The following is a 72,089-nucleotide window of genomic DNA, read 5'->3' as shown; positions in this document are numbered from 1 at the left end:
ATGCAACCTACCTCAGATGATAAAAATATAACTTAGCAAGTTGAAAAGGTGAAAATTTCTTAACTTTTCATGGGATTCCTATAGCTTTAGTCAAAAAAAGAGAGAGTGTGCTAAGAAATACCACAAAAACAACTGTTCCTACCCACAAATTTATGCACCGAGACAGATGTGGATTCTAAATAGCTTTCAGTGACAGTCCATTTCTACACCCCATCTAACAACTCTGATAGCATTGTTAAGTGGTGGTTTGCATTTTCTTTATTGTCTATTTTCCTTTATTTGGTGGAAGACCGTGTTGCAAGATAGCACAGCTTGCTTTCTTGGGTTTATCATGTCTGCTGACAACAGCCTACATCATACTGTACTAGAAAGTTTTAATTTCAGTAACCAGAGCCCTCACATATCAAATAAATACATAGTCAGTGTTTATTTGCTTGTTTAAAGTTTCAGAAAATAATCTGAACCTCCCAGAGCTACATTCTCATGTCTTACCACAAGGATTAATATCAAGGTCAAGTGAACCCGAAGAAATCCTCAAAACACCAAACAAATCAAAAAGGTTCAAGGATATTCACTTTATTCTATTAAAGACATGTTTTCATGGACAAGAACAGAGAAAGAGAAAAAAAGGACTTACTCTTCTTCTTTTTTAATAAAAGGGCTTACTCTTTTAAAAAAGCATGTACTTTTAATAAGCAAGAAAATTCAGTTAAGCCAGACCCTTATTTCCATTCATTTGAGGTTTTGCTGCGAGCAGCTATATACAACTTGCTGCATTCCCCAAAGTCCTGAATTCTACTAAGAAACTAGCCCCGGTGCATTCAGGAGAAAAACAGAGCCTGCGAACCCCTCCCGGCAAGGGGATCACTGTGCCGCTGTCCTCTGTCTCCACCACCGGGATCAATGCGGCACTGTCCTCTTCCTCCTCTCATTTAACTAGCAGTTCCTGGTTTCTCCAGGCTGAGCAAGTTCACCTGAACAACCTTCACCCACGTTGAGACAAGTGTCTTTGAAGTGGGTTCTGCCAACCAATTCACCAGCCCAGACGACCTACGCAAAAGCCAGCGACTTCAATCATACAGCCTGCAGGTACAGAAACAATTTTTTTTTTTGAGTCAGAGTCTCACTCTGTCGCCCAGACCGGAGTGCAGTGGCCGCTCCCGGCCACCGCAGCCTCGACCTGCCGGGCTCCGGCGATCCTCCCGCCTCAGCTTTCCCAGTAGCTGGAACTACAGGCGCGCGCTACCACGCCCGGCTGATTTTTTGATTTATTGTAGCGATGAGGTCTCGCTGCCCAGGCGGGTCTCGAACCCACGGGCTCAGGCAATCCACTCACCTCAGCCTCCCAAAGGCGCAGGATGACAGGCTGAGCCAGCGAGCCCGGCTCAGAAACAATTTTTTAAAAATAGTTTCTGTGATTCGTTGGCCTGCTGTCTACATGTTTTCCTAGTATTTCACCTCAGATGCCACTGAGAGGCCTCGGTGATGGTGAAAATGCAAAAGAAGGCATTCAGGGTGATTACAGACTTACCGAGCAAGTGGCCAAATCTCACTTGCCAGGATGTACTCCAGGGCTTGAAAGGTATCAGTTGCCACCACATGTTAGTTTGCTTCCCTAGCATGCAAATTTCACACTACACGGAAAAAATGCATTGCTCATTTCTTATACTATACTTTTTTTTTTTTTGAGTTGGAGTCTCACTCGGTCGCCCACGCAAGCGCTATCACGCCCAGCTAATTTTTTTTTGATTTATTGTAGAGATGAGGTCTCGCCAAGTTCCCCAGGCGGGTCTCAAACCCGCAGGCTCAGGCAATCCACTCATCTCAGCCTCCCAAGTGTGGGATTACAGGCTGAGCCACCGAGCCCGGCTTCTTATACTATATTTTAGATCTATATTCCCTACTCCACCTCTTCCATGATCTAATATCTTACAGCCCATATGTGAGTGCAGAGTTTGAATCCATCAAATCAGCAATGGAAAAGAAATTCAAGTGACAACAAAATCAGCAGTCTACATATACTAGATATAAGAAAACAAATGGTATAGATTCTACTACTGACGACTAGAAGGCCAGGTAATTAAATGTTTTACATATGCCTAAATTTTACTCTATTCCTCAATGTTTACAAGAATATTAGAGAAAAGTTCATGTTAGCAAGAACAGTAAGAAGGGGTCTCAAAGAAGGGCAAAATGTCATGCAATGAAATACGCTTTTTCCATGAAAATGATGTCTTAGATTCTCATATCCTTCTTGACAGTAGCACGTTTTAGTCAACAATAACAGACCTAGAAGAAACTTGCATACCAAATTTTAAGTGTAGAACAGGATTAACAATCTGATTTTAAAAGTGACAGCGTCTCTAATATTATTGCCTGGAAGCACCGTGGTCACCAGTTAAACCTCAGCTGTTTCAAGGTGTTGAGCTTAAGTTAAATCAGATTCACAAATAAAACTTACCATAGAAGAAAATGCCAACCAACTCCTTTAACCTTTGTTCCTTCTGTTAGTGATGACTCTGCTTGTGCTAACAGGAAACAGTGACAAAACGGTGAATGGTAGTCATTTATATTCTGGCAAAAGAAACATAATTCTATGAGAGTGACAAGCCAGAAAGCAAGCCAGTAAAACGAATACAACGGCACAAGTCGAATCTTATCTGAAGGATATGTTTCTTTGGGAGACCCTCTGTCCTGGCCTCCCGCCTCTGCACCTTCCAGCCGAGATCTGCAAGGTCTGGTCATCTCAAAAGGATTCCCTGCTGCCGTGTCTCTCCCCGGAGCAGACAAAATTCTTTCTCTATACTGTTTGCCGGGATGGCTTCATGGAACTAGAAAGCTAAAATTATTTTACACACGAGGAACAGACGCAGAACACTCAAGTAACAGGCCACACAGCTCGTCCAAATCAATGTTGACATTGAAACTCACTTCTTTTGACTACCTACACAACCACCTCCTAAAAACCAAGTCCACCTGGGAACTTTTTAATGTCATTTGTATTTTCCATAAGAATATCTGAAAAGGAAAGGGATGAACTCAGTAAGAAATATGTGATTATCTAGAACATGAAAGTATAAATTTTGTTTTCTTTCAGAAAAATGGCTCTAGCTCATCTTTCTACTCTGAAGCAAATGTAAAAGTTATCTGAGGAATGGTGAGCTTATGTGCACGGACAGCAGACCTAGGCCACCTAGGTTCAAATCTTGGGTATACCATTCCTAGGACTATTTCCTTTCTCTATTTCAGTTCCCTAACCCATACTATGGTGATAATAATAACAAGACTAATTTCAGTGGGTTATTAAGAGAATTAGATAAACTTTTATAAATCTGGCACGTAGATACAAAGCTGTTAGTTATTTTTTATCATCAGGGAGTGGTATATGCACAAAATGAGGAAACCATGGAAAGAAGACCCAGTAATTTATATGCTAAAAAACAAAAGTCTGTGAATTCCAAAAACACAAATTGTTAAAATTTTAGAAGCACTAACAAGGGACTTTGGAACTTGAAGCTAAAGAGCAATGAAAGGGAAAACCATGACATCAAATGATACAAACACATCACTGCCTGGGCCTCTGGCACTTGCACAATAATTCTGATCTAATTAGGAGAACATCGTATATACCTGCCCCCGCCCCCTCCATCGTCTTCTCCTTCATAAATCAGGCAAAATGCCTGATTGAAACAGATGGCTCTTAAATCAGATGCCCTGGAGCTCTGAAGACTGAAGCGTCCTACGCAGAACACCAGAGGAAACAGGATCCTAAGAATGCCAGAACAGGTTCTCCATGGAGAACATTCTTTCCTTGCTCATTACCATATGATATCTTCAGGCTGCCATGAGAGAAACCTGGAGAAAAAGGCCACTAGGAGAATCAGCAGTCAGGTTGTGGGACAAGGAAAGAACAGACTGGGAGTCGGCTTATCTTCTTGAAATCAGCTGAGCACTTGACATCAGAGAAGAGACAACGGCATGGCCAGCTGGACACTGAGAGCTGAAGACCCCTATATTATCTATTTCACCACAAAGAATTCAATTCCACCTTGAACCAAAGTGACTCCCAACACGTGTCGCCTTCTCTCCCCAGCGGGGCTGTACGTTTTCTTTATTCCTTACTGCCAGGTCTGCTGGGAACCACCAAGATTGTTGGACCCGCAACAATCTCAGTTGAACTTTCTTGGTGCTCACCTGTAGTCAACTTGCTCTTCCATTTTTCTTAAACCACATCACTCATCAGCTTGAACTTTGTTTGAATGGCCTCTCAATGTCTGTGTGGTAAAAGCCCTCTGCCACGTGGCCCCCGAATACAATTCTACCTTTTGGGTCTGCCACGTTTTCCCGTGCAGCCTGCACATCCAGGTTTCCCACCTTCTGGCCTTCATTCTCACTGTGTCTTCCCTCTGCTTGCAACCTCCTTCACCTCCTCTTGCGATTTTAAACCCCTAATTCCATCGTATTCTTTTAGCCTCACTCCCTCTCTTCTCCAGGGCGAATCTTCTTGACGCTCAAATTCCTTCTATCTGCCTTCCTGCAGCCTCCTCACTTTAACGGAACACTTCATCCGTGTGTTCCTAGGATGATTTCTGGTACCATTAATATGGCCTTTTATTACCTTGTATTAGAAATCTTATCTCCCCAAACAGACTATAAGCTCATTTAGGGAAAATAAGAGGACTTTTATTCACAGACCCTGGCTCCCTCTATGTGCGTTTAATGTTTGTGACAATTTCTACAGCAATTTTTCATTCCCTTTCTCTAGTCTCTGCCCGCCACATGGGCCAAAACAAAGGGGAAGTAAACCAGCAATCCCATCCACCCTGGTCATTGTGAAACCGAGCATCCAGGAACAGAGAAAATAAATCATCAGTCTTCAAAACAAAATATCAACTGTCCTTTTCATTCAGCAGAGTTTCCGCTGTGACAAAGCTAGGGGTTAAATACACACACACACACACACACACACACACACACACGCATGCACACGCACACACAAGGGTTAGCCTCAAGGGGCGAGACAGCATGTGTGTGACAAACCACAAGGCAGCAAATGTCCAGGACACAGGCTCAAGGTGTGCTGCTGACGATGACATTCTTTGTGGACTGCGAGGGTCAAGGAAGTCTTCCCAGAGGAAGTAGGATTGGAAGAACTGGGATCTTTCCTACAGGTGCAGAAGAAAGAGAAGCATTTCAGATTGGCTAGGAAAGGATGGGAGACGAGAGAGAGACTACCGTGAGAAGAGGCCAAAAGTCAGAAATGCAATGTGTTTAAGGAGATTATAAAGCAGTGCTGCTGGAACAGAAAATGCAAAAGATAACAAGACATGATGCCGGAGGAGTTGGTTACGGAAAACCCGAGTGGAGAGGTTTAGGTTTGATCTTGCGGCAGCATTCTCCAAGGATTTGCAGCACTGCATTTCTACAAGCTGTAATTCGAGGGACTGAGGTGGGCATTCAGTAGTGAAACAAGTGCGGAAAATACCAGCTATTCTATCTCCCTCCTGGAGTGTAATACTGCATATTAGGATACTAAAGGCACTGAAAAGTCCTGCAGTAAAGAGCCCCATTTACCTCTATAGTTCCTCCTATTTCAAAACCTTTTTTGACATGTAACTTGACAAATGCAGAGCTCCAGCCAATACAGAGTACTGAAATAAAGTAACAGTCACTTTTTTAAAAGTGTGAACCTCAGAGATAACAGAATGAAGAAGACAACGTGGCTGGAGCTGGAAAATGAAGAGAACGGAGAGTGCTAAGAGATGTGAAAATTCTGGAAGAATTCTAAAGTTGAGGTTAGAAGTGACTCGGGCACTCTTCCGCAAACTGCTACAACCTTTTGTTTTTGAACACCTATCAAAAACATTTTCTGCAAGTTCGGATATGGTTGTGTAAATCCCTAGATACGAGCAAGAAAAAAATTAAAGGAAGCCAAACCTTATGGAAACAGGTACAGATGGCTGCAAGTGATCCATACACAGACGCTTTTCTATGTAAATATATATCCTTGTAGATAATAATCCAAAATCAAAGCCATGTGTGGCTTAGAACATTTATCTTTTAGACCAGACAAGACTGGTTCTTGCTTTGAGATCCTGGAATCCCGATGTATCAGCCAATCACTGCACAACACGAACGGAAAAGCTACAAGTTCAAAGGGCAGAGTAATTAACATTAGTGTTCAAAACAGGAGTGGATTTATGACTTTCAACACTCCGAATCTCCATTCATCCATATTCTACATTCTTCGCACATGGAAGTGCTTTAAAATGTTGTTTCTAATCCCTTCACACAGAAGAATTTCAGGCTCAGAAAATGCTTGAACTCTTTCAGGAGACCGTTTAGTCAGCACTAAGTAGCAGTTCTCTGGGCTGGTGCTTTCCAAATGGCACTTCCAGAACTTGCATTGCTTGAGACAGCCACGGATGCTGCCAAGGCAAGAGCTTCTCTGGCCTAGACCATGGCAAGGTTAATAGATTTCTTTGCTGCAGAGTTCTTGAAGCCCTCACAAAGTTTCACATTCGGAATCTCCAGAAGGAGAGTTAGGCAAGGGAGAGGACACTGTGTTCCATCCCCATTACTCAACCTGGGGCCCCTTCTTTCATGAGTACGGCATGGGACTGGTGTCCCACAAGCAATCTCTCGGAAGACATAAGACTACCTGTGCCCTGCAGGAGTCCATTTGTTGCTTAGGTAGGAAGATTCTGAGCTATTGGGACATTAAAAACATACACGTTCCCTGTGGGGACTGGCGGACTTCTTGGTGTGAGACGGTTCTGCCGCAAGCTTTAAGCCCACCCAGTTCCAGCCGCCTCACCTCTGATGGAAATAACAAGACCATTCTTGGAGACCCTTCCAGGTAGCTGTGAGGATCAACTGAGACCCTGTATTAGAAAGGAAAACGCAATGTCCTGCGAGACGCTGTCAGAAAGCACTGGGGCGGAGGCGATCTCTGCCTCTTCCGAATGTCCTCAGGACTTTGTTTTTCTCATGATGCTGATCACAGTACACCTTAAAGCCCAGTTTCTCCCCAAAGCCTATCAAGTCCTCGTGGTGTTGACCACCTACCCAAAGCACCGCTTGCTGTGCTCTGGCCTTCCTGTTCTTCAAACACCCCCAGGCCACTCCAACCTGGGACATCCCGGGGCTTCCTCTGTACAGGATGCTTCTTCTGTTTCCTCCCAAGTGTCACCTCTTCCGGAGGGCATTCCCTGGCCACCCTGCCAGCAGTACCTGCAGTCTGCCGTTTCTAGGCCGTCAAAACCTGCTTTATTTTCTTCATAACGCTTTAGCCTTATCTGAAATGGTCTCATTCCTACATTTTTGTGGTCCAGCTCCTGCCTCTAGAACATAAGCTCCGTGGTGATAAGAGCCCAGGCTGCATCATCCACTGAGACCCAGTGCCTGGAACCCTGGAGGCCCTTACTGAGGATCTGCTGAGAGCCAGAAGCTTGGGAAAATGGCTAACTTTGGCCAGAAGGGAAGCGGGGGAGGGCTCTTGTGGACGGGGAGCTGGAAGGGGGCTTCCGTGGTCCTGGTCAGGTTCTCGTTTTTTCCTGGGTGGTGGGTACGTGTGTGCACATCTTGTGATCATTAATCAAGCTGTAGATGAATACGTGGGTTCTCTTTGGGGTTCTGATTTAGATAAAAATGCTTGCTGGTATATGCGTGTGCATATAATCACGAATATAGGAATAGTGGGAACTGTTACTATTTTTGAGGACCCACAATGAGCCCTACACTCGGCGAGGCACTTCATGTATGTTGTTGCACTGCATCCTCAAAGCATTCCTGTAAGTAGTCACCACAATCCATTTTACAATGAAGAAACTGAGGTGCAGAGAGAACAAGTAACTTGTACATGGTCACACGCCAAGAAGCAGAACTGGAATCGAAAGACCATGTTCTACTAAACCTGATGAAGAAAGTTATCTCTTGGCCAGACTCAGTGGCTCAGCCTATAATCCCAGCTCTTTGGGAGGCCAAGGCGAGTGAACTGCCTAAGCCTGCGGGTTCGAGACCAGCCCGGACAACTTGGTGAGACCTCGTCTCTACAATAAATAAAAAATTAGCCGGGCATGGTAACACGCACCTGTAGTTCCAGCTACTTGGAAGGCTAAGGAGAAAGGATCATCAGAGGCCAGCAGGTCAACGCTGGAGTGGCCATAAGAGTGCACCACTGTACATACTCCAGCCTGGGTGACACAGTGAGACTCCAACTCAAAAAAAAAAGTTAGCTCTAAAATCAGAAATGGTATTCTGAGGTGTCCTTATCTTTCCCCATACCTTTCTCCCCGAGAGGCTGTCACAGGCTAAGCATGACTGAATGCTCCCCAGACTCTGGATCGTCTTGGGGACCCATGAACACTACAGTGGGATTAACTTTACCACTGCATCAAACACACCAGAAATGGTCTAGCCTGACACAAAGAAAGACAGGGTCAGAAAGGGTCCTGTTTGCTCCAAGGTAGCAAGGTGCCAGCCCCATCAAGGTAATGAAACAATCCACTCTCACTTGGGAGTTCTCTGGAACCTCAGGGGCGGGAGCAGCTGCTTCTGTGATCTGGGACGGGGGGGAGTCCTGTCTGCTCCTGAATTTGAAATCACACCAGGTTCTGGTGTTTCTCTCCATGTCATTTAGAACTTCTTTGGACAAAACAACACTTCTAGTGAGAAGAGATCTGGAGAGATGGTAGTCGTGGGGAGAAAATCCATGTTGATTTTTCCCCCCCAAATAACTACTTGCATCGTTGGATTAGTGTTCTGTAACAACACCTGAAAAGGATTTGTTTCTCCAAATAGAGGGTCACCTTGGAATGACTAGCATGGCTGCCGAAATATAATCCCTTTGTAAACAACGAATGTGGTACTGACAAGTTTCTACAGGAAGAAGTTTGGCAGGCAAGTACTATGGGGAGGGCCCCGTCTTACACCTACGGAAACTCACATGGAAATGAAATTGTTTGCTTTTCCTTCCATGTGTCTGAGAGATTCCCCCAGTGTCGACGGGGCTTTTTATAAAGGTGTCAGGCCCTATCAGAAATTTGATGGCAGCCAGACATTATCAAATAAATAAAAAAGAACACTCTTTTGTCCTACCTTTGAAGTTTTCTTAAGTGACTCTGAACAGTATCTCCCTCTGCCAAGTTTCCCGTTTCTTGCATAATGAGATACTTTCTAATTAGCATATCACAAATATTCCTGATTTTCTTTACAAGACCTGATACATTTTTAAATGTTTCTTTTAAAGTACATCAGGATTTTTCACACTCTATAAAGAGGTAGGAGAATTAAAGCAATGCGTCGGCTTAATTCTCCAGTTTCTTCCTTTCTTTCTTTGTTAAGCCAGCTGGCGGCATGGAAAATAACGGGAAGGTCTCGGGACTGAAAGCCAGAAGTCCTGGATTTGGGTTTTGGCTGAGCCGCTCATTAGCTGTGTCATTTTAGGCAAATTGCTTCACCTTTGTGGGCCTCTGTTTCCTTTTCAGTCTAATGATGAGGTCGGACCAAATGAGAAGCCCCTCACAGTTTAGAGCACTCTGATTCCATTTGTGAAGCTTGAATCATTCCTTGTCTCCTTACTCAAAAACTAGAACAAGCTCTTTTCTTTGATTCTAAAATGCACAGTGAACTACATTCAAAAGAGGTATAGACATCAGTAAAAAGTAATGTGTCTTTAAAGGGACACAGACAGTTCACTGCAGAATTATATATTATCTTTAAATAGCAAAAAGTCTTTTTGACCTAGTGTTAATACATTGACAAATATGTAAACACACACACACGCACACACACACACACACGCGCGCACACACACACACACACACACACACAAACACACATTCTAATCTGTCTTCAGGTCAGTGAATATAACTGACACGAACTAATTCTAATATAAAGAATATTGGACTGGGCACAGTGGTTCACACTTGTAGTCCCAAAGGGAGGCCGAGGTGGGAGGATCACTTGAGACCACGAGTTTGAGATCAGTCTGGGCAACATAGCAAGAGGCCATCTCTACAAAAAATATTTTTAATTAGCTGGGCATGGTAGTACACACCTGTAGTCCCAGATACTCAGGAGGCTGTTAGAGGTATTGCACTCCAGCCTTGGTAACAGAGCAAGACTCTGCCTCAAAAAAAAAAAAAAAAAAAAATTTAAAATTAAAGTAAAAAGCCGGGCTCGGTGGCTCAGCCTGTAATCCCGCGCTTTTGGGAGGCTGAGGTGAGTGGATTGCCTGAGCCCGCGGGTTTGAGACCTGCCTGGCCAGCGAGACCTCATCTCGACAATAAATAAAAAAATCAGCCGGGTGTGGTAGCGCGCGCCTGTAGTTCCAGCTACTTGGAAGGCGGAGGCGGAAGGATCGCCGGAGCCCAGCAGGTTGAGGCTGCAGTGGCCTGGAGCGGCCACTGCACTCCAGTCTGGGCGACAGAGTGAGATTCCAACTCAAAAAAATTAAAATAAAAAAAAATTAAAGTAAAGAACATCATGACAAGGAAAATAAAGTCCTAAATATCAAAAAGCACAGATCATGCAGGCCTCACCTGCTTCACAATTTAATTCATCTAAGCAAAACTGTGGATGGGTGGGTGGAGATGGCTTGTAAGGGCTTTTCTCCCCACTGCTCCACACCCCACCCCCCGCCCTGCCATCTCTTTCTCCCAGGCCACACCAACACCACCACCCATCCCCTGCCCCTTCAGGCAAGCCCACCGCACCCGGTGCTACAGACAGCCAGGTCTGGCTTTCCTGGCACCCCCACGCGGCTTGGCCACCTTGGCCTGAAATGCCTGCTCTTGCCTCTTTAATCACCTCTGAATGGACCGCATAAATGCTTGTTGCACGGACCGGGTCCAGTGGCACCGGAACTGACATCCCCTCTCTGCTACCCAGCCCCGTGATCTTGCCATTGTGTATCTATCTGTTTACACGGCTGTCCCCGCTAACACTGCAGCAGGAGCCCGAGTTACAAGGCGTGTTGGTCATACCTGCTGTACCTGGACTTAGCAAGCGTGTGCCATGCAATGGCATTGGAGACAAAGAGATTGAGATGGGAAGTGGAATTCTAAGACTGCCCCTCCATACTCCAAGGTGTTAATGTATGATAACCATCAAGTTGTAACCCAAACAACAGATCTTATCCCAGAGGGGAGAAGGAATACCAAAGACTGAGAATGTTAGAAAACCATTCCTATGTAAAGGTGGGGTGACAGGAAGCTGTCCATGCTTTTGCAGCAGAAAAGTAGCAAGAACCACCAAGTTTTAAGATGACCTGGGGTGGTGTATGCAATACGTCAAAATGGCACAGAGATTAAGGAGGAAATTATCTCAAATTATTATTTAGCCATGAAAAATCACTACAAATATATTTATAGATGTGGAAAAGCAGTCATATAGGTGAGGTACAGAAAAGTAGGCTGCAAAACAATATAGGGAAGAATCACAATTTGTAAGATATTTTTCACATTTGTATATAAGAGAATATTTAGATAGACATGGTGGAGAAAAGTTTAGAAGGATGAACATCACAGCATGAATAGGGAGGCTCTCTGGTTGGTGAAAGATGTGGGGTTTTTTTCTTTCCCTCCCTTATTTCTTTTCTTTCCTCTCTCTGTTTATCTGTACTTTCTAATTTTTTTCCACCATGAACATGAGCCACTCGGGTAATTTCTTAAAATCTCCTCTGAATAAGTAAATAGCCCATTTATAAATATTAAACAGCACAGGGATGAGGTGGTGAGGATTTGGCCGCAGGCGGTGGCAATAGGAATAGAAAGTAGGAAGCAGAGTTGGGAGCAATTGCAGAGGAAGAGCTGACAGAGTGGGTGGCTGACTGGGTGAGGAATTTCAGGGAACCAGAAGTCTATTGGGACTCCCAGGTTTTCAGCCTAAATAAGTGGGGAACATGCTGGTTACAGGGCCAGAGATGGGCAATATCGACAGCAGCTCACTTGGAGGAAAAGATCATGCATAGGTTTACTCTTTGACGTGGTTTGTCTGAAGTGGTGACAGGCCATCCAAGAGACTGAGGTGTGAGTGAGGTTAGGGTTCAGGGGGCTGTGGGCTTAGGCGGCAGGTTAGGGCTCCTCCAGGGTCCCCAGAGAAGCCTGCACTTCCCCTAGAGAGTGCTGGGGGCACTGTGCTGAGCTGGCCTGTTCACCGGGCTTTCCTTCTGGCTAGGAGGCAGAGACCTGGTTGTCTGGCTCATCATTCCAACCCAAAGCCTGGACAAGTGCCTGGGAGTCCAGTCAGCACCCAGTCGATGCTTGAGAATTGAACTCCTGACTCCTTTAGGGTGACAACTGCATTCGTAAGAGTGGGTGATTTATCATGATCCCAGGGAGAGAATAAGGAGATGGGCGGAACTGAAACGGGGAAGTACTCCAGGAGCTTGGGAGGGAGTAGAACCACCAACAGCATGGATGCTGCACGGACAGTGCCACTTCCCAGAAGCCAAGAAAGCGGAGATGCAAAACAGAAAAGGACACCAAAAGCCAGAGGAGACAGGACCGGGGAAACGCCCCTCCCCTGCCAGGTTGCCCAGGGTTCGGGAGGCAGGAGGTCCTCAGCTGGATTGCTAGAGGTGGGACCATCACATGAACAAAAGCAGAACTGTCTTGCAAGTTGTGCAGCGAAGAAGTAAAACAAAGTAGCTCAAGAAGCTGAATCTGGCAGAACTTGAAATCCAGAGAGGGCCTGCACGTGTTCTTACGCAGGAGGCGGAGTCTAGGAGGTGCTGCAGTTGGCCTGCTTGGGATAACCAGTCCCACTAGGCCAGGGACTGCCCTGAGGAGGAAGAGGGAGGCTTGTTTGATCTCCCTGTCCTCTAACCCCCGAGGCGCTCCCAGCCTCTACTGCACAGTTGAGCTCTAATTATACACTCATCTCACTCACTGCTGTTTCACAAGTCCTCTCTCCTCAGTTAGATGGCACTGACCAAATCTCCAGGACTTTCCAGAGTAAATCCTTGATGAAATTTGGGAGTTGACTGTTTAAATCCTAGAGGATAAGCGCCAAGAGAATAAAACTACATCAACACGTACGCACTATTAAACAGACACTACTGGGGGAAAAAAGAATTTTTAAAGAAGCACCCTGACATATTCCTTCTCTTATTCCCTAACAACAAAGCACTCCATTGTTCTTGGGCAAGAGAGTTCTCATCCCCCAGGATCCGTGGCAGCTAACTGCAAAGCAACGTTCATACGGACCACCCTACTATTAGCTGCGAGTCAGCTAGGGGCAGGTGGCTGGGAGTAGGGGCTGATTTTGGACAAGGCTTTTGCTGGCAGGTCGCTAGGCTGCCCTTTAGTTTGGACAGAGGCTGATGGCCTGGGATTGGCCTGTTCAGGATCCCATGGTGCACACACAGGATGTTTCTGGGAGGTGTATCTCTGCAGCAAGACTCGACCAAAACCTGTTAGGGAACCTCGAGCAAGCCCAGGAATGAGCCCCTAGACTGGAAGCTGACTCAGAAGAGACCGGCCAAGGCCACTACCAACTGCAGCTAGGCTTGCCTGCTTCTGCCCCAAACGAAAGCAGCTGAGACCAGAGGATTCGCCAAATCTGTGATAGGTTAAAGACTCCTACCAATGACGTACCACTAGGCAGCTAAAAATGCCAAATGTCACTGCAGAAAGAAGCCAGGATGGAAGCGAAGGGCCCACGATCGCTCCCCATTTGGACACTTCCAGACAAACCATTAACATTCCTCAACGCATGATCCCTGCCCTGTCTCCTGCTGAATAATACCTCCTTGCTGTTCACGTGTGTTTTGCAACAGATCTCAACCATGCCTGGTTAGCCCTCTCCCCCTTAAGCTTTAAGATGCTTACATATACATTTTGTAAAAGTATATTATAAACATATTCATGATAAGTTTCACAAAAGATTTTCCCACACTGAGTTATTTTCAAAATGAATGCTAGACATACCATACAACCGTTAGTTTTTCTTCAATAATGAGCATGGATTTCCAAGCCGCTCTTGTCATAAGTTACACTTTCCAGGAAGAAAAAGTGAACATGTGGAAATGATATGAATGTTTCTAGGACACTGGGGTCCATTTAAGGTAGTGAAACAATAATTTATCAAATCGGACCCAAGTGTCCAGAAAGCCTCACAGCCCCATTCACATATGCCTAAATGACTCCCCCAAGACCAGCCTATGAACTAAAAGAATCTGTATCATTAATTTAAGAAATGGAATGGGTTGCACTAACATTAGAGCTCTCTTCATTGGGAAAAACTTGAATACACGACTGAATTGTAAAGTGAACAGGTAGGATGGGTAATTTTCAGAATTAACCACTTAAAGAATATGATTCAACTTACAGGCTAACCTAGCATTCGACAGGCACAGGAATTGATTCTGTTATTTCCACCTTTCCTCATTTTAACTTGGTCAAATACTTCATATTAGATCATTCTGTGAATTTTAGGTTACCAAGGAAAAATACTGAGAAATCTTAAACATTCAGATTTCAGGGTATACAGAAAAATGAACAAATCTATCCATGGAACATTTTATTTCCAGGAGACTCATCTAAGTATAAAAGATTTAAGATTTTCATGTTGCCGGGCTCGGTGGCTCAGCCTGTAATCCTGCGCCTTTGGGAGGTTGAGGTGAGTGGATTTCCTGAGCCCGCAGGTTCGAGACCCGCCTGGGCAGTGAGACCTCATTCTACAATAAATCAAAAATCAGCCGGGCGTGGTAGTGCGCGCCTGTAATTCTGGCTACTCGGAAGGCTGAGGCGGAAGGATCGCCGGAGCCCAGCAGGTCGAGGCTGCGGTGGCCGGGAGCGGCCTGCACTCCAGTCTGGGCGACAGAGTGAGACTCCAACTCAAAAAACAAAAAAAAAGATTTTAATGTTGCCAAACTAACCAAGAATTGCCAAGCATTATGCTAAATTCATATGCACATTAAAAAAAATACTCCGTTTATAAACAGTCTTCCATATGTGTTGGATACAAAAGCCCTAAAGTGACAATTAATTGGCTGACTTTTGCAATCTGCCATTAATTGCTATTTTCAAGTTAAAAATCATTCCATTAAATTTTATTTTCAATGTTCTAACCAAACTCATTTATGAGAAAGTTTCTATTTCTCAATGAGATGTCAAATAATTTAACTAATGGTCCCATTGACATAGGATGTCTCTATATTTTTATGTAAACATTTTAGATAAAGGGATCTCTCATTCACAACTTCTTATTTTAAAATCTTCATTTACTTTTTATAAAAAAATAATAAACTCGACATCCTCCCTTCCCCCTGGGGCTGTGAGTCTAGTTTTATAAGGGCTAGAGTTTATAAGTTCAGGTCTAATATCTCTGGACAAAATATAAGCCCTGATTAAAATATACAGACACACACAGAGACATATGATCTGAAACTTGTGTGTTTTATGTTTAGTCTCTATCTTCAAGTCTCAACTATAGAGAATCTACTGGCCCAAGTTATAATGTCAAATAATCAAACACAGGGCAAAAAAATTCCTCTAATGATATTTAATGTGGGTCCATCAGAAAGTACCTTCTTTAAAATAATAAATAGAAAAGCCCAAGCTATGACAATGATGAACCAATTCATTATTCAAGACATTTAAATGTATCTTATGATGACCTTTCCAAGTTTTTCTGGAAAGAACACAAGACCACATCATATAAGAACAATCTGAAATTGGAGAACAATTTACAAATAATTCTACATTTATAGAGAAATTGTGAAAGTATGAAGGCCTAGTATAGTAAAGGCTTGTAATGATGGTTATCCCATATGAGACATGCAAATAACTCCCCTGATGTTCTAGGTTTTAGACAAATGCCACCATCACCAGAACAAAATAAATTGTCAGGTTTTATGAAGTACTGTACTTAAAAATTCAGACCAATTTCTGAGTTTCTTCCATCTAACAACACACCCCAGAGTTCAATATACTTACACTCCAGTCTGGGTCTTGGTTTCTGGTTTTTGCAAGGGGTCTGTAAAAATGTACAGATGGTAATAATCTGTGGCTTACTTCAAATCCTGACGACTGCTGCTTTTATTCTCTTGATTTCCTTTGGTGCCAAAGATGTCGTTTTATTCCAGAGTTACCGCATGTTAACTGAAACTGCTGTCAACATTTTATTACATTCAGCATTTCGGGTTTCCTGATAGTTAACTCAAACATTAAAGATAGCTGTGCTCTGTATATTTTTCAATCCTCTTTTTCTTTTTCCTTCCAAGGAAAGGTGTGGGCTCTCCTTAAGCAGCCCAGAGATTTAAAGTTGTAGTTTTCCAGACTGCATTAAAATAAATCCTAATGCAATTCATTTCTACCTTCAGACGTTTTTCTCCTTTCCTGGTTGCTCTAGCAGTGTTAATTTTCCCACACTCTCCTGTCGTAGTGAATGACTTGTCTGGGCAAGTAAGATAACACTTGGGCAGGAGATTAAAAACCCACACTGAAGTCATTAAGGCCCGACAGTGCTGGGCTCTGAATCCACTCAGCATGGTCTCCAAACACGGTCACCTTGACTTGAAAAGCAACCTGAAAAGCCTAACAACGGAGACAATCTCCTTTCAGCATTTCCAGGACCTTGAACCACCAGATTTTATAGAACAAAACACTCCTTCAACTTCAATGCCAGAACAAGGAGGAAACACCTGACTTTCGTTTTGTTTCACCTTGAATTGTGTGAACTGTGAACCAGCACTGAGGTCTAGAATGGGTGACCATAAGTTCCATGTTGCCTAGAACAATTCCGGCGCATAATTATTCCTAATACTGCCTTTCACTCCCGAAAGTTTCTTGGGCTCATCAATAAATTACTTGGTTATATTATCTGTAGCTTTACCCTCAGTTCTTTCCATTTGCCACGTGTGTCTGAGAAAATAGTCTACCTTATTCACAAGTTCAAATAACAATTTAACTATTCTGACTGTCAAGAGCTTACAGCTTTCTACTATCTATTTCTTACACTTGGTTTTTACACCCACTTATGAAACCATCCATTTTAGTACATAGGTTTTCATTAATTTCCTCTTTCTTATTGATATAAATCTTAAAAGTTATACCTCTAACTTAATACAGAAGAAAGGAATCCTTCAAGGCTTAAATGAATGCTGCTTCCAAGGAAAGGGTGTGGTCAGATTGTTCAACTTAAAATAATTTTTATCCCATGTGCGGCACGATTAAAGAATGAAGGAGAAGCTGGGCTCGGTGGCTCAGCCTGTAATCCCACGCCTTTGGAGGCTGAGGTGAGTGGACTGCCTGAGCCCGCGGGTTCGAGACCCGCCTGGGCAGGCGAGACCTCATCTCTACAATAAATCAAAATATTAGCCGGGCGTGGTGGCGCGCGCCTGTAATTCCGGCTACTCGGAAGTCTGAGGCGGAAGGATCACCAGAGCCCAGCAGGTCGAGGCTGTGGTGGCCGGGAGCAGCCACTGCACTCCAGTCTGGGCAACAGAGTGAGACTCCAACTCAAAAAAAATAAAAAAAGAATGAAGGAGAAGGTAGCAACATATTCTTCTTTCGATTTTTTAAGAAGAAATCTCATGGATAGTCATTACTATAAATGGAAATAATAAAGAATAATAACCACAAATCCTTGTCTTGGGGATGGAGGAGATTGTGTCTTCCAAGTTTTAAAATTTTTATTTTATTTTAATGTTTTTTATTTGTCCTTGAAGAAGCTACATAAATCTTTTAGGCATAAGAAAATGCAGATATTTGGGGGAAACTGGGTATAGCTAAAAAACATTAGAGACGAATCAACCAGAAATCTCAGGGATCTGAAAATAAATTCATGAGGAAATAAAACGAAATGGAAACAAGTACAACCAGCTGCGGGAATGGCTTCTGCATGGCCCACACAGAGAAATGACATGCAGAACTCTCTCTTCCCCTACGCAGACTCCCTCCATCATTATCCTAATGCAATGACTCCAGGCTGCATTTCCAGCTACGGAGGACTTGGTAGAGATCTCCTCCCAAATCCCAATCTCACATAATCAATTACTACATCTCTACCTAGATGCCCTGTGTTCTCTCAGGTTCAGATCAAAGGCATTTTGGTTTCAAAAATGATTGCTGCTTCTGTATTCTGTACTTCTGATAAGACCGGCCACTTAAGCTCAACCACCAACCTTGTCTTCTTTCCAAGCCCTGTAACTGATGTCTCCAAAATAGTCTTGGATTGATCTCCTATGAAGCTACATCCTTTCTTCTCCCGCCCCAACAGGAACTTCCTGATCCAGCTGTAGTAGGCTCAGTCTAATCTTCCATCCTCCGGATCAATCTCGTTCTGAGGCAGGAGGCCTTAGACTTGAATCAGCTCCTACTCTGGGATCTTGCACCAGGTAGCACTGGCTGCTGGTCCTGTCCCAGAAGCTCAGATGTAATGAAAGAGCATCTAGTTCCCTATTCCCAGCCTTCCTCCAATCCTCAGTAACAGGGCTTCATCTCAAAACCTTGTTCCCAAGCTCCTATTTTGGTAACTGCCTAGTAAATCTGGCTCCTCCTGGGTCTGGGACTCTTGCCAATTTCCCAGCTTGGCCCTGAAATGTCCTCCTCCCATCCCTAATTCAATGCCTGGAATCTGCTAACCCCTGCAACACTGAGTTCACACCCAGAGTTAACTAGTTGTCTAAGGGCCTAGAGATAGCCACACCTGCCGGAAACTGCTTGCTAGATTTAATGTAACCTAAACTCCCACCAAGCAAGAGCCAGAGTCAGAAACCAGGCACTCAGCCGAATGCTCCTCACTCCAGCTGGGCACAGACGTGGGCCCTGGGCTCCTGTTCCAGCATCAGACACACCACCAGCTTTAGCTTACTTTGGCTCTGAGCTGACACTTCTGGTTTTAGCCCTATTGCATGACTGTCTGGACATTTTGCATTTTTGACCCCCATTTCTAACCCCTCATTTCTCCAATAAAGATAACAGCTTGGTCCAATTTTGATATGGTTAGGTCAGAGCAGATAGCTCTACCCCCCCCAAGCAGCCCCCTCATACCTTTAAAGATCTGCCATCCCTCCTAGTTTCTCTCTATAGCAACCGCTGTCCATTGCCTACCTAATAGTTAACCTACTCTTTCTACTTGGTTTATAGAACCCTAATCCTTTGATCTGGTGGGGGCTCTTCCCTAGCCCTTCAGGGAGAATCATACACATCATGGTGATCTCTTCTTTTGGTCAGTGATTGATATTACAGTGAGCATGTAACCTTCTTCCGATGGAGGTTTCTTTTCTACCTCTTAAAAAATCACCAGGACATGCCTTCTGTAAATTCTCTGCTTCATTTTTTAAATTTTCTTATTTTAAAGATGTGGGGTACAATTCAGGTTTAGGCATACAAATGGTCATTGTACAGGTAAAGGTGAGCCTCCCTTTGATCCCCACTTTACCTGGTTTGAGATCAGTTACCCTTATTGATGAAGTATGAACCCCCCGACCTCCCGCCTCCCCCGACAGTTTCCCACTACTGCCAATCCCTTTCTTATAGTATTATGATGATTGTTCAGGGTCCACTTATGAGTGAGTGGTACTCAGTTCTTTTGTTTCTGTGATAGATCACTCAGTATTACAGACTCTAAGTCCATCCAAGTTGTGCAAAGTTCATAATTTTGTCCTTCTTTATGACTGCATAATACTCCATCGTGTATATGTGTCACATTTTTTTAATCTAGTCTACTTTCGATGGACAGCAAAGTTGGTCCCATGTTTTTGCTATTGTGAATAATGCTGCAAAAAACATGTGTGCAGGTATCTTTTTTCACAGACTGATTTGAGTTGCTCTGGGTATATATGCTCTGGGATTGCTGTGTCATATAGAAAGTCAATTTTTAGGTCTTTTAGGGATTGTCACACTGTTTTCCACAGAGGTTGTAATTTAGTTTACAATCCCACCAACAGTGTAGAAGTGTTCCTTTTTCTCCATATCCTTTCCAGCATCTGCTGTTTTTGAGTTATTGACGATAGCCATCCTGACTGGAGTTAGGTGGTATCACAGTGTGGATTTAATTTGCATTTCTTTGATGACTAGTGAGGATGAGCATTTTTTCATGTATCAGTTGGCTGCTTATATGTATTCTTTTGAGAAGTGTCTATTCATATCTTTTGCCCACTTTTTAACAGGGCTGTTTGTTTTTTTCTTTTTGGCATGTTTCTTCAGTTCCTTGCAGATCCTAGATGTGAGGCCTTTGTCAGATATACAGTTGGCAAATATTTTTTCCCAGTGTGTGGGCTGTCTCCCCACTCTCTTGATGGTTTATTTTCCTTTGCAGAAGCTTTTCAGTTTGATGAGTTCCCACCTGTCTATCTTATCTCTTATGGCACAGACATTTGGGGTTTTGATCAGGAATTGGTTGCTAGTTCCAATTTCCATAAAGGTGTCTTCTGCATTTCTAAGGTTTTCATAGTTTGAGGTTTTACATTTAGGTCTTTGATCCATTTAGAGTTGATTTTTGTATATGGTTATAGGTATGGGTCTTGCTTTAGTCTTCTGTATGAGGTCAACCAGTTTTCGAAGCACCAGTGATTGTTGTTGGTGGCTTTGTCAAAGACAAGTTAGTTGAGAAATTGAAGCTCTCCTCTCACCAGTGGTTGTTGTTGGTGGCTTTGTCAAAGATAAGTTGGTTGAGAAATTGAGGTTCTGCTTCAGGATCTCTATTCTGTTCCATTGGTTTATATGACTGTTCTTGTACCAATACTGGGCTGTTTTGATTATTGTGGCCTTATAATAAAGTTTAAACTCTGGAAGTGTGATGCCTCCTGCTTTGTTTCTTTTACTGAGGATTGTTCTGGTTATTTGTGTTTATTTATGTTTCCATATGAATTTCTGTATTGTCATTTTCAGGTCTGAGAAGAATGATGTTGGTAATTTAATGGGTATTGCGTTAAATCTGTATATTGCCTTTGGTGATAGATATCTTAACAATGTTGATTCTTCCAATCCATGAGTATGGGATATTTTTCTATTTGTTTGTGTCATCTTTGATATCTTTGAGCAGTGTTTTGCAGTTTTTGTTGTAAAGGTCTTTCACTTCTCTGGTTAGGAAGATGAATTCTCTGCTTCAAATGCAGAGGAGATATCTGGAACTACAGCAGCCATCCTGAGATTAAGAGGCAACAACTGAGGATACAGGAACTAATATTCTAATGATAGTGAAAGAGAAAGATCAACAGGACCTAAGTTCTTGACAGCACCATTGGGCTACCTCTCTAGCTCTTGCCTGTCCCTCCTCAGATTTCCTGTTATGTGAGTCAAATAAATTCTCATTTATGTGAGCCAGTATGAATCAAGTTTTCTGTTACAGGCAAACACTGTCCCCCGAGTAGTACAGATACCTGAACTGCATAACTTTCTAGAAAGACATTGTTTGTATGATGCTTGGGTATCTGAAGCTGGGTCAGTTAATATCTTCCCCTATTTCCTACTCCCTTCTCCTTCTGTCTCTCTTCTCTCCAATTCACTTTATACCAAAGGTAATAAGGTAGCATTTTGTGTTGTCTTTTATATTATTCTTACGGCACATGTGCACAGGGTGACATCAGGAAAAATCATGGAGTAGTGAATTCCAAATCCTCCATAGAAACAGCTAATGAATGGACAAAAACTGTCCAGATCAACTTTATCTGAACTCTGCAACTAGTCAAAGGTTTACAGCAACCAGGAGAGCACAAAAGAAAAAGGTAGCTGAATTTCAGTAGGAGAGATTTACAGCATTTTGACCTAGCCTGACCCTATACTCCCCTTATCCAGTTCGACTGTGGTCTTGAAGGTGGCATCCCACTTTGCCAGTGAGGGTTCCTGGTGCTAGAAGGAGCAGAGCAGACCTTGTATTAAAAAAAAATCATGTTTCTTTTCCCTTGTCTGGTGGCTCCATGAAGGACTAACATAAAGGGCTTGTCTTTATTTTGCTAATACAGAATTTTCCCTGGGTGGAGAAGTGACTACCCAGGAAACATTTGTCAAAAGTACTTAAAAGCATATGAATTAGTTGCTGACATCTGGGATTGTTTGAGGCAAACAATCAACACAAAAAGTCTGAAAGGAAAGTCTGGGGCGTAAAATACCTTTCCATATAAGGACTTTGAAAGGCTCCCAAGTATCACTAGGAGACTAGAAGTCCACACACATGCTAAAGGCAGGGCACATGCTCAGAAAATACCTGAGATGGCCCTGAGCTCCACTCCTGGCTGACTTTCAGACTCAGCACAAGCAGGAAGTGAAGGCTAAGGTAGAGTTGTGAACTGCATGGCTGAGTGTTGAAGGCATGACTCAACAAACACAGCACACTAGCTCTCTGATTGTTGTTTTTTGTTTTTTGTTTTTTTGGTTTGTTTCAGGTATTTAAGGACATCTCTGGCAAACCACTAAGCTAATCAAACACTTCAGTGGCCACACATGACAAAGAACACAGAATTTGCAAAGATAGTTTTGAAAAGCCACTGAACAAAGAGCCACCATAACAAACAGAAGCAACAAGTCCTGGGAAGAGGGGGAGAATCTGATTTCCAGGGTTGCCACTTTACAGTATCCACAATATCCAATTGTTGGTCAGGCATAGTGGCCCATCCCTGTAATCCTAGCCTGGGCAACATAGCAGGAAGCCATCTCTACAAAAGTTAAAAAAAACTAGCCAGGCATGGTTATGAAAGCCTGTAGTACCAGCTACTTGAGAGGCTGAAGTGGGAGGATCACTTGAGCCAGGAGTTCCAGGCTGCAGTGAGCTATGATCATACCACTGCACTTCAGCCTGGGAAACAGAGTGAGAGTCTGTTGCAAAAAATTTTGTTTAAAAATCCAGTTTTCAACAAAAGTTACAAAACATGCAAAGACACAAGAAAGTATGACCCATACACAGGAAAAAAAAAGAAATTAATAGAAACTGCCACTGAGGAAGTGGACTTACCAGGCAAAGATTTAAAATGAACTATTTTAAATATGTTGAAAAGCTAAATATATCACACAAAGCACTAAAGGAAGTCATGAGAATAATGTCTCACAAAATAGAGAATATCAATAAACAGAAATTATAAAAAGGAACTAAAAAGAAAAGTACAATCACTGAACTTAAGGGCTCAATAGCAACTTGAAGAGACAAAGAATCAGAAAACTTGAGTATAGGTCAATTGCGATTACTAAATAGAAAGAAAAAAGTGAAGAAAAATAAACAGAACCAAAGAGACCTATGAGACACCATCAAGCATATCAACATGTACATAAAGGAGTCCCATGAAGAGAGGAGAGAGAGAAAGGGGCAGAAAGAGTACGTGAAGAAGTAATGGTCAAAGGATGAATCTACACATCTAAGAAGCTCAACAAACTCCAAGTACAATAAATTCAAAGAGGTCCACATCAAGATACATTATAATCCAACTGTCAGAAAACAAAAAGAGAATCCTGAAAGCAGCAAGCGAAAACAGACTTGTCACATACAAGGGATATTCAATAAAATTAGCAGTTAATTTCTCATCAGAAACCATGAAGGTCAGAAGGCAATGAGATGACATGCAATGCATAGACAGAAAGAAAAATCTTTCAACTAAGAAGTCTACATTCAGCTGGGCACGGTGGCTCATGCCTGTAATACCAACACTTTGGAAGGTGGAGCCAAGAGGATTGCCTGACCCAGGGTTTCAAGACCATCCTGAGCAACTTGGTGAGACCTCATCTCTACAATAAATAAAAAAATTAGCTGGGTATGGTGGTAGATGCCTGTGGCTCCAGTTACCCGGAAGGCTGAAGCAGAAAGATCACCTGAGCCCAGCAGGTTGAGGCTGTGGTGGCCATGGGCATGCCACTACACTCCAGCCTTGGCAACAGAGGGAGACACTGACTGAAAAAAACAAAAGAGTTCTACATTCAGCAAAGTATCCTTCAAAACTTAAGGAGAAATTAAGACATCTCAAAATAAACAAAAATTCAAGAGAGTTTGTCACTAGTAGACCTGCCCTACAAAAAATCCTTCAGGTTGAAATGAAACAATACTAGACAATAACTCAATCCATATGAAGAAATAAAGAACACTGTTAAAGGTAACTACTTAGGTAAATGTAAAAGTATTAATGTATACTTGGCTACTATCTCTTTTTTTCTATAGGATTTAAAAGATAACTACACAAAACAGTTATAAATTTGTGTCAATAGACATACATTATAACAGTGTAATTTATATTAATAAAGTATAAACTCCATGTGCACAGAGAATAGTAAACCTGCAGCAAAATGAGAGATTGCATCCCAAAGCACTAAATGGAGTTGGTCCCTAGAGAAGACATCTTTTTGCCACATCCCCTTCACTTCACTTGTCTAGTACCTTCTCAGCTTTTACAGGCATTTGAGTTTACAACTCCTTTGTTTAAAACTGCTACCAGATTAATCACAGTTCTGCTTATAAACCTCAAATGGCTCTCCTTTTTCTAGCCAAAAAATTCAAACTTTATAGCCTGGCATCAGTGACCTAGAAGACGTTTCTGTCCATCTTTTTGGCCTCATTTCTAATAATTCTATATAGAATATTCTACATTCAAGATAAATTAAACCATTGACCATTCTTATCTCTATTCTTCCCCTGCCAAATCCCACCTGACATAAACTTTAGTGAAGCTTTTCCAGTTTCAGATGGAATGATCTCCCTCTGCCCTGTAAATGCACAGTCCATCTAACCCAATTGCTATTCCCTATTTCCTTTATCCATCCCCTACCCAAAAGCCATCTCTCTCTCTTCTGCAATCCTGTATCACTTTAGCTGTACTTCTGTGACTGTAGTTATTACTTGTCTGTTGGTATTTATCTATGGTGGATATTTCTTATCTCTCCTTTTTAAATTATTAGAGAATCATCTCTATGGTTCAGAAAAGTCACTTGATTGAGACTCTAAGGAAATGTGTTAGAAATAGCCTTGGGCAGACTAGTATATTTCCTCTGTTTTCATTTCATCATAAATAAAATAGAAGCAACATCTGATTAGTGAGATTCTTGTGAGGATGTAATGATTTCATCTGTAATATATAAAGGGCTGTGAATGTGTGAAGTAACATTTTGGCCTTCGACTCAGAATTCATGTTTTTGTCAACTTTATGTATCTAACAAAAAACTCAGCACATAGTTGGAGAGGTGCTCAGTAAGTTTTTGTAAGATGAATGAACATGCTAACTCTTTGGTGAGATGAAGCTGAATAATTTAAAATAATTTTCAGGCATTTTCGTGAATAATTTTAGCATCCTATCTACAATCTCTACCAGAGGTTAAAAAATACAAGAAAAAATTTTAACAGATGCAGTTAAATGACTCACATGGAGTTTTAATAAAAGCAATGGCTTAGTTTACTACTCACATGACTTTTTAGTGTTCCTCAGGTAAAAATTCTCTGAACTCAGGGCCATTTTTCACAAATCAATGATCAAATTGTCAAAAGTAAGAGAAAGAAAGGTGACTGCATTTGGTGTAGCAAAATTATACACAGTTGTTATTTTTTAAAAGATTTTTAATATAAAAAGTTGTTTAAGTCAGTAAAACTATTGATTTTATAGTAAAATAAATCAATTGCTCATCAGAGTTTCACTCACCTACAAATGTCAGGCAACCCAAAGAGGGAAAATAGTTCACATGTTTGTTTTTCTAGGAAATTAACTGCTGCTTTTCTGAAGACATTTCCTAGCACCAAATAATTTAACTGGATGATGGAAACTCTCCAAGACAGTGCTAAGAGTCAGAGAAAAAAATAGCTGCCATCATAATAACTACTCACATGACTTTTTAGTCTTTTAAAAAATAACAACTGTGTATAATTTTGCTATACCAAATGCAGTCACCTTTTTTTCTCTTACTTTTGACAATTTGGTCATTGATTTGTGAAAAATGGCCCCGAGTTCAGAGAATTTTTACCTGAGATGCTGTGTCTTCTTTTTCAGAGATGTGTATTCCAGAATACCAACAAATATAAATTTACCAAATTGAATAATGATATCATTTCTGAAAAAATGATTAGACTATTTTTAGATTAGAAGTTGGAACTGTGTAAAAGAACACTGGGCATACAGATGAGATTAAGACACACACATAATCTCTCCTTAGAATTTTGTACCTACACTTCATAAAATATGATTCATATATTAAAAAGTTAACTGAGACCAGGCATGGTGGCTCATGCCTGTAATTTCAGCACTTTGGGAGGCCATGGTAAGAGGACTGCTAAAGCTCAGGAGCTTGAGATCAACTTGGGCAACATAGTGAGACCTCGTCTCTACAGAAGAATAAAAAAATTAGTCAGGCATGGTGGTGCTTGCCTGTAGTCCCAGCTACTTGGGAGGTTGAGGTGGGAGAATCACCTGATCCCAGGAGGTCCAGGTTGTGGTGAACCATGACCCTGCCACTGCCACAGCCTGGGTGGTCAGAGTGAGACCCTGACTCAAGATAAAAAATTTTTTAATAAAAATAAAAATAAATACAAATTTAACTGAGTAAAAACAAAAGTATAGAACTATGTACACTGATATAGGAAGAATATGGAATAAATGATTATGGATGAGTTTGTTTTCCTTTTGAAATGTTTTCTCATGGTATTAGCTTTATAATAACTCAGACTAAAGAAGATCTAAAAAATGCAAAGAAAATTTAGAATTTTTTTTTGGAGTGTGAAAATAATTGACAAATTATGTTCTGTATTTTAAAATTTGAAACAGGAAAAAAATGTGTTGGCACCTAGTTTGGAAACAACCAGTATTCTTAGATTTGAAGTAAAACTCCAAATAAAATGTTGGGTAATGTATCTTTTTCTTTTTAATGTTGGTGCTTTGTATTTAAGAAAAAGACACTCTAAAAAAAAATAACACCCTGTAAGAAGCATATGTTTTATAAATGATGTATTGATTATTTTTAGCATGTTTACTTTTTAATTTTCAAGTAGACAATCTTGATAAGACACTCATTAAACCTCTTCCTTCTCATTTGCTTATATGCTCCTGTTCCCTCACCATCCTCAACAAATCAGAAAAGAATATTTTAGTCACTGAACCACACATTAATCCCTGTGATATTTCTGTGTCGCTTAATGTCTAATGGTTTCAATTACATCCTTACTCTAATAGCTAAACATAAAAGAAGTAACCAAAGTGCTCATAGATTTTTTTTTTTTTTTTTTTTACTGTGAAAGCCATCCAGGACCATCCTTGCCTATGCATTGCAAACTTCTAAATTATTGACATTTATATAATCTGAATCCAGAAGTTTGAGACCAGGTTGGGCAACACAGTAAGTCCGCTTCTCCACAAAAAAAAAAAAAAAAATTTTTAAATAGCCAGGCATGGTGGTGCGTGCCTATAGTCTCAGCGACTCAGGAAGTTGTCAATTTACATACTTGGCTATGGTTGTCAAATTCTATTATGTTCTCCATGAAATGAGATATTTTTAAATAGCTGCTAAATTTCTGAAGAAATTCTCCATGAATATTAAGATACAGAGAGTTCTATAGCGCTCTTAAATAGTGGACACTGAAGGATACTAATATGTTGGATTAGAATGCACTTTTAATCTATCACAGAAACAAAGAACTGAGTATCACATGTTCTCACTCATAAGAGGACCTTGAACAATTATCATAATACTGTAGGGAAAGAATTGGCAGTAGGGTGAAACTGCCAGGGGTGAGGGCACACCTCATCAACAAGGGTGCCTGCATAATGAACATCTGTACCTAACCCTGAATTGTATCCCACATCGTTAAAATTAAAAAATAATAAAAATTAAGAAACAATAGAAAAAATTTTAAAAAGAGAATTCACTTTTATATCTTTTTTTCTTAATAGCTTTACATTCTTGAAAATCTACCTAGACTTCAGGCAAATGAGATGCGTATGCCTTCTTAAGGAGTTATCTTGGTGAGATAACTGTGGAAAAACTGGAATTACGACACTATAACATAAGTTCCGCGAGGGCAAGAACTTTTGCAATTGTCTCCACTCCTATATCTCCAGTTCATAATATAGTACCTGGTATACAGCAGGCAGTCAACAAATGCTTGTTGCCTACCTGAAGAATCTGTACACTTGAGTCACAAAAAGATTCAACCTAGTCGTCAAATAATTGCAGATAGAAATTGTATTACTTCTGCTGTCAACAACCAAAAAAAGGCATTTTTTCATCATGACTTTCTAAAGTCGAATCTCTTTATTCTCCAGGTGTTTTTCCAGAACCAGAGGAGCATCATTTCAATCAGTGTGGGACCACTCGTCTTGCTGACACACAGGAGTCCTTTCAAACCACAAGTCTTTCAGGTGGGAAGATCCATTTCATAAATTGTCACTTAACGTACACTGAATGACAACCCCTTCACCTGCGGGAACAGACGCCTCCCCAAGAGGCGAACAACAACTCTCTTTGCCTTGGGAGAAAACAACTCAGCATCCTGGAGCCTTTGAACGGCCTTCCCAAGGAGTCTTCTCACACTCACACCGTCACAGGGTCCACTAGAGTTGATAAAGACAAATGCACTCCTCTGTGTTTCCTTTTAGTGTTTGCACCCATTCTTTACAACTCCCGTTTTAGATATTTCTTAGACATTTGTTCAGAGTCCTGAAGTCTCCAAAGGGCTCAAGGGAAGAGGACGACCTGGTAGTCGAGATCCTGCGCCCCCGACCCCAGTGGACCACAGATGTAACCAACTCACCTTCCTTTCCCTTAAATTATTTGTCAGGGTTGATCTCATCACCTAAAGAAAAAAACTGGAGTCTCTTTGGAGTTAAATGTGAACGAAATGCACAAGGAAATCTAATGCAATGTTGGGTAAGGAGGAACTGTCTTCCCAGAGACCCCTCACCCTTGTGCCACCTCTCACAGGGGCATCTCCTGCGTCCTCACTACCCCCCAGCAGCCCCTCACCTCCTACGGGGCTTGTCCGCCGCCCCTCACAGCACACACGCAGACCTTGCCTGGTCAGGGCAGTTGTCCCCTGTCTCGGAAACAGACCTCAGCTCCCTCCTTCGTGCTGCTGTCCCATCTGGAAACCACTTCCCTCCCCCTTTAGCTTTCCCGCTGTTGCCATCCCCCTACACACACACACACACACACACACACACACACACACACACACACACACACACACACACACACCAGTCATCTCCAATCTCCGGGGCAGGGTCTTCCTCAGCTGCTCTACCCACAGTCATCTGAACCCTAAAAACCTCCTCAGTGGGCTTCTTGGCAGGGAGGGACCTGAGCTCCAGCTTCCATCAAAACATTCCTTTGCTTATTTGTTTTGTATATTAGGCTACAGAGACATTTTAATTTGAAGAAAGGCTACAAAAATAAAATCCAAAACCATGGGTCTACAGTGCTAATTTTGGTAAACAACTGGTTAACGCGTTACCTCATATTTGGTCCTGTCTTGCAAACTAAATCAGAAGGCTCTTTGAGGACAGAAGGCATTTATCTGCTGTGGGTATTGCCCTTGGTATGACGCTCAGTGCTATGTATGAGGTAAGCCTTCTTAAAAACATCACTGAATACATTTAATGTATCTGTGTATTGTGTATTTGAATTTTTACATTAAAGTTCATTTATTCAGTGATGTTTTCTAATACATAGGACAGATACCTCCTCTAAAAATGGACCTGAGAGGTGCCAGGAATTTTCTTATTTGTTTATTTATTTCTTTAGAGACAAGGTCTCACTCTGTTGCCCAGGCTGGAGTGCAGTGTACCCTCGACTTCCTGGGCTCAGGTGATCCTTCTGCCTCAGCCTCCCAAGTAGCTGGGACTATAGGCGCTCCACCACACCCAGCTAACTTTTTGACTTTTGTAGAAATGAGGTCTTGCTATGTTGCCCAGGCTGGTCTCAAACTCCTGGCCTCAAGTGATCCTCCCACCCTGGCTTCCCAAAGTTCTGGGAGTGGCTTGAGCCACCGGACCTGGCTACCAAGAATTTTCTATGTGTCTATATCTTGATCTGAGTGGTTATATGAGTGTGTGTGTGTGCATACACATATAGGTATGTATGTAAAAAAACCATCAAGTGTACACTTACAATTAAAAAGTAGAAAACACATATTTACTCAACAGGCACTTATGGGGCACATATTGTATTCCCAGCTCTGGGTGAGACCCTGTGTTCCTTATTCATTCAACAACCATTGTTGTTACTAATACACAAGGCTTTGAGTTTACATCTGTAAGATCAACATAGTCCTTGTCCTCACACAGTTTGGAGTCATGTAGAGAGGGTAAACTATTAAGTGAGCACTTATAGTCAAGAATGGTAAAAACATCCTAAATGTGTAAGCTGATATAAGTATCTAAGTATGTAACTGGTAGATCTTTCTCTTTTTTTATTATAAAGATGTGGGGTACAATTCAGGGTTAGGTATACAAATGCTGATTATGCAGGTCCCCTTGTTAATGAGGTGTGCCCCCCTCCCCTGGCAGTTTCCCTCAACTGCCAATCCCACCCCCACTCCACTGACAGTTCCCCACCACTGTCAATCCCTTTCTTATAGTATTATCATTGTTCAGGGGATAGGAGAACCTATTCAGTAAATGGTGCTGGGAAAACTAGCTGACCACATATAGAAGTTGAAACAGGACCCCTACCTATCACCATACACAAAATTAACTCTAAATGGATCAAAGACCTAAACATAAAATCGCAAAGTGTAAGAATCTTAGAAAACGTAGGAGACACCCTTATGGAAATTGGAACCAGCAACCAATTCCTGATCAGAACCCTAAATGCCCATACCTTAAGAAATAAGATAGACAAGTGGGACCTCATCAAACTAACGAGCTTCTGCAAAGTAAAAGAAACCATCAAGAGAGCAGGGAGACAGCCCACAGAATGGGGAAAAATATTTGCCAACTGTATATCTGACAAAGGTCTAACATCTAGGATCTACAAGAAACTCAAACACGCCAAAAGGAAAAAAACAAACAGCCCCTTTAAAAAGTGGGCAAACGACATAAATAGACACTTCTCAAAAGAAGATATACGGGCGGCCAACAGACACATGAAAAAGTGCTCAGCCTCAGTCATCATCAGAGAAATGCCAATCAAAACCACACTGAGATACCACCTAACCCCAGTAAGAATGGTAAATCTTTCAATGCCGTGTTTTCCCAAGAACGGAGACGCCCAGCCTCAGAGAGAGGCATTCACTTCCCTGAGAGTTCTCGTTCTCACTCAGCGGCTTCACCGGGCTCCAGCACAAATGCAGCCTCTCCTCTGCTGCCTGGGGCCCCTAGGTCTCACACTGCTGGCCCCCAGTTCTGGCCTCCTTTGTCCCCAAGGGTCACTGGATCCTGGACCCACATGAAAGAAGACAACGAAAAGGAAGGCGAACGTGAACTGCCTTTTACTGAACACCTACTCTGTGCCAGGTACTGCACTAGGAATGTGCACCTGTTCTCATCAGCCCTCAAGCCTTGCCAGGTTTTGTCATTCTCATTCCATACATGAGGAGAGTGGGTTGAGATTGGAAGTGTGGCTGGGAACCAGGAGAGAGGCCTCGAGGCTTTCTCCACCAGGGATTATCAGCAACTCTTGGGGGATCCGTGCCTCCCATTTGGATGGCTTAGATACTCTAGGAAAATGGGAGGCCGCCTCCAGCCCAGCTTCCCAGCTCATGAAAACCAGAGACCAGCATCTCCTTCTGCTACTGCCCATCACAAGCTGAGCTGTGGGGCCAGTCGGACACCCTGAGGCGTACAGACGCCGGCATCCCAAGCCTGGACGAGGTTCGACCCAAACACAGTAGTTCTACATTTGACCAAGGGCAGTAGTTCTACAAATGCAGTTCGCGAACTCTATAAGAAGCTAAGGCCTAAAAAAAATCAAATGGTTTTATACCTGTGAAGGTATTCTGGAGCAGTTAGTCTCAAAAGAGAACTGAATACTTATCCTGAATATTTACCATCATTGGAAAATAATTTATGCATTTCTTGCTTTTTAAAAAATTGTTTTTCTATCAGTCATTTTTTTTCACACTCTTGCACACATTTCTGCCTCAAACAGCATTTTAAGAAAGCAAAATGTACATTTCAGACCTATCTGGCCAGGGTGCAGAAGAAATTCAGCTTTAATTTCCCAATCAATATAAGCTTGTCTCTAACCTCCTGGAGAATTTAGCCTCAAATGACTGCAACAGAAAGGTGGTACTTTCTAGAGGAAGGAAAAAAGATGTGCCCTCCCTCAAACTTCCAAACTCTTAAATCGAGACACAAAATAGCAAGCAGGTCAAACATGACAGAGCTGGCAGCATGCAGAGAGCCGAAACAGGAAACTCTGCCACCCAGTCGCCAAGATAAGGTTTGGACAAGTGCTTTTCACTCCCCAGGAGATGAAGGAAGCAGCAAACGTGACAACCACGCAGGCCTGTGTTCAATCTCAGCTCTGTCACTAACTTGCAACGCGATCTCGGGTTAAGTCTTCCCACCTCCACTGGCCCTGATCGCTCAAGCAGGGTCACAGCATGACCACCCGGCCCAGTGACCGGACAGGGTCGCAAGTCAGGGACAAGTGAAGAGCCATTAACCCCGCGGCTATTAAACAGACGTGCTGTGCCACTGCCGACAGTCATGACCATTGTGGGACCGGGTGGGAGGAACAGATGACAAGGAAGAGGGCGCGAAGGCGGGCATGGGTGTTGGCTGACGAAGAAGGACATCTCAGCCCGCGTGGGAATCGGGCGAGCTCTCTTTCCTTCTGAGAGGCTGCACCCTCCTGGCCCTGAGGTTGGCCCTGATCACCAGCCAGCCTCACCTCCCGCCTGTCCCTTCTCACACGGGAAACTCCAGCACGCTCTCCACACCGGCCCGCCGCCGCTGTGCGACTCACTTGCACTGGGCCTGGTGCTTTGGCTTTCATGTCTTGGCCCAGGAAGCCTCTCCTATCCTGCAACCTGGCTGTCTACTGGTATGAGTATCCACCATGCTGGGCTGCAACTGCATGTTTAGAGTCAGAGCCCCGCTGGGCTCGGTGGCTCTGTCTGTCATCACATGCCTTTGGGAGGCTGAGGTGAGTGGATTGCCTGAGCCCGCGGGTTCGAGACCCGCCTGGGCAGCAAGACCTCATCTCTACAATAAATCAAAAAATTAGCCGGGCGTGAGAGCGCACACCTGTAATTCTGGCTTCTTGGAAGGCTGAGGCGGATGGATCGCCGGAGCCCGGCAGGTCGAGGCTGCGGGGTCTGGGAGCGGCCACTGCACTCCAGTCTGGGCGACAGAGTGAGACTCCGACTCAAAAAAAAAAAAAAAGAATCAGAGTCCCTCCTAACCAGGTTCTTGGAGGGCGGGCCAGGCTATCTTGTCTTCCCTACAGGCCCAGCCCTCAGAACAATAAAATGCTCAGTAAATATTCGTTGCTTGAATGAATGAATACATGTGTCAAGGTACAGGAGACCACGAGTGGTCCCTGACTTCACGGACAAAGCTGCTTCCAGGAAGCCAAGTCGCCTTTACCTGGAAAAGAGAAAGTCACAGCAGGACTCCGGACTGACTCTTCTTCCTCCCTCCCGGCATGTCACCTGTCACTGAATTCTGCCCGTTACCTCTCAAAATCCTCTCACTTGTTTTCTCACTCTTAGGAATCGTAGCCATCTTCCCAGTGCAGGTCTGGGCCATGAAAACAGCCTCCTAATGTTTCTGCTTCCTGCTTTCAGAATCCATCTTCAAAATGCAATCAGAATGTTTCCTGCATAATATATTTTTCTCACGTCACTTCCAAGCTCAAGAGCAGGGCGCGGTGGCCCATGCCTGTAATCCCAGCACTTTAGGAGGTGGAGGTGAGAGAAATGTCTTAGCCCAGGGGCTTGAGACCAGTTTGGGCAACTTGGAGAGACCTCATCTCTACAATATACCAAAAAATTAACCAGGCGTGGTGGTGCACATCTGTAGTTCCAGCACTTGGAAGGCTGAGGCAGAAGGATTGCCTGAACCTAGCAGGTCAAGGCCATGGTGGCCATGAGCGCAATGCCACTGCACTCCAGCCTGGGTGACAGCGTGAAATTCCGACTCAAAAAAAAAAAAAAAAAAAAGAACCTAGTGTGACTTCCAGACTTCCATCCGTCCATCACTTCCACTTTAAAGTCCAAGATCTTTGACCACCATCCTCCTCCCCATCCCACCTCCTCGGTCCTACGTGTCTAGGCTGTCACTGGTCTCCCCTCAAGCTGGACATCAGTCCTGTGCCTTACGTGAGGCTGGCCCGCAAGTCCGCCACACTCCACATAAGGCGGGCTCCCAGGCACCTCTTCCCAGAAGTGGCACTTGAGAGGAAGGAAGGAAGATTGAGGAGCTCAAGGGCCATCTAGTTCATAACTGTGTGATAAAACTTGTTTTAAGTGTAGGCTGAAGCTTAATTTGAATGTATGTTGAAACTTGTTTTTAAAACTCAGATGTATGCTTGCTTTCCCGCCCAAGTCCAGTAGTATACTTTTGGTAAACAAGTTCACATACCAAAAGAAAACCACGGAGTCACGGTGCAGACCCTCTGGCCCCATTTCCTGCTCCACTCCCCTAGTAATCTCACATTCCAGATGTCCCAACCGGTTCCACCCAGCCCACCTGACCGCTGATGGTCAGCCTCGGTCAGCTGCGACCCGCGACCATACAAACCAACCAATCCCAAACGCCCCCATACCCAGTAGGAGAAATTACCCAATCCTGTGTGAACAAGTTTAAAGTTCTCTCCCCTCCCTTGTAACTGCATATATAAGCTGCTTGCTGCGCTGGGTTGGGGCTCTCGTTCCTCTACCGCTGCGCCGGTTACGGACGTTAGCCCAGACTTGAGCCTGAATAAAGACTCTCGTGTGATTTGCATCGGAGCTGGCTCTTTGGTGGTCTCTTGGATTTAGGATTCGGGTACAACAAGATAATCCAAGACCATCTTCTCCAAGTCTTTCACCTACTCCCTAAAACTCTAACACCAGGGTAGGGAGCTAGGAATAGCAGAGAAGAGATGAGGGCTGAGCTGAGAGGCTCGACACAGCTGCTCCCATGGAGGAGATGTCAGTGTCTACTGTGGAATTTACTTCTCAGGCACTTGTGGACCAGAGCTCCTTCTCCACCTGCACTTTCTCTATGTTGCCATGTGAGTGGGCAGAGCTGGGGAGAGAAATCTAGGAGACCCAGACATACACTTCCCCACTGGGAAGCATAAGACCTCAGGAAGAAAATAAGCAATCAATCTAAAATGATAGCTTATTTCAGCAAGATGCAGTGGCTCATGCCTGTAAAGCCAGCACTTTGGACGGCCGAGGTAGGAGGATTGCTTGAGCCCAGGAATTCAAGACCAGCCTAGGCAACATATGGAGACCTCATCTCTATCCACCGCCCCCCCACCAAAAATAAAAAAATTAGCTGGGTGTGGTGGTACATGCCTGTAGTCCCAGCCACTTGGGAGGGTGAGGTGGGAGGATTTCCTGCGGTGAGCCATGATCGTGCCACAGCACTCTAGCATGGGCAACAGACTCCAATTTAAAAAGTAAAAATTAAAAATAAAATAATAGCTTTTTAATTGTACACACTGGCGCTTAGTCAGTCTGTAGCCCAGGTCAGTGACCTCTGGTCCTAGTCTATATTTAACTGTCCCTTCGCCCAATGTCCTTAAGAGAACATTTGTATCAGGAATTAGCAGCCTTCAAGACACAAAGCAGACATACACAGCAGTCTCCGAAGAGTCTCAGAAAAGGAAACAGGTTGCCACAGAAGCTGAAGTAAACAACAAATGCCTCAATTTGAGCTTCAGCTAAACATACCCCTCTTTTACTTTTCTGCAAAAGTATTTTCTGCAAAAGAATGGCCCAAACCAGGAGTCAGCAGGAAACTCGGACCCGCAGACCAAGCAGTTTGCAGTTCTACGGGCCACAAGCTATGGACTATATATATATATGCCCATTTAAAAATGGTTGGAAAAAGTCAAAACACTGTCTCATCCCATGTGGGAAATTATATGAAATTCATAGTTTGGTATGCTTAAACAGGGTTTTGTTGGAACATAGCCACACTCATGCATTTCCATCATGCCTATGGCTGCTCGCATGCCACAGGGGCCGGGCTGAGTGGTGGTGACAGAGACCACATGGCCACAAAGTCAAAGGTATTTACTCTCTGGCCCTTTCTGGAAAAAGTCTGCCAATCCCTGATCTAAAGTTCAGTGCCCACGAAGGTTCACAATGCTACTCTATACAGATGTGGTTGAGCGAATATAAAAAGTGAGTGGGAAATGTACGGGACCTAAGTATAAAAAAGACATAATCTTCTATTTTGGTGTTTTTCACACTGAGTTCTGAAGAGTTCTGCAGGTCAGGGTGACGGTATCCCTTTGGAAGCAACATGGAGAAGGTTCTGAGATTCTTATCCTTCCTCCCAAAAAGAGCCATTCTGCTTTTATCCTTGTATATTGGGACACCATATGCAATTTTATTTGAAAAAGGATTTTCTTTCCAAAAAAAGTGTAAAACTCACTGCGACCTATTTTATCTATTTTATCGGTCTTGCAACTTCAAGAAAGTTTCAAAGGTCCTGTATGAACAGGAACCATAATGCAGCTATAACCACACAAAACAGGACCGAGACTCATCCAGTCCTATTTGCTGTGCACACACGACGTGCAGTGAAACATAAGGATGTTATAAGGAGACATGAGCTTCGCCATAGGGCACTTTCATCCACCAACCCCATCTGCACACAGCCCTGTTGTACAGTTTATTAAATGTATAAAATTACAAAGCAATTTGATTCACATTCCTGTCTTATTGCCACACACCCATTTTCCTGGTGGCAGCCAAATCAAAAACTTTAAAGAAACTACAAACAGCGTTGCAGAGCGCCTATAATTTATTTTTATAACTAATGAGTCATTAACAGGTACTTCAGGAGGTAATTAAAGGGAAATTGATAGGAGCTGACTGTGTGGCTTGAAGTTTTCGTGTTTGCTTTTTTAGTAAAGCTGCAGTGTTCTATACTCCATTCAAAGCATCTGAAAAATTAGTTTGGTCATGTCGTGTGGAACTAGTAAACTGATATAGGCTAGGTTCCACCTAAAAAAGCAGTTCTAATACATTCCTGCAGCGACTGAGTTCTGCTGATCGCCTGGGGCAGCCAATAACAAGCCTGGCTCCCTAAATAGTCGATCAGTAAAGGCGGTAAGAACTACTAGGGAAATGGGGAATTACCTGTGTGTTATGTTTTAATGAATCTATGTTGTAATAAGCATGGAAGGATCAAGTGGCTTCATTATCCACCTAACTTTTCTCCCAGGGATTATATGAGGAAACTCACTACATAAGCCACACACTGGCAAGAACATAGCACGTGCTGCAAGCGATGCCAGCGTTCATAATTCCACAAATTTTTTGCCACGTAAATGACTCTTTGAAATTGTATGATTCCATGGGAAAACTAAATTTCCACTACAAGTATTGAACTTACCCATTACTTTTCACCACCTTGATTGATTAATGCAAGATCAGCTCTATATTTGTTTTCACTGTTCATCCAATAAGGAATTCTTTTTTGGTGTGTGTGTGTGTGTGTGTGTGTTTTGTTGTTGGTGGTGGTGGTGTTGCTGTCGTTACTTGAGATAGGGGCTCACTCTGTTGCCCAGGCTAGATTGCAGTGGGACAATCACGGTTCACTGCAGCCTCAAACTCCTAAGCTCAGGCGATCTTCTCTCCTCAGCCTCCCAAATAGCTGGGACTACAGGCAAGCATCACCATACCTGGCTAATTTTTGTTTGTTTGTTTGTTTTTTAGAGATGAGGTAGTTGGGTCTCAAACTCCTGGGTTTAAGCAATCTTCCTGCTTTGGCTTCTCAAAATGCTAGGACTACTGGCGTGAGCCACGGTGCCCAGCCAAAAAGGAGTTCTTAAAACAGAGCTGCTGTTTCTAATCACCTGGTAATATTTGGAATCTCTTAATTAGTTGTGCATATTTTTCCTGCCCCTATTTTCTCAACCTCGTACCTATTCTAAAAAGTTGTTATAATGCTTGAAAATAGTGAGTGAGGCAACTGACAGATGAACCCCACTTTTAAAATTAGAAGCAGACTGGACCCAAGAGACTGGGAGAAGAACCAACATGCTATCGAGTGTTCTGGCTAGATTAATTAACAATACTATGATGAAAACTGTCTCCCACAGATATGCAGTGTATAATGTCTCTAAGAATATACTAACCGTATTTCTGAGCAATGTTTGTAGCCGGGTAAATAGACTTAGACCAAATCTCAAGGCACCGAAGAGGGACTCTGGCAAGTTTGGAACATGCGTGTTAGCTACAACCTACAGTGTCAGAACTGAAACTGCTACTTGTGCTGTAATCATCTTAAAAGGAGTCCGAGGGGGAGATGTGGAAATTTTGTGCAGTCCAAATACAGCAAATGACCCCCCCATACACACTCACCCACCAACACATACCCACAGAAAACGTTCAGTCGCTGTAAAAGCGCGGGTAAAGCATCACTAGGGCATCTGCAGTGATGGGATGTCAGATGAATCTGCTGCTCTTTGCTGCCCCCTGGTGGGGAGACCAACCCCAAGGCACCCGCAAAGAAGGGGACAAAAATTGCCAAGAAAAGTCAGCCTTCAGAGAACTGGAATTGGCGACAGAAGCACACAAAGAAGAGAGACTAGGAACAAAACACAGAATTTTTCAAATAGGTTAGAATCATTGTGAAAAAGTATCCGTACATTCTCAAAAAATTCAGCTTTGCACACACACTGCCTGTTTGTAATGGTAAAGGATGAGAACATTCCAACCTAGATACAGAAGACTTGATTCCAAAAGCTAAATTATCAGGTTTTTTTAAACAATGGAGCAGAGCAAAATAATATGCTTATTTCTGGCATTCCCTTTTCCCCTAAGCACTCACAATCACAGAAACGCACTCCATGACCAAAAAAAAAAAAAAAAAAGACATCTTGGCATGCTGAGTCTTCACGCTCCACAAGTTTCCTTTGTGTTACTGTAAGGCAATGTTTTACAAAAAGAAAAACAAACAAAACCCTTAGAGTGTTCACCAAAACTAGTGAGACAGGAGACAGCTAGAAAAAGGCTAGGCAGACAGACAGGAGGGTCCTCTGGTAGCAATGGAGCGAATTCTCGGCAGGCCTCCAGGCTCAGCACTGGTAAACAAGCTCCCTGTGAACTTCTCAAGCTGAGATCGAAAAGCAACCAATCAGCTCACTCCTACCTCCTGCTGATTGGTCCTTAATACTGACCAATCAGAACAGCTACAGTTCACAGCTAGTGCTAGCCAATCAGCTTGGACTTAGGAGTATAGAAGCACCAGGTTTTCAGGCCCCGTGTCGGCAACCCCTTAGGGTCCCCTCCCGCTGTGGGAGCTTTTCTGTCCTCTCAATAAATCCTGCTTCCTCACTTTCCGGCCGGCCGTGTCCCTCATTCTTCCTGGGCATGGGACACGAACCTTGACCCTGAAGAGCTGCAGAAGATCCTCAGAGTCAAAGAGCCGTGCATCCCAGGGGCTGGCTTGCCAGCCAAAGGAGCCAGTTGACCGAGGAGAGCAGCTGGAAGAAGGCCAGACTCCGAAGCTGAGACAACCTGGAAGCTAGGCTTGTCAGCCCCCAGAACCAGCAACACTCTCAGGGTTTGGCTTGCCAGCCCATTAGAGCTGACACTTCCAGGATGAGGCTTACCAGCCCCTCCACAACTCTCTCTGGGGTTTGGCTGGCAGACCCCTTGAGCTGACACTCTCAAAGCCCAGGCTGACCTGAAAAATTCGCATCACTAGCTATGAACTTAACAGCAACAAAATCTGGAAGTTTGCCACAATTCATGCTTAAAAGTTATATGGCTTCTCTACTCATGCAATCTGCATCATATGTGGATGTCCTGTCATCATATGTCACTTATGATAATCCAAGCAACTCACATGGACTTCAAATAATTTTCACTAAAGTATGGGTTAATATAAATTATTATAATGCCCTAAAATGGAAAGAACATGAAACGCAAAGACAAAGTCCACCGTTCTAGCTCTGGCTTCAATCATTCACTGACTCTGCAACCTTGCAGCATAAACGTGTGCGCGTGGTGACAGTCACTTTCTCATCTGCAAAATCAGGGACTCCACTAGAGAAATCCCCTCGGGTTTCCTGAATGCAAAGGTTGGTTGTTCTAAGAGGAACAACAGGAGACACATTTTCCAGTCCCCTTGTTCAGAGTGCCCTCAAGTGGTTCCCAGTAAAATTAAGTTTCAGTTTTCTCTTTTTAATTCTTGCGTGTATGTCAGAGAATGTTAAAGTCAGTGGTATTCAAACTTGTTAGATTGGTGTGATGGTCAATTTTATGTCAACGTGGCTAGGTCACAGTACCCAAATATTCAGAGAGACACTAGTCTAGACATCACTATGACAGTGGCTTTTAGATGACATTAACACTTCACCAGTAGTCTTCGAGGGAAGCAAATTTCCTCCATAATACGGGCAGGCTTCATCCAATCAGTGGAAGGCCTCAAGAGAAAAAGACTGACCTCCCCCATGGAAGAGGGAATTCTGCTAGCAGGCTGCTTTTTGGACTCAATCTGCAACACCAACTCTTCCCAAGGTCTCCAGTCCAGCCAGCTCTCTGTGTGTGAGTGTGAGTGAGTGTTTTGTGTGTGTGTGTGTGTGTGTATACACACATCCTATTGTTTGTTTCTCTGGCAAATATGATCAGTGATTCTCAAATGCTTCCCAGAAAACTCTCATGTGCTTCTCTCTCCAAAGTGAAGATTTCTGCAAGCAATGAGACTGGCTAGCGATGAGTTTATAACTCCTGAGCAGGACGTGGAGATAGGAGAAAGACTAGGAGCCACTCTTGTACACAAGTAAACAGTCCCACCTACCCTCACTTTCTGTCAGTGTCTACCCGGTTCACAGCAGCATTATTCACAGTAACCGAAAGGTCAAAGCAACCCAAGGGTCCATCAACAGATGAATAGAGTGTGGCGTATACATATAATGGAACATCATTTAGCCTTAAATAGGAATGAAATTTTGACGCATGGTACAACATAGACCTTGAAAACATGCTCAGTGAAATAAACCAGACACAGAAAGACACACAGTATACAATTCCACTAGCAGGAAGTACCTAGAATAGGCAAATCCACAGGGGCAGAAAAAGTAGACTAGCAGTTACCAGGGGATGGGGAGTTATTGTTTAGTAGGTACAAAGTTTTTACTGGGAATGATGAAAGCGTTTTAAGTTTAGACAGGGTGAGGGGTACGTGACCCTGGGAATGTATTTAATGCCACTGAACTGTACACTTTATGAAAGATGAAAATGACATATGTGTTACCTATTTTACCACAATTTTAAAAAAGGGTATGCCCTGGAATATTCTTCCCACTCCCTGACCGAGTGCCAGGGGTCCCCTCCTCTCTGCTCTCAGAGGCCTTTCCTCCTGCTACTAACATGTGTGTCTTCACTCAACGGCATAAAGATTTGGTCAACACATTTGTCTCCACTGTTACATGATGAGTCCTAACAGGTCGGGAGGAACTCGGATTAATCCTGCATTCCAGCACATGACATAACACCAGCACAGTGTAAGCACCAAAAAACGTTTTCCAGGAATGATTTTACAAAAGACAGAAAAGACAGTCCATTCCATGGTGTGCTGAACCCGCTTAGTCCAATTAGAAGCCAACATTCCAGGTCAATCTTTTTTTTTTTTGAGTTGGAGTATCACTCTGTTGCCCAGACTAGAGTGAAGTGGCCGCTCCCGGCCACCGCAGCCTCGACCTGCTGGGCTCCGGCGATCCTTCCGCCTCAGCCTTCCAAGTAGCCGGAATTACAGGCATGCGCTACCACGCCCGGCTGATTTTTGATTTATTGTAGAGATGACGTCTCGCTGCCCAGGCGGGTCTCGAACCCGCAGGCTCAGGCAATCCACTCACCTCAGCCTCCCAAAGGCGCGGGATTATAGGCTGAGCCACCAAGCCCAGCTCCAGGTCAATCTTAATGCCCCTAAGTGAAGTTGTGCAGTTTCATGGGTCAACCAGTATAGTATCAGAAGGGATCAGAGTATCAAATCCAACATCATTCTCCTTTTCCACCATCATGAGGCTGTCATGAGGTCACTGACTCAAGCATAGAATGAGAGCTGGAGACCACAACAGACACTGTCACGGCTCACTGACACCAGGCCACCCCTTCCCAGAACACAGAAGACTGTGCTTCCAGATTCCTTCCCATTGTGTGGGGCCGTGGGAGGGGTCTTGCCAATGCCTGAGGCCATGAAAAGCCCCTGAGCAACTCTGTAGTGGTTCACCTTCATGGAAAGCATAGAAAGCCTCAAGACTGGAGCAGCCTGGATCACACAGACTCTGTATTAAGACAAAGCAGGATTTAATATGTTTAGCCACTGAGAGGTTAGGATTGCTTCCGCATAAAATGGTTACTTCAGTATAAAATAGTCTATTCCACCTACACAGTGACACTGGTCTAAGCTTATTTCTAAGGGGTCCTCAGCCCACCATTGATGCTGGGCGCCCTAGACCACTACCACCCATCAACTTGAACATAGCCTCAGAGGATAAAAGCCGATCCCCAAATACTAAGATGTCCAAACAACAAATATTAAGTCACTGACTCTCAAAATGGGCAAAGTATTTGAATAAACATTTCTCAAAGGCCACATCTAAATGGCCAGGAAGCACAGAAATCGTGCTCGGTGCCATTAATCTCAGAGAATGCAAATCCAAGCCGTAGTGAGGTCCTGCATCACAAGCACAAAGACGGCTAAAATACAAAAGATGGACAGTAACAAGTGCCAGTGAGGACAGAGAGGAACTGGAACCCTTACATACTGCTGGTGAGAATGCAAAGTGGGATAGCCACTTTGAGGAACAGTCTGACAGTTCTTCAAAAGGTTAAACATAGCATTGTCATTGGACCCAGCAACCCTGCTCCTAGGTGTATACCCAACAGAAATGAAAACACATGTCCCCACAAAGACTCGTACATGAATGCTCACGGTGGCATATATGAGTCCGTGTTTCATTGCTATAAAGAAATACTCAAGGCTGGGTGATTTATAAAGAAAAGAGGCTCACAGTTCTGTACAGTGCTGGCATCTGCTCGGCTTCTGGTGAGACCTCGGGAAGCTTTGACTTGCGGCAGAAGGCAAGCAGTGCCGACATGTCACATGGCAAGAACGGAAGCAAAGAGAGAGAAGGGAGGTGCCAGGCTCTGGAACGCAGTCAGTTCTCTGATGACGTGACAGAACGAGAACTCGCTCCTTACCAGCACCGAAAACCATTCTGAAGGGATCCACCTCCACAAGCCAAGCACCTTCCATGGGGCCCGCCCCCCACACTGGGGAACATGTTTCAGCATGAGATTTGGAGCCAAACATCCAAACTATCTCACAGCGAGACTCTTTTTTTTTTTTTTTTCTTTTGAGTTGGAGTCTCACTCTGCCGCCCAGACTGGAGTGCAGTGGCTGCTCCCGGCCACCGCAGCCTCGACCTGCTGGGCTCCGGCGATCCTTCCACCTCAGCCTTCCCAGTAGCTGGAATTACAGGCATGTGCTATCACGCCCGGCTGATTTTTTGACTGATTGTAGAGATGAGGTCTCGCTGCCCAGGCAGGTCTCGAACCCACGGGCTCAGGCTATCCACTCACCTCAGCCTCCCAAAGGCGTGGGATGACAGGCTGAGCCACCGAGCCCGGCCGCAGCAAGACTCTTAATGGCCAAGAAGTGCAAACAACTCAACCCACATCTTTCCCCTCACAGATGCTGCAAAAGGTCTACAGGGGACAGCTCTACACTCCTAGAGTCACACAGCAGGTTGGTGGCAGAGCCAGGACTACGAATCCACCAATTCCGGTGCTCTTTCTACTATAATCATGTGCCTCCTATACATATGGGAAGAACAATAAGAGGAAAAAAAATTGAGAACAAATGGACATTGATTAATTAATGTATCTTAAGCCTATGGATAAGCATTAAGTCATAATTAATATAGTTAAAACCTATCGGTTGCCAAGCACTGTGCCAAGGTTTGGAGGCATTATCATCTTCCGTGCCCACTCTTGGATGAAAAAGCTGAGGTTTAAGAAAAATACATAACTTGCCTCAAGGCCACATAGTTGTGAACAAGGCTAGGACTCAATCTCAGCCCTGCTCTACCTCCAGACACGAGCCTTCTCCTCTCCACAACACCGTGTCGCTTCCAGCTCTAAGGATCATCACTCTATCCACTCCAACCCCAGCATCAGAAGATCCCTGGCTCCTCTATGGGTTCCCAGAGCCCATGGCCCACGTCTTCCTGCCTCCACTGCCCTGGATCATAAGGCTCACGTGTCCCTCCCACCCTAAACTCAAGCCTCTTGAGGTAGAGCCCTTGGTCCTTGGCACAGTGCCTGACACACAGGAGGTGCTAAACATGGTTTGCCAAATGAATAGGTGAGTGAATGAATGTCTCAAACTGAAATTCAAAGCAAGCAGCTAAAATTCAAGAGACTCTGCATCCTCCTTGCCTTATACTGACATCATTGTAAGGCCCAAAGAGCAGGGGCATGGATCTTCATCATTATCCCGAGAGACAACCAGGGAATGTAAGGAACTCTACTGCCACCGGCTCTAGTTCTCTTATGTGAACGCAGAGGACCTGGGTGCTCCATGCACGAACTCTCCCGAGCCAAGACAGCTGTCCGAAAGCAATTCTAGCTCCATCACCTCTCCGGGCTCCGTGCTGCCTCCTGCCTGTGCTGACTGCAGGAAGCATGTCACTCTCTTCCACCAGAGACTGCCAGATTACCAGCTGACCCGGGCTGCCCTGGCCTAGAGGTAATAAGCCACAAGCAAGGTAGTCACCACCTCCTGCCTGACAGCTTTCACTGTACAAAACTTCAGAGATCCAAAATGAATCATGTGAAGCATGCAAAGCATTCAGAGAACCACTAATTCAAAACACAGATTACTGAAATATTTTGAAGCCAAGCTAGGTTATGACACAAAAATAGAATGAAGCCTAGTGAACATTGACTGCTTATGGAATGCTCCTCTCCTGTGAAGCAAATAGCACGGCTGTGTCCATTCTACAGATAGAGAAGCTGAGGCTGGAAGAGACCCCTCCCATGGCTTCCTGACGAGATTCAGCTAGTCAAAGTAGGGGCAGTACCTTCATGCCTAGATTTCATGACAACAGATTCTCACCTTCTTTCTACCTGCTCTGGTCAAACTCTTCTATGCTTGGACTTTAAAAAATCCTGCAGAAATACAAAAGTTCTCTTCTGCCACAGCATTTCTATCAGCCCTGACTCCACTCCCAAATGCTACTTCTCTGCTGTGGCAACCTGGAATAATCTTTCCTGGTGCCCTGTCGTTTGTACTTGGACTTCACAGGATGTTTCCTGAGGAGCCTGAAGATCTTAAAGGATGGATTATGGAGAAGAGATTAAGGAACATTTGACATTTTCCATGGAAAACTATCCATACTATGTGCTTACCTGGGGAAATGACTTTTTAAGAATAACTCAACAAGCTCTACTGGTTTCACTATCATCACACAGAGTCTTGCATTGCTCTACTCTGCAGGACCTGGGACCTCTGTTCTGTCATATGGAGAGAATTCTGATAGATCACATCATAAACACAGGTCAGATTGCAGAGCACAAAAGCCCCCCTAAAATCAGGAAGAGATTCTGGCCTTTTAGTCTAGTCTTGATTTCTTGCAAGCAGTTTTTAGATGAAGAAAAAAGAACTGTAGCTACTTTCAGAAAAATGATTAAGAACCAAACTCATCAAATGTTAAAACTTACCAAAGCATTTCCATCTCAGAGGAGAAACTTAAGGCATACCATCAACCCTGATAATCTAAATTTGGTAACAAATTAGCAAAACAGACTTAATAGTGGACTCATGTTCCTATTTAAGATTGAAAAAAGTCAGTATACCATGACAGGAAGTGTTAAAGTCACTGAAACTGTCATGTTTGGTCTGCAAAAGTGAAGTTAAAACAAGATATCACTATCCCTTAAATATATATAAGAATATTATGTATAAAGTTTACCTCATCTTCATTTTAAGTGAGGAAAGCTTTCGAGGAAAAATATAATGACATAAGAGTGAGAAACTAGCTATATACTACTAAAGAGTAGCAGAACCTAGTTTTCTGAAGTTTTAAAAAATTGGATAAATTCTTATAGTCCTTAGATAATTTTTAGGGTCTTCTCTAAAAAGTGACAAGTGTTTTGTGTGTGTGTGTGTCTTTAGTAATAATCTCACTCTGTCACCCAAGCTAGAGTACAGTGGCACAATCATGGCTTACTGCAGCCTTGACCTCCTGGGTTCGGGCGGTCATTCCACCCCAGCTTCCCAAGTAGCTGGGACTACAGGCACATGCCACCATGCCCAGCTAATTTCTTTTTTCTTTTTGTAGAGATGAGGTCTCACTATGTTGCCCAGATTGTTCTTGAACTCCTGAGCTTAAGTAACCCTCTCGCCTTCGCCTCCCAAAGTGCTGGAATTACAGGTGTGAGCCACTGTGCTCACTCAATATTTTTAAATGCCAACGTGGGTGGTGGTGACAGTGAGAGTCAGTGCTTTCAGAAGCAAGCAGAAATGAATGAGCTCTAGAATCTGCTCCAGGGAAAGTTTTAGGGAGGAGATGGGAAGGTGACTAAACTTTGGAAACTGGGTACATTGGGGTAGAGCAGTCCCAGTAAAGACAACGGGAAGAACAAAGACTCAGAAGTAGGAGCGTGATGTTTGGAGCCCCAGAGAGGAACGAACAAAGAATGGGCTTAACAAAATTTAATTTTAAAAACTTTTATAGCACAGTAAGTTTCTTTACAAGCTAATAGTAGATTAATTCTTCACTAAACCACAACATTCCAACACCTAACAAAGTATTTCTAGACCATCCTTTTCTCCACAATAAGTCTGCTACACACACACACACACACACACACACACACACACACACACACACAATCCACATAGTGCTAAACTTTCCATTAGAGTTTTCAAAAACTAATTTTCATGATCCACACAATTATTTGCATTTTCAGGAACTGTCTAACCACCTGTTTCCTGGTAGGAGTTGCACTCTGGCAACTCTGCTAAAGAAAGATTCCAAGTTCATGGCAGAATTAAGGGCAGAAATGAGTAAAAGTCAGAGAGCCAGGATTTTTTTCCAGCCACACATTTCCTTACATTTGTACAATTTCGGTGGGTGGGTTTTTCCAGGACAACCTCTCTAACCTTCTGTATCCTGCCTTTCAAATCCTCTTCTCTTCCGCAACCAATCAGCAGTCAACATCTCTCACTGAAACCTGCCATCCCTCCCCCTGCCCCCACCCTGCCACCCCACCCTCCACCAGGGAGGGGAAGGTCATGCCCTCCAGTCTTGCTGCACAGCTCCAAGTTCAGCCCCCATCGTTCTTGAGCACCTCCACTGAGGTCTGACCCAGACTTCACGATCCTCCTAGAGCTAGTCCAGGAAGGCTCTAAACACCAGACGGTTCAACTGCTGAACTAGGACTGCTGATGATATGGGGCTCAAAACAATTATCTTCGAAAAATGCAGACTTGCCTGTTAAAGCAACACTGGAAAACATTCTGCACAGCATTCTGATTCAGTCGTCCCCATTCGTGCGGGTCAGGTGACACTGAAACCATAACAAATGCCCTATTTTGGGAGGAGGGTTCTTCATGACTGCCTTTCAGGTGAGACTGAGTCCATGACTAATTTCTTCTCAATGAGCCACTGGCCTATGATGAATGATAATTTCAGCCAACAGATGTACCTCCACATCCCCCTCAAATACCCTCATCTAACCCCCAGCAACAAGAAGTGACGATCAGCCAGACCAGACCAGCCCTGTGCACATCCAGAGGGCAGGCCAAAGGCAAAGCCAGCCCAGGGCAGGGGACAAGGGCCGCCACAACCACCTCTCCCAGCCCCGGCAAAGAGGCCTTCCCCGGACACCCTCCCCACCTTCCTCCCAAAAGAAGGAGGGTGTGACGGTAGCTGCATTTCATCACCCTGGGGAATTCAGAGAACAAGGTAACACCCATAGCTGTAATCTCTCAGTGCACGTAGAATGTACTTTAGCCAACTGAGAGTTTACAAATCCCAGCTATGGCTGGGCACGGCACCTCGCACCTGTAATTCAACACTTTAGGAGGCCGAGGTGGGGACTGCTTGAGCCCAAGAGTTCAAGACCAGCCTGGACAACATAGTGAGACGTCATCTCTACAAAATCAAAAAAAATTAGTCAGGCGTGGTAGCACATGCCTGTAGTCCCAGCTGTTATAGAGGCTGAGATGGAAGGATTGCCTGAGTCCAGGACAAGGCTGCAGCAAGCTAGGATGCTGGGATTGTGCCACTGCTCTCCAGCCTGGGTGACAGAGTAAGACCCTAACTGGAAAAAAAAATTTTTTAAAAGCCACCTGCTTGCATTTGGCCAATGGGAGGGAAATCTTTTAATTACAGTTTGAACACTAAATAATATTTGGGTCAATTTTCTACCACGTGCAAAGAAAACTGATTTGCAGAAAAGCAAATAAGAATGCACCTTGTGACTCTGGGTACCTTATTAGGACAGAAATGAGATTAGTTCTTTTCAGACACTGGAAATGGCCCAACCTCCCTGAGGCACTGTGCTCAGAACTGGGCAAAAATCCCTTGACAGCCCAAAACAGTCACAAATAGCACAGCTCCAGCAACAACGCAATAGAGGCCTAAAGGATGTGCCAATCCTACCTCAATCACTCTAGCTGCATGGATGGGTAAGCAGGCCCAATACTGCCCACCTTCAGCATCACACAAGGAGATGTCTGTGAGACACCCAACGTTACGCTTGACACACAGCGGGTGCTCAATAATTGCTCACTCTTCTTCATGTGTCTTTGGATCTAAATTCCTTGGCCCAGAAAGGAGACCCACTCTATTTCGTTTCCAACACAAAACGTAAGGTCTGATTATAAAAGACCATTACAATTAGGATTAGGTGCATTTGGTTGCAAGTAACAGAAACCCTAGGTCAAGCTGGCTTAAAGTGACCAGGAATTTTTGGGCTCATATAACTGTGAACTCCTGGAAACAGAAAGGGGTTAGCCCACTGGCTGAGACAAATTGACCTGGAACTGATTTACATACAAAATTTAAAATATGCTGTGTTCCTGATCTCAAACCAGGCAGTGGGGAACAAAGAGAGGCCAAAACTTTACCTGTACAATGTCCACTTGTATACGTAATCCTGAATTGTAACCCCCATCTTTAAAATAAAATATATTTTTAAAAGTATATGACAATATTTTTTAAAAAGTGCTGTGTTATCTGTACTAGCAACTGATAGTTTAATACAGAAACACAAGGGAGACTTGCAGCCAAATGCAAGGAGAATGAGGAACATTAAATAATCTTGCTTGCAGAAGCTTTCTGGTACATACAACAGCACTGGTGGGATCTAGAGGTTGGAGAAACCTGCAAGGGTGAGAAAGGCAATAAATGACGATAGACTGAAAGTTTCAACAAAAAGGGAAACAGCCTTTTTCCACATTCTCGCTTCTTTTCTCTCTGCTACTACTGCAACTCAGTCCCACTGCAGTCTTAAAGAATACTGAATATAGAGATTAATGCCTTTAATCTTTCAAAAATTAGAGCGTGTATATGTCTGAAATTCCATTTTAAAGCATAGCAGATTAACTAAAGTCTGACAAAAAATGAGCAATTTCATGATTCAGTTTTGAAGTAACTTATAATGAGAAAAATTATCCAGACACTAATCAAATACAATTTCTCTAACCAAAGAAAAGGATGATAGATTAGAAAATAATACAGATACCACTTCTCTGGGTAGAAAAAGAGCAAAAGTTGATTTCTTGCATCTCTTGTTTCTTAATGCTACTTGGCAAGATATCCACAGAGAAAATTAGTCCACTTTATAAACGCCACCATAAAACAGCTGAAACAAGCAAACTGCTATTCTAATCTCCTGGTTGGCACCAAAGCCAAACTGCTTTCTTTCCTATGCCTGTTACAACTTAAATCTACCTGATGAGACTCATATGTCTGCAGCAGCAGGCTTGGCTTCAGTGGCAGATTTTTATAGCATACCCATGGTTCTCCATCTAGTTTTAAAGTGTGATCTTGATGGAAAAACATTCCATCAAGCTCAAGGTAAATCACAATACTTTACTTTGAAGTTAACAAGGTCCCCAAAACAAAGTGCTGAGTAATTTCAAAGCAAACAGAAACATTTCAGAGTTTCATTGTTCTAGCTCTCTGAACGCCCGCTCATTTGTCTAGACGTTTTCAGTACCTAGGGCCAGAAAATGATAAAAGCATATACCTAAAAACTTCAATCTGTCGACACTTGGATCACGCCCTAAATGCATGGATTTACCCCTCCACGTTCATTTTCTTTACTCAAAGGCGCTGTCATCATTAAGTACACCCCACAAGTTTCTATTCATTTTTTTTAAAGGAGGGGAAGCCAACATAACTTTCTTGTTGCCACTCAAACAAGAAGCAAGCAGAGACGTTGAGATGAAAGAAATGCTGGAACTAGACACACAGGCCTGCGTATGACCGAAGAGCCCTAAGTGTGTACCCGAGTCACTCTCATGAGATTTTCCTAGGCCTGTTTTCTTCTCCCACCCTCACTATCAAGATTCTACCCTGCAGCGCTCACCCAAGCTCATGACTTTGGAGGCAAGATCCGCCAACGCTCCCCACCAGTTTCTGAGTCCAATCAGTCGCCACAGCCAGTTGACAGCTCCTTGGAAGTATCTGTCACCATCCTCAAACTGTGCCTCACAAAACAGGGACACAATAATTATTTGCTGAATAAAGTACAACAAGTACACACAATTTTCAAGTACTCTGCTTTTTAAAAAAATCATCATTAAAAATAGGCTCTCTTTAGTTTGAATCCTTATTTGAACACATGAACTGTGAAAACACGTTTATGCACTCATCAGAGAAATGCTGACACGAACTGAATACTTGATAATAAGGAACAACCCATAATATTTTAAGTCTGGTAATGGCATTGAGGTAATACTGGGAAGAAAAAAGCCATATTTTAGAGATGTATTTACATAGTTATTGCATATTCATTGTAAATACAATTACAGATGTACGATATTTATGACAATAGAATGACTGAGATTTGCTGCAAAATAACCGAAAGTATCTGTCTGGGACGGGGGGGGGCACCTCATCAACAAGGGTACCTGCACAACATATATTTGTATACCCCACAATTTTAAAATAAAAAATATGTAGTAAAAAATAAAAATAACCCAAAGTGAAGCCAGAAGAGTAGGGCTGGTGGAAAGAGAAAAGAAGAAACGAGACAAACCACGTGCTGATTCTCCTCGAAGCTGAATAGAGAGGAATTCTGTCTATCATTTCCTCAATTTCTGTAAGTGACTGGCATTTGTCATGACAATAAAACAGGCTTTTTTCTTATTTAAGTGTTATGAGAGTACAAAGGCTGCAGTCAGACTTTCTGAGTTCAAATACTGGCCGCCCTACCTAAAGCAGTTAGGTGACCTTGGACACCTCACTTAACTACTCTGTGCCTCAGTTTCCACTTGTGGTGTTGACACCAGCCCCTACCTCAAAGCTCTGTTGAGAAGATTAAACGAGGAACATTATATGCAATGCCTGGCATAGTATAAATACTTATACATTTGCTGCTATGACTACTACCATTACTGCGACTATTCCCACTCCTTGGCTGAGCAGTAAGCTCAGTGCTGAGAACAAGAGGGACACAAAACAGTCTTGCTCATTGGAGGGTCTTGGGTCTTCCTGGGGATTCAGGACACACAGGGGAGAGGAGAAATGGCAGCTGCCTGAACACAGTCTCGGTACTGAGCACTGTGTGTTCTCTCACCCAAGCCTCCCTAAACCCTGCGGGATGGACCCTACAGCGAGGAAAAGTGAAGCTTGGGTGATGAAGTGACCTGCCTAGGGCCACCCAGGGCAGTCTGACCCCAAGACCTTACGCTTTTGACAAGCTGCTGGCTGATATGTATGTGAAAAGAATTACGTGGTGCAGATGATACAAGCTGCAGACAGGGAAAGCAGAGGGGTCCCCGTGCACTCAGCAGGGAGGTCGAGGTGGCAGGTTTCACAGGGTGGATGAACAGAGCAGTGTCTTGAGGGGTGGTGATGGGGACAGAGAGTCCCGGGAGCCAGAGGGCTGCACTGGCCTGCCTGGGGTGTGACCAGAGATAGGAGAGCAAGCCCTCCGACGGTAGCAGGGGACTGGGAAGACGAGGCTGGGGAAGGGTTGGGATGGCCAGGGTGGTAAGGATGGACAACGACTGGATTTATTCTCTCCAAGTGGTTCTCGATCAACCGCGCTGGAAACATCCACGAGGCAAAGGAAGAGACAGATTCCCAGTCCCACTCTGGGCCCAGGAGTGGGGCCCAGGAATCTGTGTTTTAATGCCCTCCCTGGATGAGTCTGTTGTGTGCTAAAAAGCGAGACCTTCCAGAGCAGACACACAGGAAAAAGCTGAGGAAGAAGTGAGTCAAGGACGACCCAAAGCCTTCAGGGACCGAAAGTGATGCCAACTTGCAGCTCACAGTCAAACCACCCGTCGCTTCCCCCGCCTTCTCCCACCACTGCCAAACCCACCACCGTGCTCGTTGCCAGACTGAGCCTCCCCGAACACAGCTTCTGTCACACCCGCCTCTGCTCACGAGTCCAGAGCAGCTTTGCACTGCTCATGGCATCAACTCTAACCCCCTCTGCATTTCCTTCCCCTCCAAAGTCAGGCCCCCGCAGTCGCCAAATTTCCCAGCCAGCTTCCTGCCCGACAAGGTCTAGGTTGCCGACCCACCCCTCCCAGCCACTCTCAGAAAAGAACAAGGGAAGCACGAGTGAGTCCAGGGCTTCACGGTGAGCCCTGGGAGCCAGGGACGAGGAAGGACGGGGTGCCTCCATGCTGGCAGGCCAGAGGCCTTCACACACGCTGACAATGACTCCCTCAAAAGCCACACGCAGGCCTGGGGGGCTCGCTCCACCCCACTGACCGCTGCCCGATGCCCAGTGCAGGCCGGTTTCATGGTGTAAGGATGCTGGGAGATGGTGCGGGCTGACTCCCGCCAGCCCCAACACCAGCTTCCACGTGCCGAGAAAGGCCCAGCTTCTATGACCTCCCTGCCCTGCCGCTTTGGAGGCCGAGTTCAGCTGCTCCTCCCTCCTCAGAATGCCTCCTTCCTGCCCACCCCCAGTTCTCCACCTCCTCCAGGCAGAATCAGCTCAAGAGCCTCAAAGGCATAATAAGCTGGAAAAGAATGTCCCTGCAACCCCAGACTGTATCACTGATCTCCTGACACTGTGGGTGACCCTGGATGCTCAGTCCTACCTCTGCAAGTGTCTCTGATGTGCAGCCTTCTTGGTCCCTAAAAGCCATGGCATTCCCCCATCCCCAAGCCCAAGACCATGTGAGGAGGAAGGCCATGGGGCATTCTGGACGTGCAGGCCAAAAAGAGAGCCAACTTGTGATCCCACACTTGGCAGTCCAGGGCAAAACTCAGGGGAGTCCGTCTCTCCTGACCCACCCCCTCCACAAGCTCATGGCGCTCGCCCAACAACCTGCATCTGGGCACATCACCGTCTCCTATGATCCACTGCCCTGTGTGTCCTGGTGAAGTGTGGAAGAGTTGGCACCAAATGCCTGACATCTTCCGCATCTCCCCTTGTGCTTGTGTCTGTGCACCGCACAGCATGCACTAAATAAATGCTCAGTTGGTTCAAATATGGTTATTTTCACAAAATACACATTCTTCTCTCTGTGCTTCCCTCTGAAGTTTATCTCGCAAGTTAAATAAATATAACTTTTGTGTACCAGTTTGCCCTATGTTTCCTACAGTCACACAATATTTTTGCGGGTGTTTGTTTGAAAGGCTGTTGGAGTCATGGTAGACCGTTCCATCTCACTCTCTAGCATGCTTCTTCACATCAGATGTAGCTAAATTTACCCAAAGCCCATGACCTAGGAAGACAAACGGAAGTAGAACGTAGGTGAGAAATAATTTGTATTAAAATATAAGGAGGGCGAAGTGCAGTGGCTCACGCCTGTGATCCCAGCACCTTGGGAGGCTGACGAGGGGAGACTGCTTGAGCCCAGGAGTCCTAGACGAGCTTGGGCAACACAGCAAGACCTTCGTCTCTACAAAAAAATCAAAAAATTAGCTGGGTGTACTGGTGTGTGCCTGTAGTCTTAGCTATGCGGGAGGCTAAGGCAGAGGATCACCTTAGCCCAGGAGGTCGAGGCTGCAGTGAGCCGGGATCATGCCCCTGCAGCTCAGCCTGGAGGATAAAGTGAAACCCCAACTCAAATAAAAAACATATATATAAGGGAGAAATGGGAGGCAGTGAGACTATTTTACTAGTTTTATGACCCAGAAAAAAGAAAAAAAGTAAAGCTTACGATGAGCATACCCTTATATAAATTCTCCTCCTCTGGCTAGTCTGAATTTATTATCACATTGCTTTAATCCCAAAATTATTTTAAAGTAGGTGACAGTTTATGAGATGAAGCTTAACAAAACCGTTACATAAAACTGCTGAACTTCTTTAACACCCAGTGCCTTCCCAAGTTTGCAATAACACAGCACAATGGGTCTCGTGACAAAACACTTCTCACAGAAAGTGCAGTAGCTGCTTTTCCAAGGTCCATGGCTACACACGTCTGCACATCTGGGGAAAAGATTGAGACCTGAGGCTGCACAGGGTTGTATTGTTATACTGTTTTTAATGTACACACATTACCCTTCACGATGGCTAAAATGTGTCAAAGAACAAAATCCTTGCCCCAGAGCATTTTCAGTCTACAGGCACAGATGGAAGGAGCCAAAGAAAACCCCAGGAAAGTTGTTTGAAGTCACTGGAACTGAAAGGCTCATCAGGTAAGTTTTCAAGCCTGCTGCAGCTGCCCAGCGGGTAGACTGGAAAGCACGAATCCTTCTGGGCACAGCTGTCCCTCTGGCTTGAGAACCATAATGACATGCCTTGCCGTAATTGTCAGAGAGCCAAATGTCTGATGACTCACCGAACCCCTATGGTTAGGGAAGAAAGGGCAGAGCAGTGAAATTCCACATTTCCTCAATTTCCAGGTCTGTGAGCTTAAGGAATTGTATAGTCTAGTGGGAAGAAAAGCATTTCATTGTACAATGTCCCTTTGACAGTCTACTTCTGGGCAGCCGTGGCCTCCAGATGAAAGAGTTTTTAAAAGAAAGAGAACCATTATTAGATGGGTGTAGTTAAATTTATATTGACAAAAAAATGGGTTGAATAAGCTTCAAAGAGCACCTGGGGTTCCCAGGAGACCCAAAGTGGACTGGTCAGACGCAGGTGCGCCTGTGAGAAGAATTCTGCCTGGCGGGAGACCCTCTGTGGACAGCTCAGACCATGAAGTCAGCTGGATCTAGGTGGAAGTCTCAGCACTGCACACTTTCCCCAGATGACCTTGGATGAGAGACTTAACCTCTCTGGATTTCTCCCTCTTGTAAATGGAGATAAGAAGAAGCTGACTGAGTTTCTGTGAAGATTAAATACAATAATGTACATTAATGGGCTACTTCACAACCTAACATCCGTCAAGTCTTCCGTAAATCATAGCATTTTTTTTTTTTTTTTTTTTGAATTGGAGTCTCACTCGGTCGCCCAGACTGGAGTGCAGTGGCCGCTCCTGGCCACCGCAGCCTCAACCTGCTGGGCTCCAGCGATCCTTCCACCTCAGCCTTCCAAGTAGCCGGAATTACAGGCACACGCTACCACGCCTGGCTGATTTGTTGATTTTATTGTAGAGATGAGGTCTTGCTGCCCAGGCGGGTCTCGAACCCGCGGGCTCAGGCAATCCACTCACCTCAGCCTCCCAAAGGCACGGGATTACAGGCTGAGTCACCGAGCCCGGCTAAATCATAGCATTTTTAAAGCCCACTCTTAAACAGCCATGGGGTATGCCATCTCTGGATGGGCACAGGAATCCCTTTCAGGCTTGTGGCTTATGGGGGCTTGACCCTCCCTGGCAAGTGGGGAACAATGACACTGTAGTCCAGAGCCTGAAAGGCTGATCAGGACAGGGACAGAGGAGGACGTCTGAGGAGCATCTCACCCCAAGGGGCAAAGTCCAGAGTTCTGCACCTTTCTACATTTCAGATTCCTATTTAGGAAAGGGCAAGAGTGGAGTTCGCTGAGCTCAAAGGTCCTGTCTGGATCTAAAATCCTGAACTCTAACTCTGACTATACCTGCAGCCTTCTTACCACCAGATCCAAAGGCAAGGGTTCAGGGACAGCCTGGCAGGAACAGGGACAGGGTGCTCAGCCAGCATGCAGAGGTGGAGGCTGCCTGGGCTAGCGGGGGTTCCTCCCTCTTCCTCAGGCAAGACCCCGACTGGGGACCTGGGGGTGAAGACAGTGTCTTGCAGCTGCAGAGGAAAAGGTCCTGCTAACCCTCATCTTTGCAGCCTACCTGCCTGCCAGCCTCTCTGAGAAGCCCCAGGCCCAACACCAGTGACATCAAAGCAAAGGACACATAAAGAATGAAGCTGTGAGCCGTGACCTTCGTAGCAAGGGTCTGGGTCACCGTATTCTCCTAAGGGTTACCGGTAAAAATGCCCAGCAGGTACTAGAAAGGGAATTACAATTTTCTGAGCAGATTCACAAACAGTCTGCTGTGCGCTGGCATGAATAATACCAGCACAACGCTCTCATTTGTACTTTATAAAAGGTCTTCTACCTGCTAGCACAGGTTTTCACCGACCAGACACAGAGAGGAAAATGAAGCCATTATCTGCCTTCCGTGACGCACCATATGGTTGCACACAGGCCTCCAGCCAAGGGAGGTTTCCTACCAAGCCTGTGTGCACAATTCAAGAGCAAAATAAAGTTGTTACACTATATTGGATTAGCATCAGGGAAGGAGGGCCAGGAAATCAGCAGAATCATGAGAAGAAAAAAACTCTTCAGCTCCATTTTTTTTAATCTTCTTGTTTCAGGGTTACCTTGAGCATCTCAAAAACCATAACTGGAATCAGTCAGATTTGACTCTACCAACAGCTTATGTTCTTCAGTCTGCATACTTTGAAACTAAGGATGACAATTCCAGTCCTTGCAAGATATGCAGTCTAATAATCTGTAATAACCAAAGGCTGTTGTGTATAAATAGGCAGACCCAAACACACAGAAAGCAGAATCCTGCTTCATTTACTCAAATTCGAAGCTTTAAAAGGATAAAGAATAAATGGCTATGTTCATGGTTTTTATTTCACTTAATCCTCCTACAGGAGAGTGACTTGTTCGAGCCGCCACAGCTGGTAAAGGGAATGCAAGGATGAGAGTCCAAGTCCATACTCAGAGCTCCTGGCAGGAGGATGCGCCCAGGTTCACCCGACAACGACGTCAATGAGAGAAGTCCATCGGGTGTAAGGGACGTGAACTGCTCGTGTCACCACAAGGCCTTTCCACACAGGGCAGAAACGGTTGTGAAGACAAGGAATGGTGACCCGCCTTCTTACGAGATAGGGCCCTAAAAATAGAGACAAGAAGTGGAAACCAGAGAGACACACGCACAAACAGGTCATCAGCCTCATGGACACTGAACATCATTTCGGAAACCAAACAATCTGGGTGTTTTTCGGACTTTTTAAACTGTGTAACTAGATCACAGCTCAAAAACAGAATAGTGGGGAAACTATGCAAACATCATTTTTAGCTGCTAACAGTCACTGGGAATATAGCTTAATGCTGACACTTATTCTATAATTCATTCCAAGCACTTCAAATCTCAACTGTACCATAAAACTATTTTTTAGAACATCCGCTCACTCTGTTTAGAAGAAGAAACCCTGCCACCTTCTCCACCAGGGAAGTTTGGGTGGAAGAAGAGCACGACCCTAAGCCAGTAAGGCAAATGGAGAAAGAATTTTTTTTCCTACTGGTGACTGATGACAGCAACATTTTCAAGCTTTCTCAACACAAGCCGCCTTCCAGTCAACACAAAAATCTCATGCTTCCTTTCATTTTACCTGAGGTTTAAGAATGAGGTACATCAATAAAAAATATCAAGGTCATGATATTTTAAAAGAAAAGTCAGCCGGGCTCGGTGGCTCAGCCTGTAATCCCATGCCTTTGGGAGGCTGAGGTGAGTGGATTGCCTGAGCCCGCGGATTCGAGACGCGCCTGGGCAACTTGGCGAGACCTCATCTCTACAATCAATCAAAAAATTAGCCGGGCGTGGTAGCGCCTGCCTGTAATTCCGGCTACTCGGAAGGCTGAGGCGGAAGGATCGCCGGAGCCCAGCGGGTCGAGGCTGCGGTGGCCGGGAGCGGCCACTGCACTCCAGTCTGGGCGACAGAGTGAGACTCCAATTCAAAAAAAAAAAGAAAAGTCATTAGAGTAACATTGAAATATACATTTTTTTCTGATCACATAATTTTTTTAAATGCCAAGGATGCTTGCACATCAACAGTATTAGTGACTTCATAATCAAATGTTCTGTTGCTTGTTTTTATAGTAGGGAGTGAAGGGGAAAGAAATAGCCTAGAAAATGTACATAAATGAAAGAAATAAGGTAATACATAGAAAAGTAGAAACATGTAGAGTATGTCTGACACCTGCATCAAATTCCTATTTCCAAATCTCTCTTGGTGTTTTCTTTGCAGTAATGTCAGTGAAAAAAGGTCTCACAAGCTCACAAATGCAACTCTCTCCTAGTGTCAAGTATATTACCTGAATTCACCCAAACTAGATGAAATGTAACTTCTTAAAAATCAGTCTCAGGAAGTCTTGAGAGTGTCAACAAATCGGTAGTTTTTAATTAAAAAATAAACCATGAGTGTATGAACTATAAGGTTGGTCTTTATTCCTTGAACTATCCATCCCTGTGTATTCAGTTTCAAGTCTTTCTACCAAATAGGCAGCACTCCACTGAGAACTTTTCACAAGTGCAAAGAATTTGATCTTTTCCCTGGAGTCCCTAAAAGAAGGCTATTATGTCTTTCGGCTCATATATCTGGCAACCATATTTCCCTCTGATAGACCATCAAAGGATGGACCCTGTAATCAGCATTCAAAGGTTTACAAAGTAAGTCCCGTCACCCGGTGTTGAGCACACTCTTTCAGACACAATGTGCCACCCTGTTAGTAGGGACCGAGTCTTCTAGATGATTGAGCAGCTTTTAATGACAGAGCTTAGTCCCCAAAATAGTTGGAGGAATCTTTCTCTTTGATTCGGTTCATTAGCTTCCAAGAATGTTGACACCATTTCAAAGCTTTAGTGGTCGTCGCCTACCTTCAGAAAACAATACAATCCTTTTTCTTCTCTCATAACTTCAGGTATATTCCATTCACCAGGGCTGAACACAATTTCAGTTATCACAGCTAACAGTGAAAGTGATTATTTGATTTGAGGCTACACTAGAAATTCAATGGTTTCAACTAACTCATCTGTTCAGCCCCTTTAGCACTTGCCTATAGGGCTGGACAAAAACATCACCTGGAATTTCATCTTCATTTTCCCTGCAAAGAAGTTATGACAGAGGTAAACATGCTAGTTTTCATGAGACTATCTTTCATAAGGATTTTTTTTTAATCTTTTCAATTAAGGTACCATTTAATAGAAAACTTTCACAGCTTTTGTGGATTTCTGGCGACATGTTCAAGTACTATTCCACCTCGTGTGTGGAAGAAAAGTTATTTTGCCAAAAAAAAAGCAACCAACACCATTTGAAATAAAGTTTTTATGACTAAGGCTAACTGGAACCATTACTCAGCTTTTTAAAATGCATACAATATTATCTTTTTCTTTACAATATATATTCATGTCCATATGTGACAAGGTTCATGAATTCACTGGTTCTCTCTGAACTGGCCCAGGAATTTTGAAAATTGCTTGACCAGGCCTGCAAAGTGAGGAAGATGTTGATACTGGACCCTGAAGGTTAAGGCTAGGCCAGGTATCCAATCATGCAAGCAACATTTCTCATCATTTCATATCAGTAATATAAATCATTTCATTTCAATAATATAAACATAAGTTTTGGGAACTTTTAAAAATATACCACATAAAACTTATTCAGTTTCTACATCTTCCTTTGCCTTCCTAAAACTCAGAAACTTTTTCTACATTCTTTCTATTTTATTTAAAGTACCACATTGGTATTCCTGTCAGGATGACTCAATATGGCAATCTGTAGTGTTACAGACACCTGTAACACGTCTGTAATCCCAGCACTTTAGGAGGTCAAGCTGGGAGGACTGCTTGAAGCCAGTTCAAGACCAACCTTGGCAGCATAATGAATGAGACCTTGTCTCTACAAAAAGAAAGGAAGAAAGAGAGGGAAAGAGAGAGGGAAGGAGGGAGGGAGAAAAAGAAAATAACAAAATAATAAATGAAATGAAAAAAATCTTGTGTTTACCTATCACATGGCTTGAACATTAACAATAAATCCCACTATGTCCTGTAGGCAGTATCTCATTTTATACCTTTTCCTCTCAACTATGAGAAAAAGAATTATCTTCCCCTTCTTCACAACAAAAATGACCTGCTTCCTCTCTTGCTTGTCAAAGAGCTAAACACACTAGTCTTCCTAGCCTTTCTTAATTACCTTATTTATTTTTAATTGGGACATAATTAGTATATCATTTATAACTTATTAAAAATAGTAATCCAAGTCTTTTAAGACAGGATTGCAACTCAAAAATTTAACATACGCTGTTAAATGTAATCATCAAGCTGATATATTTTGTAGTATTTTGCTCAGATTAAGCCTCTTTTGGATATAATTCCATTTTCCCACTTATGCATCTTCAAAATGGACTTTTTAAAGAAGCAACACATAATATTCTCCCTGAAAAAGGACTCTAAATAAAATCTCTTATTCAATTTTCTCTTCACTAAAGTTTTATACTAAAAGTGACACCATTTCTTGCTGAAGAAAAACTGAAAATGAAGAAAATAAAATCCAAATATAATACTGGATGAAATTAGTCAAATTCATCCAGTATTATATTTACAAATGTCAAGGTTTACAAAAATATCAATATTTAATCCATTTTATTTTAATATACAACAAATGGAATGTTGCATAGAGGGTCCTAAACATTGGTCGTGCTGGCAATTGTGTGTTATAATATAGGCTTCTGGATGTCTAGCCGGTGATTTTATTTATTTATTTATTTATTTAGTCAGGTGATTTTAATTCAGGAGGTGACAGCATTTATGCATTCATTTATTCATTTAAAGTTCTCAGATGATTCTAATGTACAGCCAAATTTGTCAATCTCCAGTTTGGGGCACAGACTTTGGATCCCACAGAGAGGCCTGAGTCAAGACTCAGAGCCATTAGTTAACATGCCTGACAAGATTACTTAGCCTCTCTCAGTTCAGTTTTTATCCACAAAACGGGCACACCAAGAGACATTTATAAAAATTGAGTGAGAAAATGAACTTGGCACAGTGCCCCAAACACGGCAATTAATAAACATTAAGTATTGCCGAGCTCAGTGGCTCAGTCTGTAATCCCAGTCCTTTGGGAGGCTGAGATGAGTGGATTGTCTGAGCCCGCGGGTTCGAGACCCACCTAGGCAAATTGGCGAGACCTCATCTCTACAATAAATCAAAAAACCAGCCGGGCGTGGTAGCGTGCGCCTGTAGCTCCGGCTACTCGGAAGGCTGAGGCGAGGGATCGCCGGAGCCCAGCAGGTCGAGGTTGCGGTGGCCGGGAGCGGCCACCGCACTCCAGCCTGGGATACAGAGTGAGACTCCAACTCAAAAAAATAAATAAATAAAATAAATAAAAATAAAAATAAAAACATTAAGTACTATTATTCTTTCCCATTTCCCTTATGCATCTGGATTAAGATTTTGCTCGAATCTGTATTGCTGTGAGATATTACACGTTTCTAAGTGTCATTATATATCCTAAACATTTTCCCACATTGCTCTGTAACCTCCACAGACATCTTTAATGGCTGTATAGTATTTAAACCAGGGTAGAGAATCATAATTTACCTAATATTTTCCACTGATGGCCTTTAGGTTACATGCAATGTTTCTTTCTTAAAAATTGTGTAATAAATAGCTTCTTGAATATAGCTCTCTATATTTTGGGATATTATCTTAGAAAAAGTCCTAGAAATAGAACCACTACATCAAATTATGTAAACATTTAGATAGCTTTTTTTTTTTCTTTCTTCTTTTTTAAGAGACAAGGTCTCACTTTGTCGCCCAGGGGCAGTGCGGAGGCACCATCACAACTCACTGCAGCCTGGACCTCCTGGGCCCAAGTAGTCCTCCCGCCTCAGCCTGCTCAGTAGCTGAGACTACAGGTGTGGGCACCACTAACCCCCAGCTAGATGGCTTTTTGGTACACATTGCCAAGATGCTTTCCAAAAATAATATCTTCAATGTACAATATCATTGGCAATACATTAAGATATCAGATTTATTTCACCCTTACTAGCACTGGGTGTTTTTTGTCCCATTGTTAAAATGTGGCTTAAAAATGACCACCAGCAGCCAGGTTGCAGCAATTGCACTTATAAGAGTACTTATAAATCCACATTACATAGAGAACTGGACTAGAAAATAAAAACTGAAGTTTATAGTCCCCATCCTCAAAGAAATTGCAATCTAATGGAAAAGACATATTCAAAGTGACCTGCTAATATAAGCAAATAGGATATCAGGCCTTCCTGGGATCAGATACCAAAATCCACAGATACTCAAGTCCCTGATTTAAAATAGTGTAGTATCTGCATATAAGCTATGCACATCTACCCATATACTTTAATTCACCTCTAGATTACTCATAATTCCCCAATACAATGTAAATGCTATGTAAATAGATGTTATACTATATTTTAAAAATTTGTAGGCCGGGCTCGCTGGTTCAGCCTGTAATCTCACACTTTGGGAGGCTGAGGTGAGCGAATGGCCTGAGCCCACGGGTTCAAGACCTGCCTGTGCAATTTGGCGAGACCTCATCTCTACAATAAATAAAAAAATTAGCCAGGCGTGGTAGCACACGCCTATAGTTCCAGCTACTGGAAGGCTGAGGGAGAAGGATCGCCAGAGCCCAGCAGGTCAAGGCTGGACTCTGGTCTGGATGATAGAGTGAGGCCCCAACTAAAAAAAAAATTGTATTATTTTTATAGGGCTTTTTCCAAATGTTTTCCATCTGCAGTTGGTTGAATCTGCAGATGTGGGATTCATGGATATGAACAACTAACTATAAGTGCCAATTTTTAAAAGTAATTGATTATATGAATGATAATAATTTTCAACTTTTATGACTTGAGAAGGCAGTGCCTTAATTGAAATGCTTGGATAATCTTTTTGGCATGAGGAAGAAGTTAGCACAATGGCCTATGTACTTGGAAAATTAGATGTGTTACCAACGCTACAAAGGACGCATTCATTCTTCAGAATTCAGAACTTTTGAGGACATAGGGTCAGGGCTTAGAAAAAATCGCTCACGGTCTCTCTTTCTTACAACTGAACACACTCTACATCCCTCTCCTTGGAAGTCAAAGTGAAGCATTTTTTGAATAGATCATCCCTTGACTCTCAGATTGGCTGGTACAGATCTACATTCTAACAAAGAAGTTATGTGAACTCACCAATTCACATCCAATTGCTCTTCAGAAATAACGTCACGCACATCTTATCAGCATCTGCTAATAAATTTTACTAATAAACTTTCAGAAATTTTGAGAAAAGAAAAACTTTTTGAAAATTTAATATTTATGTGAGTTCTTCAGCGTATATTCCCAGTAGGGGGATTGCGGGGTCATATAGGAGGTTGATATTTAGAGTTTTTAGGAATCGGCACACTGTTATCCACAGAGGTTGCACTAGTTTGCACTCCCACCAACAATGTAGGAGTGTTCCATTTTCGCCACACCCTCTCCAGCAACTGTTATTTTTTGAGTTATTGATAATTGCCATTGTGACCGGAGTTAGGTGGTATCTCAGTGTGGTTTTGATTTGCATCACTCTATGAAAAAGATACCTGCACACGTATGTCTATTGCAGCATTGTTCACAATAGCAAACACCTGGAAGCAACCATGCTGTCCATTAAAAAAAGGACTGGATTAAAAAAATGTACATACACACGATGGAATACTATGCAGCCATAAAAAAGAACAAAATCATGTATTTCGCAGCAACCTGGATGGGACTAGAGTCAATAATACTGAGTGATCTCACAGAAACAAAGATCTGAGTATCACATGTTCTCACTCATAAAGTGGACCTTGAACATCTATCGTAATAGTATAAGAAAAGGATTGACAGTGGTGGGAAACTATGGGGGGGAGGGAGGGGAAGGGAGGTGGGATTAACGGTAGTCAATATCTGCCCAGGGACGGGGAGACACCCCTTATCAACAAGGGTGCCTGAATGAAACATATTTGTATACCTAACCCTTAATTGTATTCCACAATACCAAAGTAAAAAATATTGATTAGTAAAAAAATAAAATAAAATAAAAATAAATAAATTTCATATCTATTTTATCACACTTTTAAACAAATCTAAAATCCTTTAAATAGTGTAGGCACTTGAAAAGGCATTATGCATATGGTGACTTTATCAATTATTCACCAGTTTCAGTACATTTAAAATAAATATAAGGCTAGAGTTTACTCAAATTACATGTAAATTTACCAGTTAAATCTGCTGTTACATTTTCACTACAAATATAGCTACATACTGTTGGACTGTCTTACTTTTGGCCATTTTTTTTTTTAAAAGGGCACATTCTGAGAATGAAAGAAATTGATATTATTTTAGGAAAACAAAGAACTTTTGGAGTTTTCTGAGTGTTGTTTCTTCCATAGCATCACAGAGATATACAAAGTATCCATTTTTAAAAGAAGGAGAGAAAAAAATTCATGAATTAAACTTTTTTCCAAGAAACATTTTCTCACTTGTCATATTGCTGCGTTAACATCACCAATAAATTTGTCTTTGTGGACTTCTTCAAACTGAAGATTTACCTATTACAAGAAGCTACCATTCTCCCTCCTGCCTCTATATACCTCCTGATTTGGCATAAATAGTTTTAAACACAAGTAATCTCTTTCACACGAAAGAGATGAGAGATTAAAAACAGAACAGAGTGACAAGAACCAAAATCTGTCACCCCAAGGAACGGCATGGCACCTCACACTTTGGGCTGGGACCAAATACCCAGTGCATGTAACATCTGAAGATCTCTTTCTAGAATTGCCTGAGGGTGCTGCTTGCTCTGTGAGTCAATTTAACCCAGTAGCAGTGTCGACACCCCTGACCTTTTGGCTGTTGAACCCTGGAGCTAAGATGCTTATACAGTATCAACTGGCAAACAAACAACATTTCAATTGTCAAATCCCACTGATGTAGTCTTCTTAGAATAAGTTAGTGTCAATGCCCGCTACCCTCCATCATCCTTCCCAGCCCTTTAAAGCCTAGTCACCGACAACAATCCTTTGCTTGGCCAAATTTCAGTCAGGCTCCTGAACCCTAGGCCCATCTACGTACACCCTTGTAAAAGGATGTCAGTTTGACGAGAACCCCCAACTCCTGATTTTTGACAAGGTTCCTCATCCTCCACCATCCCCCAAGCTGCTGTCTGCTCACCCCGGACTATCTTTACCAAGAATCCTGTCAGGTTGGTTTAGCCAGAACCCCCTTACCCCTTGTCTTAGTCCACTTTGTGCTGCTATGACTGAATACCACAGATTGGGTAATTTGTAAACAACAGTGGTTTATTTGGCTTACGATTCTGGAAGCTGAGAAGTCTAGCATCAAGGGGCTGCATTTTGTGGGGGCCTTTTGCCGTGTCATAAAAGGGCAGAAGGCATGACACAGAGAGAGAGAAAGAAAGAGAGAGAAAGAGAGAACTGAACTCATCCTTTTATCAGGCACCCACTCTGGTGATAACTAACCCACTCTTGAGATGCTGGCACGAACCCATTCATGAGGGCAAACCCCTCAAGACCTAATCATCTCTTAAAGGTCCCACCTCTCATCACTGCGGCATTGGAAATTAAGTTTCCAAGACATGACCTTTGGGGGACATGTTAAAACCACCACCCCCACCTTGTTTCTTCTTAGTCGTTTTCCATCCGCTGACCCCCACTCTACTCTGGGGCTATAAATCGCCACTTGCCCATGCTGTGTGCCGAGTTAAGCCCAACCTCTTTCCCAGGCAGGACCTTGTTGCCGCGGTTCCTACACTTACCACTTAAGGATGGTCTTCCTTACAGTGCTTCAAGTGTCATTGAATAATGTCCACTCTAACATCAGGCAGGAGCCTCTTCAACAGCCCCCAGTCTGGATCAACACAACAAGAGGGGTTTCTGGGCCGGAAACTGGACATTTTACCAACTCACACTTATACCGGTTGCTCCCTGCAACCGCAAGGTAGCAGCTACAGTTATCTCTCTCCCCACTGCACTTCCTTGGGATCACTGGTAGAGATTATGGGTTTACTTAACCACAGAATAATCTAATTTGCACACTAGTGCTCTATCTACAAGGTCAAAGGGAAACCACCAAAAAGGGTATTTAATTCTTCATTGGTAAAAATGGCAGTGACCATGTGAGAGGTGAACTATACAATTTCAGTTCACTGTGAACGGTTTACAAAAAGCTGATATTTCACAGTCTTCCATAGAAAAATCTATCACTTTTTAGAAATAAATGATGCTCATAATTCAATTTTTAGAAGAATATTTCAGAGGTAAAAAGTTAGCAGTTAAAATGTTTTATCTGGCTAGGTGTGGTGGCTCGTGCCTATGATCCCAGCACTTTGGGAGGCCGAGGCAGGTGGATCGCTGGAGCCCAGGAATTCAAGACCATCCTGGACAATATAATGAGACTCTGTCTCTATTTAAATACAAACTTTTTTAAAAAGGAAAAAAAAATGTATCAAAGCAATCAATGATCCTCAGCTTCATAAAGTCACCTTTGTACACAGATTACTTTTTAAGTTCTAAATTTCAGATTGAAAAATAAGCCACCCTATTTTACATTTCTCAATAGTTCCTGGCATTTCATTTTTTGAATATTCATTTTAATGTTTCTTTTTCCACGAGGAGCGGCTACCACACCCCACAGCACTGCCTGCTGTTGGGGCATTTTCCCAAACCACATTATCTACCTTGTCATGCAAGAAAATTACATAAATGAGACCAAATACATTTAAGTAACATCTGAATATAGGTAAATTATCTCCTTAACTATTAAGTGTAAAATGCAGACGCAGAAAACTGAACCCGACGCCAAGTGACTGCTTGTATGCACAGGAGGAGCCGTGTCTGTTCTGGCCCACAAGGGCCCTGCTCAGGCAGGTTCCTGAGCACATAGGACAGGGCAGTTGGGGTGGGTGGGAAAAGCCCTGGACAGCCAGAGAGGGACCAGGAGGGACCCTGCTTTCCACAGGGCATTCCTGTGATAGAACCTGCTAGAACCTGCCAGGAGGGCGGGCCCAAGGCTGAGGGTGCTGGCACACACTGGAATTTGAAGAGGATGTGTAAATAGTTACCTCCATCCACTATTATGCCCGCCTTTGTTCTCTTGAAGCACCAAGGAACCTCATACAGTTGCCTGGTTCCCAGGGCTGGATCACACAGTCCTTGAGGGCCCGTTTTGGTGGCTTCCATTCTTGCTTCTTCTGCAATGCCCAGCCACAGAACTGGCCACAGTGAACCTTGGATGTTTGGAATGGAAGAGTGATGTTCTCAAGAGCATCTGTGCTCACTACACCGGACTCTCAGACACAAACCCTTACTATTCAAAGAAAAGACCGTTTCATTGCAATGTCCTTTCTGAGGTGTGTTAGAACTCTCAGAGTTGGAGTTAACTCACACAGGAAGCTCCACTGCTCTCCTGTGAGGACCCTTCCCTGTGCACAGCTGCCTTTTTCCAAGTAGATTTTCATGCCTCCCACATCCAAATTTCCTGGTGTGATTGATAAAACCACAGAGTTTTCATTAAAACCTCCAGGGTTGTTGTCAGTTTCAATAAGCCTCCCAGGTGATTCCTAAGTCCACCGACATCTAAAACCTCTAAGAGACACGGAGGGAGGGTCAAAGGAAACTGGTCCTTAACACCGTGGCAGGAAGCACCATGATACCAGAGGACATCGCTCCGGCCTCACTCGAGGAGAGGAGTGAGGAGATGTTATTGAACTAGTGAGGCTTATGGAACTACCCAGTACCCAGCAACTAGTCAGTGCTCAGACTTCTTCTTTGTTACTTTTTGGACAAATTCATTTTTTTATCTTTTCATTTTGCAAGTAAAATCCACAGTCTAAAATTCAGGAGTAGGGAATTGTGGAAGTGCCCACAATAAATCCAGACAGTGGGAGGAGACAATGAGTGCTGAGCACAGGAATGGGCTTGAGAATTTGCACACATGAGGATCACATGTAATAGCCTCATCAGGCAAGTTTGTGCCAGCGTTCTTGTGCACACAAGATTAACAGCACACCACTGTTTCTCTTTCAGAATGTGTCACAACCAAGATAAAGACCCACAATGGAAATGTGAACAATGCTTACGAGGGCTGGTCTAGCAAACTAGTGAGCTCTGACATCCAAAGGCCTGGGTTTGAATCCTGGCTCCACCTTCCACTGGCTGAGTGACACCAACCATCAGCAGGTTACTTAACCTCTCTGTCTCAGTTTTCTCTGTAAAATGGGAGTAATGACAGACCCGATCTCTTAAGATCAATATCCCGATTAAAATAAATAATAATACAGTACTAAGCAACTAGTGAGTGCTCAGACTTCTTGTTACTTTTTTTTGACATATTCATGTTTTTATCTTTTCATTTTGCAAGTAAAATCCACAGTCTAAATATTCAGGAGTAAGGAACTGTGGAAGTGTCCACGATAAATCTTTAGGTGAATTAACCAGTTTGCAGAACATGTGTTACATGCACACAAAGCACACACACACATATTTGTTTATATGTGGATTCATTAGAAATAGTTGCCAAGGAACTGCCAGGGGAGTGGGAGGGGCACATAACATCAATAAGGGTACCAGATCTCAAACCAGGCAAAGTGGGAACCAAAGGGAGACCCAAACTTTACCTGCATGATAACCACTTGTATCCCTAATCCTGAATGGTATCCCCCATCTTTAAAATTAAAAAAAGAAAACAAGAAAGAAATAGCTACCAAGAGCCAGGCACTGGGATACCTGGAGGCAGAAACAAAGTTCCTGATTTCGTAGTCACAGGGACTTCTAAAGGATGCACACCCACCTGTCAACAATGGTAGACTCTACAGATCAGGGAAGAGCACCGGGGATGGTGAGCCGGAAACTCATCTTTTTAACCTTAAGCAATTTATTTGGTTTAATTTTTTTTATTGAGCATGCATTATTTTTACGATTAAAATGTGTTAGCTAATTTGAGTACTCTGCAACTAAACATTATCCACTGCTATAGAAAGAAGTAGAGGAAGATCAGAGTAAAAAGTCAGAGATATCTACAAATTAATATTTAATTTAATAACCCAACATCGGCAAGTTGGTTAATGGTATTCTAAAATATTACATTCATTATAAAGTGTTATAAGACTGCTTAGGTCTACAAGCTCAGTCCTGACAGAAATAGGAAAATGGGGTGGGGAAGAAAAAAAATCACGCGAAAAATCACACTAAAATCACACTAAATTCCTCATTTTATATAGCTAATCAAAATGCATTGTGCTAATGAATAGATAAAATAAAGGTAGAGTTATATGTAAGTACAATTAAAAGCAGTAAGCAGCCTCTAAACCAGTGCTCTTCCAAGCACAATCTGGGACAACCTGTGATAGGTCTACCATGAGATAACGCAGAAACAGAAAGCATCTAGAAAGAGTTACAGCAATTTGACAGAGGACTTGAATTAAGTCTTCTGAGTCTAGTAATAAAAAATGTAAGTTACTATTTGTATTTTATTTTTATTTTTAATTATTCATTTTTATTGTATTTTACAAAATTGTTGGTCCCATATGTACTGGAAATATTTTTAAGCTCATCATTTAGCACAGAAAGTTTGAAAAGTGTCATTCTAAGCCATAGGATGGGATAAAAAGGCAAGCAGTCTACGGGAAGGTAGAAACACAAAGAAAATGCAAGGGAAACTAACAAAGAGAATACCCAAAATAAAAAGTTTTAAACAAGAGCAAATATCTCACTTATTAGAATTCACTTAATGGTTCAACGTCCCTAAAAAGATAAAATTATTGATATTGGATTAAATGTCATAATGTAACTATATCCTGCATATAAAACATGAAAACAAAAGAATACAAGGATTAAAAAAGAAAAAGGTGGTGGTAATATACCAAGCAATAAGCAGAGGTAGCAATGTTAATTTTGGAGAAATGTTTCAAGGCAAAAAGGATGAGAGAGAATTTTATGCTAAGTGTATATTTATATGCATGTCAGTGTGCATATTACAATATGTATATGTAAAAATATACAATTATGCATGTGTATGTATATATAAAAGATAAAATTGGACAATTGCAGTGGCTCACACCTGTAATCCCAAGACCTTGGGAGGCCAAGGTGAAAGGATTGCTTGAGTCCAGGAGTTTAACACCAGCCTGGACAACACAGCGAGACTCGTCTCTACAAAAAATAAAAAATTAGCCAGGAGTGGTGGCACATGCCCACTCAGGAGACCGAGATGGGAGGATCACCTGAGCCCAGGAGTTTGAGGCTGTGGTGAGTCATGATCATGACACTGCACTCCAGCCTGGGCAATAAAGTGAGACCCACCCCAACTCCAAAAATAAAAAAATAAAATAAAAGATAACATCAATAATAAAGATATGTGTTAGAAATCAAAATGTCAAATACATAAAGGTAAAAATTACATAATTTTTAGCTGACTTTAGCCCTTATCACAGTCTTTGACAAATAAAACCCAGAAAATCTAATTCAGAGTTGAACATAATAAATTCAATGTACATAAATTTTATAACAAAATGTAACACACACATACCTTATTTTAAAAATCCCTAAGTTTCTTTGAAACGTAGAAACTTGATCTCTAATTAGGCGACAATAAAAATGTCAGTAAATTTGAAAAAAACACATATTAGAGTCAACATTGACAACTATAAAATAATATGAGAAATCAATGAAAACAGTTTTTTAAAGACATTTTTCAGGGGCAAAAAGGGACAAAGAAACTAATTCAAGATAGATACTGTGTCAAAGAAGATAAATATATGAATTACAGACTACTTAAATGACCAAAACAATATGAATATTACATATCAAGGCTATAATCAAAAGCAATTTCATAGCTTTAATGACTCTATATCTTATATTTATAGAATATCCATGTACTATATAAATCATACAATGCATCATATTTCATTCACAGAACCTATATCTTACGTTACTAATTTTTAAAAGAGAAAAGTTTTTCTGGCACCATAACCAAAAGTAACTGAAATACATTCCACCACACCAAATTAATAGTTTTTTATTTGGAAACATTCAAGACAAACAATTCTTTCACACTTAAGAGACTCAATGTACACTTTTACACAGAAAATAAAAATACCTAACGAGAGAAGCAATGCCTTTGAATTAGATTAAGCAAAATAATGTTGATAATTTGCTTACTCATAGAATCTAAAAACATGAAGGTAATTCTGGATGCTCAAAAAAGAAGAAAAATAAAAGACGGTGAAGAACAATGTAAATTCCATTTCCTTTTAGCACCGTATCCCATTTCTTCATTAAAACAATTTTCTCAATACCCTCTACCATGTCTTTATTTCTTTTTCTTTTTCTTTTTTTTTTTTTGAGTCGGAGTCTCACTCTGTCACCCAGGCTGGCGTGCAGTGGCACGCTCACGGCCACTGCAGCCTCGACCTGCTTGGGGTCATGTGATCCTTCTGCTTCAGCCTTCCAAGTAGCTAGAACCACAGGCAGGTGCCACCATGCCCAGCTATTTTTTTTTAATTGTGGAGATGATGTCTCACCAAGTTGCCCAGGCTGGTCTTGAATCCCTGGGCTCAGGCAATCCTCTCGCTTCCATCTCCCAAAGTGCTCAGATTACAGATATGAGCCACCGCACTTGGCTTGCACTGGTTTTTTTTTTCCCCTAAA

Source organism: Carlito syrichta, unplaced genomic scaffold, assembly GCF_000164805.1.
Source record: "Carlito syrichta isolate Samal-C Ts95f unplaced genomic scaffold, Tarsius_syrichta-2.0.1 Scaffold147036, whole genome shotgun sequence".
NCBI classification, from domain to species: Eukaryota; Metazoa; Chordata; class Mammalia; order Primates; family Tarsiidae; genus Carlito; species Carlito syrichta.
Note: the sequence above shows the minus strand (reverse complement) of the source record.